Source organism: Atractosteus spatula, chromosome 8, assembly GCF_055471065.1.
Source record: "Atractosteus spatula isolate fAtrSpa1 chromosome 8, fAtrSpa1.hap1, whole genome shotgun sequence".
In the NCBI taxonomy this organism is placed as follows: Eukaryota; Metazoa; Chordata; class Actinopteri; order Semionotiformes; family Lepisosteidae; genus Atractosteus; species Atractosteus spatula.
In genome coordinates this window covers 28,386,537-28,449,676 of record NC_142713.1, presented here as the reverse complement: position 1 = coordinate 28,449,676, position 63,140 = coordinate 28,386,537, and the positions used below count along the sequence as shown (strand labels likewise).

The window sequence follows — 63,140 nt, the reverse complement described above, 5'->3', positions numbered from 1 at the left end:
CATCTGAATCTCTTTAAGGTGGCCTTTTACCTTCTTTGAGTCTCAGAAATATCCAGAGAGTCCAGATGGTTAGTGCCAGTTTTTATTAAGTCCTGTGCTGTATTTCTGCTGTAAGCCAGGGAGTGGCCACAGGGAAGCCACTGGTTAAATTTGCTGCACTTCCCTGGGCTGGGTTGAGCTTTCAACACATTACCATTGACTCTTGCATTGTATTAAAACAACTGCTTCTTAATCAAAATGTACAATTGTAATTGGCATGTTACCTTTCCTGGAATAAAATTATTCTTTTTACCAGGGACTTGACCCTGTTTACAGCTGACTTTTTTTCTAAAGTAGATAAACCTCTTTTGATCAATCTGAACCTTTATTTGTAATGTAAGATATTACCATCTTTAAATCACAGTTCTACAAACTAAGTGAAAAGAGAGGGATATTGGCTCTATAGTTCATGTACTGCTGGTGAGAAGTAAGTACCAAATGGATATGGCCTGAGACTTTTTAAAAACGTCTGCTTACAGTTTACTCATGTAGCAAACAAAATGTGGAGGTCATGCGATCTGAAGTTTTAACCTAGAAAAAGAAAATATTACACTATCATTTGAAAATATATCAGTATTTGTTTTAATTTATGAAATATCACATTGTCCATAAAACAACTTTGTAAATTTGTTAAAATTAGAGCCTCAAAATCCTTGATGTAAAAGTGCATCTTTATCTTACAAATCTTGGTTTGTCAGCTACAACAGGTATTGATGTAATTTAAATGACGGGTCAAAAAATAAAAAGGATTAAGACTAAGTGGAACCTTACAACTTCCATTGTTGAGTGAAGTTGGATCGCAAACTGTGGTGATGATAATAGTAATGCACAACAGAGACTTGTTTCTAAGCACTATGTGAAAAGAGACCTTACAAATGATGCATGATATACTGTAGATACTGCAGGTCACCTGATACACAATTCTTCTTCTAAGCAAATTAAATGTCATTAGCATGAATATTTCTGGTTTTGTTTTGACTGTAGTGTCAGCTGAGAGAGGGAGGGATTGCTTTAATAATACTTCAGATGTTTGCTTATGAAAGCAGCTGATTTTGTAAGCAGTAAGTCAATAGTGTTGTGGTGACAATGCTGGGGCATGTTTCTTTCCTCATCTTCATGATTTGATGCAGAGACTTGTGAGCTGTTCTACTTAAAGTACCAGTTAGGTATTGTTACAGGTAAGTTTAGCAGCCCATCAGTTTGGAATAGCCTACAGAACTTTTGTAAATATTTTCCAAATTAATGTAAACATAATGCAGTTGCTCAGAAACAGTGTTTTCTCAATGTTTTGATGAATATTTTTGCATTTTAGATCATGTATTACCTCGGGCAGTATATAATGGATAAGCAGCTTTATGACAAGAAGCAGCAACACATAGTCCATTGTACAAATGACCTTCTGGGGGACGTTCTGGGAGTGAACAGCTTCTCAGTTAAAGAGCCTCGGTACGTGTAACTTTGCCTCAGTGTAAGTAAATAACTCTCCTGGAGTGCTGCTGGCCTTCAATGAGAGGAAGCAGCTGTCTCAGGCAAGCTACAGCGACACCTTGGGCAGTAACGAATCCCACAGGGATGTTAACTATTACATGTTTAAATTGTCTTATTTGGGATAAACAACCAGAGTAGAAAATTTGTGACTTTGTCAGGAATTTGTTGCTGTTTGCCCCTTAAGTGCCAGTCATTTTTCAGAATGTCCCAAAACCTTAGGCCAGTCTTCCACAATACTATAGATTGTAACTTTCTTTTTCTTTTAGGAATCTCTACGCCTTGATTTCCAAGAACCTGATTGCAGTCAAAAATGAAGGTATATTTGTGTGTTTTTCAACATCCTTCAACTTTTTTTCTGCTGGCTCTTGAAGTACAGTATGCAGTGGGTGTGCTGTGTGAAATATGGGCTCAGCAAGTGTTGAAGGACTAGCAGATGCAGTAGTGCAGGGCTATTATGGTCATCTGAAAACAATAGAGTAGGGAAAAAGCTTGCCTTTTCTATAGATGATGCATATAGAAAGATTAACAACATATAGGTGTATGAAGAGATTACTGGCAAATTAATCTGTTTTGTTTTAATGGTAACCAATAATTCTCAACATACTGTCCTAATTCTTGCTTTGCCATTATCTAGGGAAGGCTTGTATTAATGAAATGACCAAATATTTATGAAGCAACACCAGCTGATTTTTTTCTGATACTGTTATTAAATGCCTAATATCAGTTTATTTTATGAAGATTCACAGACTGCATTCACAGAACTCAGAAGTCAAAGCGAACCTGACAGAGGACCTCAGGTAATTAACTTAAGAGTGCTCCAAATATTGACTTTTTAGTAACATGCAAAGAACAGTATTATTGGTGCCAGTAGTCATATAGTTATGCCCTACTGCCACAAATACAAAAGTAATTCATAGCTGGTATGTACAGGTAACTGCCAAAATAAAGGAAACACTTAAGTAAATGAGGGATATTGAACACGGGTGCTTCTACAGTGGATCCTGAGTTACTTAAGCCAGTGGTTCTCAAACTGCGGTACGCCAAATGACCCTGGAAATTTGTTGTGGGCACTGAAATATTGGGAATTAAAAATCAAATAATTAAAAATTATGTAAATTTTTCATGTGTAATTTACTTCATCAGTTTCAAAAAGCTTGAGACAGGATTTCATGTTTTCTATTTTAATAAAATTAGTTTGTGTAAAATCCGCAGCCTACATACTTAGCTACGTTGATACAGCACGCGCTAATACTTGAGTGTTCATACTCCTCTCGAGCATTCAGAGACACAGCTTGGGGCCAAATTCGCCAACAGATCAAATGATCGAAATGAATACCTCGCAAAATCAAGTATTATGAACCGGTGGATCACGCTCACCTATTGAGAACGAGGAGGATTATATATTGGCCACTAGGATTTTATCATATTTAAACATCAAAAAAAAGAGTACACCCTGAGGAACTTTCCTATTGCCTTATCTGGGAAGGGGGTCGGGATGGAGAGGGTTTTCAAAATATCCCATGTTTTATGGTCATTAGTAAAGTAACTGTGATGTTTAACTGTGTGAAATGCATCCGCCCCCTCTGCTGCAATACAGTATCTTCTGTTTTGCTGCCAGATTTTACAAAAGAATCTGTTAATTTGATTGACGAACTCTCTCCTCGAATGTCTAAGTCAACATGAGCTTGCAAGTCAAGTACACCTTTATTTGCCATGAAGACAAAAGTGCCAGGCTTACACACCAAACATTTAGCTTTGAAAACAGAAATTTATTTTTTAGTTCTGCTGTGAATTTAGACTTTCACTTCGGCATTGTGTTTGAGGTTAGGAAAACGAGAAACAAAATAAGGGAGCCTTTCAAGGGAATGCTCCTGCACAAACTTGAGTAAAGACACTGATATTGACATCCGATTTTGCTCTCTCATTACATAATCGTACACATACAGGACGAAAACTGAACGACAACACAGGTCACGAAGCGTTATGTGTACACACCATATAAAACAAGTTGGATGACGCCTTTCTTTCCACTCCACATTTGGCGGAGGTTTCACAATTTTTATTCATCTCACTTAGTAATTTCAAAGTTGCTTTTTTTATTCGACTTATTACCACTCTGCTATGGTGGGTAACAATTCACATCCTTTGTAGTATTGAATTTTCATAAAAAGAGCACTCGTGGAAAAGAGGTACGGGTGTAGTTGAGTTGCAGCTATAAACCCCTTGTTAGAACTAAAAATGCACTTTTGTGAGTGAAGTGGTGAAGAGAATATGGGCAGTGGGGAAAAAGTTGTGGTCAAATAAGTCATCCTTCACCATGTTTTAAAAATGCAGATGAGTACCTGTGGTGCACACCAGAAGAAGCCTACAGGCTTGAGTGCTACTTTTCCAAGACGAAGAGTTCTTGCCTCTGTGTTATGGTGTGGGGTGTATTTTCAAGGTGTGGTTTAGGTCCACTCGACCCATTAGAGGGCAAGGCAAATGCAAACGGATACAAAGGCATTCTGATCGTGTTCATCCTATGGTGAAGCATTTTTATCCTGATGGTACTGGAACCTTCCAGGATGACAGTAAGCCTATGCACAGGGTAAAAGTGGTCACTGAATGGTTTGATGAGCATTAAAATGATGTCAACCATATGCTATGGCTATCCCGGGACACAATCTCAACCCAATTAAAGACTTGTGGGTGATTCTGGAGCAGCGAGAGTGTTTTCTACCACCATCAACAGAACGCCAAGTGAAGGAATTTCTGAAGGAAGAACAGTGTCGCGTCCCTCCTGTAGAGTTCCAGACACTTGTAGAATATATGGCAAGGTGCATTGAAGCTGTTCTGATGACTTTTGGTGGTCCAGCGCCCTATTAAGATACTTTGTTGACATTTTCTTTATTTGGGCAGTTACCTGTAGCGCAGTATGATAGTACACTATTCCTCAGTTGATTCCTCAGACTGCTGAAATGGATTTTTTTAGTCAAGTTCTAGATGAGGTTTGTATCATTTTAGTTTTTGTATGAAATTGTATGCATGTTTAAAGTTATTCAGAAACCTTTGTTGCAGTACATATTGCAGTGATGATCTGCAGCAGTCCTTTTTTTTCAGACTGTAGGAGGTTAAGAGCATTGCAGATAGAGATCTTATGTATTGTAAGGTAGGGTAGCCTTCTTTGATTATTTTTCTTAGCAGTTCTATTTTGTATCTTTTGTAGGAATTTGATTCAGAAATCACAAAAGGAGAAAGTAACAGAGCATCAGCCGATGCTTCCTGTTCATATACCGCTGGACGAAGAAGGCGAAGAAGTAGTGACCCTGGTGGGTACCTCGGACAGTTCTTTTTTTATGTCTTGTTTAAACTAGCATTAAGGAGTTTCCTGCTTAGTTAACTTAATACTATGCCCACAGAGTGATCCTGGGCTTGTGAAGTAGGGGCTTTCTAAACATATTAGCAGGGACTGGATTTTAGTCCCAGCATATAAAGTTGTTCAGTAATCAAGCTAGTACCTATCACAAATTATTACATTGCTGATATTCCCCGGAGTGCTGTTATAATTTGTAATGAAGGCAGTATTACCACCTTGTAGCCTACCCTTGACAGTTCTCTCAGAAGCTGGTCAAGGTTGTCTGCTCATTACTGGGATGGGGGAGGCTGGTAAGGAAAATCAGGCAGCATCTTAAGTGGTGTTCATAGACCAGTAGGGAGATGTTTTGGAAGGTAAGGAGACAGTAACTGAAGGACCATCCTACTTGATTGTTAAATATCCTAATATAGTTTTCTGTAGACCAGGGGAGTTAACCAGAATGCTGTGGTTAAGTTCCATTTTTGACCATGCATAGTTCAGCCTATGTTGAGTTTTGTCCTAAGAGTTGAAATGATTTTTTAACTCTCTGGGTGATCCGCTGTGTGTGGAAACTGTTTCTCATACAGGTGATTTTAGTGATATCTTGGTGTTGGCATTCATGTGAGCCTTGTGTTTGAAGCCAGTCATATGTTTTGCCTTTTCTTGACTTGATTATTGCAGTGCAGTATATTCAGAACTTAGATGCTCAGATCTGAACTAAAGCTAAAGTGCATGAGGATTTTACTCCTGTTTTAGCTTCATTGAACTGGCTCCATGCGGATTTTACTCTGAAATCCACATTAGTTCCTTCTCACTTTTAAAAGGGAACTGCAATACCAGTTTCTCCAATTTAGTTTTTAGATCTCAGTAAAAAAATTAATTGACAGTTTTAATTTTAATTTTTAATTCTGAATTAAGCACAAAATCGTGAACTTTGTGAAAATGCTGAATTTTCTCCCAATTTGCTGCACTCGCCTCAGGTGAGAACGAGAGTATGCACAGATTATGAAGTAAAGTGGCTTTTCCTGCTAACTAGTCACAAGCCTGCTTGCTTACAATGCAATAAGACCCTCTTCCTGTCTCTGGAGGTTTTGTTGCCTCGTTCTGAATCGCAGAATATGGTTTTGCACATACCTGGATATTTGCTCTATTTTGTGATGTGAATAGGAGATTTAACATGTTACTGTGTACATTTTACTTTCACTGTGGTTTAAAATGCACTCATCAATGCCACTTCTTTCTAACTCCAAAATGTAAAAAGTGTTACAGTTCCCCTTTGAGGGCTTATATAATGAGTTACAATTATCTCCCTATACAGTCCAGTAAGTTACTAAAACCATGAAAAGCTTTCTGCTTTCGGTTCTGCAGAAATCCTGTCTTAAAAATTCTAATTACATGCTAGCTTTTATATAATGTATTGTATGAGGCTGAGTGTTCATTTTTCAAATGTTTATTTCACTTTGAGGTGTCATCAAAGTTTGGAGGAAGTGATAAAATGCTTGTATAAAATCTCACTTTATTTCAACAAATACAACAGATGTGAAGGAAAAATAAGTCAAAGTGTTTTAAAACCCAAATGGAATTTGCTGGAAAGTCCAAAACATCTATGTTGATCTCTGAAGCTTGCAGAAGAGTTGTTTTGTTTTGGGAGGTATGCCTTTAAGTTGTGACTTTTTTTTTCTTTGTTAACAAGAAACATCCACTGAAGAAGAGCTGTGTGACCGACGGAAGAGACACAAGTCTGACAGCATCTCTCTCACGTTTGATGAAAGCTTGTCCTGGTGCATCATTGGAGGTTTGCGAAGAGATAGTGTAAGCAGTGAATCATCAGATTCTCGAGATAATGCTGTAAGTAAAGTATTTTCACTGTAATCATTTTAGAGTTAATGTCTTAAATAGAGTTGGAAATGTCAGAATCTGTTTCTGAAAATTTGTTTTTGTAATGTAGAATTTGCAAAGCTTAAAACATTACTTACATTTTATAGACTGGGACATTTCTTCTACCATGTTTCAGTACTCATCTCTGCAATTTTTCAGTTATTCATCCTTCATTAAAAAGGAGGAGATGTTATTCAATTTATTATCCATTGATATTCCAATTTTTCTTGACCAAAGCAATTTTATGATCAGGTCTTTTTAATTTTATGGACAAAATAACATTACTGTGACTACAAAATCAGGGAGAATCCCACTTGGTAGGCCTGTTTATGCTAAAGAAACTATTTCCTGTTATTTAAGATCATTGTTTTTCTTACAGGACTTAAACACTTCTACAGGTGAAGACTCTGAAAGTTCATTCAGTCACGATTCTGATTCAGACAACTTCAGTGTGGAGTTTGAGGTGGAATCGATATACTCTGATACCTACAGCCTCAATGATGAGACTTCAGAGCTGACGGATGCAGATGATGAGGTTTTTAATTATTTTCTTAAAGAGAGATGCCCTGTAATTGCTGAGATCCAAAATTAGGCATACATGTGGACAATGAATTTTTTTTTTCTGTAGATGTACTGATATGAGAGATTGTCCAGCACATAACTAGTGCACTGTGCACTAGTGACAGTACTAAGGGAAATCTCAAGTAATAATCAGGGCCATATACATGTAGTGTATATGGGAAATGGAAACAGCAATCTACAGCTGACTTAATAGGGTTTTGAGCCACCACATGCAGCCAGTACACCCTTTGCGTGCCATGGAATACAGTCAGCCAGCATTTAGAATTCTGCAGCAGGGGTGCGGCACCTTTCTTCCATGAAAAAGTCTGGTTGATGTGTGTGGAAAACGCTGTCTCGGGTGTTGTTCCAGCATATCCCCTATGAGCTCGACTGGGTTCAGACCTGGTGACTGACAAAAGCATCAGTATCAAGTTCATCAAACCACTGGGTGGGCACATGCGCTCTGTGGATGGGATCATTACCGTTCTGGAAGAATGCACCCAAACCATGCCAGGGAAATGCACCCCACAGTGAAATTCAGGATGGAATGTGGGGTCTGTTGAGCTGTAGTTGCCCTCTTGTTTTGCACTTTGAATTAATGCACATATCATTCCTCAAATCTGCTCTTCTGTACACTGTTGCAATTTGCTGATGTTTCACAAGCAGCATTGTCTAAGCCCAGGTCAGCATGGACCTCCCAGGGAATGACATCAGCAAATTGCGACATCAGCAAATTGCAACATCAGTTGAGCTGTCTTGGCTACTGAAGCTTATGCCAAGCTCATTCCAGCAGTCACCCTCCTTCATAGTCACTTAGGTCTCCTCTTGCAGCCATGATGGCCAGATGTATAGGCAACTAGGTGTTTCAAAAATTACTCTAAGCATGCTGGGCATTTATTTGCTTAATGAAGAAGCCATACCTGTGTGGAAACTGTTTGCTTTAATTAAATGTGATGTGCCTCATTTAACCAATACCACCACTTCAATTCCAAGGGTCAGGGAGAGAAAGATCAAATTCTACAGTTTTAAGCAAGGAAATATGTTTAATGACATGAATTAAGCTACTTGCAAAGAACAAATCTGGTAGTTCATGGCTGGTTAGAATAGAGTAGGAACAAGAATCACTTGCAAAATAAATATGCATTCAGGTTTTTAAATGCAGTGGATGGGTGAGTGAGGTTTTTTGTGCGATACTGTGGTCTGGATGTCTTATAGACATGATGCATAGTGATGTCATTCCCTACATTTTGACTGGAAATTCACATATTGTCTCTCTGTTAGGTTTATGAAGTCACCATTTTTGAAGCTGATAATGGCGATGACTCCTTTGACGAGGACACCGAAATATCTGAAGCAGTACGTTGACCTACAATAAAATAGGCTATTTTCTGTTTGTAGACATTGGTTAATCTGAATTCCTGGCTTGAAGTGGTCTGGGTTTGCTAATAGAGGACATGGCCTGTATGTTTTTATTTCTTTGCAGGTTTTTTTTTAATTTAGAAAACTACAGCCTGTGGTAATTCATACAGAAATCCTTTTCTTTATACAGATATATAAATACAGATATTATTTATGGTGGCTTGAAATCATATTAATGACAAAATCCGCATAGGTATTGTGCATACAAAATTGGAAATGGGCTATATTTATAGTATAGTATGCAGTCTTAATTTTGAATGAAATTAGCAAGTGATGAAACTAGACCAGCTGCAAAGGCACAAAACAGTAAAATGGTTCTTGAGGGTTTAATGTATTAATAAGCGGTGAAGAACTCTCTACTGTTTTGTGCGTTCCGAACTGACTTAGGTTGCTTCACATGGTATTACAAAAATGTTATACTTTGGAGTTTGTTTCTTTAAAAAAGCATGAGTAAACCATGTTGGATATTTCCTAACCAAATGACCAGAAACATTAATAACCTCACGTTTCATTTCAAGGACTGTTGTACTGTTGTTTTTCTTCTCATTGGTATTTTTCTTCTCAAATTAGTGTTTTATTTGTTGAAGGATTACTGGAAGTGCGCGCGCTGTGATGAGCTGAACCCTCCTCTCCCACGCCACTGCAACAGGTGTTGGGGCATCCGTCAAGACTGGTTCCCAGAGTCCGACACTGATCCCAAATCCTGGGAATCCAAATCTTCTGCTAACGCACCGGAGGATAAGTGCTCTCGGGAGGAGGGCGTGGATGTCCCCGATGGTAAGAGGCCCTGCTCCGAGCCTCCCTGCGACCCTAAGCAGGACTCTTGCAAAGAGATCTTGGTGATGAAGAGCTGCGTGACGTCCATGTGCGAATCCCAGGAAACCCTGTGCTCCCAGCCCTCCACCTCGAGCAGCGGCACTGCGCTCAGCCAGGAGGAGGTTCCTGAGCTGGAGCGTCAGAGCAGCCTGGATTCGTGCCTCCCCCAGAGCTGCGTGGACCCCTGTGTCATCTGCCAGAGCAGACCCAAGAACGGTTGCATCGTCCACGGCCGGACGGGCCACCTCATGGCCTGCTACACCTGCGCCAAGAAACTGAAGAAGCGCAACAAGCAGTGTCCAGTGTGCAGGCAGCCCATCCAGTCGGTGGTCTTAACGTACTTCAGCTAAAAGGATGCCACAGTCCCCTCAAGTCTAAGTTAGAGCTCAGCAGTTTTAAAATACAGTAGGTGCTACTTACTAATAACCACTCAGGTTATCAGTGATATAAAGAATCCCCCCTCCCTTCAGATGTTGAAGAAATGTCGACAACGTTGAAGGAACATGGAATAGAAGTCTACATTTTTATGTTGGTGTAAAATTCCAGTTATGACTTCCAAAACTAGTATGGAACAGAAACGAGTACTTAAATCACGTTATTTTCTGAAGCACAGAGTTAAGTCTTCTGTGGGGCCATTTTGTGTGAGAGTTCATTGTCCACTTCATTGTTCACTTTCCTAGTCTGGGTTATTAAGAGGCGAAAACTGTTCTCTGAAATCACAATACAAAACATGTGCAGCGAAAATGTCTTAAGGTTTTGTAGTCAGGCATCTGTCTGTGCACTTTAGCCTTAAAGCCAATTTGACTGCATATATTTTGTTAAATGAATTTGTGTAAAATTGGAGTTTCATAGATTGGTTATTGTAAAATTTTGCAAATAGCCTGGTTCAGAATTGCTGATAAGTGGCATCTACTGTCCGACTGCATTTCTGATCTTTTCAACTAAGATCTGGATATTACAGATTAGCCTTAATATTGTAATAAACCTTTTAATTTGTAAAGGCAAATTTAAATGAAATTTCATGTTACTCTAATTCATCTAAGATTCAAGCTGGTTGTCAGTTTGCTACAGATAAGTGTTTATGACTCTCCCCAACAGATTGCAAATATTACGGAAGGTATTTGCTTTTTAATTTCCATTGGAGTCAAGATAAGTTAATTTGGGTATTTAAGTTGCCCCACGGCCAAATTTATCAATGTTTTCTACAACAAAAGAACACTAACAGTTGTTGGAGAAGAAAAGCAATTCCAAACAAAATTAAGCACCTTTTACTGTGTGGTGGTGGTGTTTGTGGACTTGTTTGCTTGCTGTCCTTCAGACAGAAGTTGTAGTTGAATAGAGAGCAATATGCAGTCTCGCATAATCAAAAGACTGAGCCTATGGGTTTGGATTTCTCATTGCTCCAGGATATTTTGCTGCTGGCACTACTAGATGGCCCCTAAGAGGGAAATTCATTGCTGTCAGATTTTCTTAACTTGGAAATCTGTATATTGTTTATAACTAGCATACAGATTTACCTTTATCTTGTGTGAAAATTTGTGTACGTTTACAATATCTACTCAGGAAGAAAAGCGCATAATTAGTGAAGAGGGGCAACACCATGGAGGAGCATGTTCCAGCCTGTTTTCAGAATGGACCCCCAAGAAATGTCTTGACTGAAATACATGCAAGAACAACATGAAAATCCTAGAACTTTTGTTCTCAGATTAACTCTGCACTTTATAAAATTTATGCTTTTTTCACACATGGTGTGAAAACTAAGCAAATTGTGCCTTTGAAGTAGGGTGCACAACTGAAGACTGAACTGATGACTTCATGTAAACAGGTGAGGAGTGGATCGGTCTAAATAAAATGCTGAGAATATTTAAGCCCGCCATCTGATTGAAAAAGAAATGTACTTGGGTAATGAGCATGTTTACTCTAAATACCAAGGAGGTTTTTCTTTGTTGTATTATTGCGTACAGTTTCCTTCATTTGAAGACTTAGCTGTTGGTGTTCCCTTTAGTAAAGAGGCACTCTGCTGTAGTTCTTATTTCATTTAAAGTTTATGAATGTCTGGGAGAGTTTGAAATCTCACATCCTTGTGTGTGGCGTCTTGTCATTCCTTGATTAAAGTATGCTGTCGGCAAAGGACAGGGCCATAGCGTTTGGTGAGGGGAGCTTGGATATGAACTGGGCATTTTACAGTGGTAGGATATACTATACGTATGTGTAGCAGGAAAATGAGCCCAGTATGAGAAAATGTGCACATTTGAAGAAGTAGCAGGTGGCTGATGTTGAAAAAAACTTCCCCTGATGTTTTCAGTTTTACGCACTCCTTAGTTCTGTCAGCGTTCTTTGTGAAGTACAAGGCAATACAGTTTTAAGATGTATTTCTGATTCTGTGTGTACTATATGTAACTTAATTTGAAAGTATTGTATATATATATAAATGTATATTCAGTGTATCAGGTTGGAGTTAGGTAACTATTATTTAATTTAATTATATGATATACCTCTAATTTATTTAGCTGTTTGTATTTTTTTTTGGCCTTTGTGTGAAGGGAATGGATAATTAAGATTGTGCCCAAAGGGAACCCCTTGTCCAACTGTTTATGTGTATTTGTGTTATGGGACAGATGCTGAAAAACCTGGGAAGGTGGCGAAGTGTCATCTGAGGGCAGATGTTGGATGTTACCTTTAGTTATGGTAACACCAGTGCACTTAGTCACCCGAACCCACTTGGAAAGTGAGCATACTCTTTAAGCATGTACAAACTGGCTGTGGTCTGTGGCTTCGTATTTTTGCATTTTCCCACCTAATGGAAAATTGAAAATATTTGTCCAGATACTTGATGTTTATTCCACATTAGAAGCAAAACTGAGTTGTGCATATCGGAAGAACAAAGTTTAATCACATTTACAGTCTTCATTTTGTAACAATCTAAAATATATTTATATTTTTAATAGTGTTGGACAGTTCCATTAAGAGGCTTAATTAGCCAGTAAGGAAATGGTATCAACAATACATAATCTTCCACTAGAGTTCACTCTTTGTACCTTCTTTCTCTATCAGAGTAAGTTTACACATTAAGTACAGAAAAAGCTAATGAGACCTAAATCAGCAAAAGTAGACAAATTGCATTTTCTTACAAGGCTCCCGTATAGGCTTAGTTTTTATTTACGAATGTTAATTGTCATTACAAATATTGTACATTTGCAATGTAGTATAATAAATAGTCATCTAAATGTGTGGTTCGTTGTCCAAGTCAGGACAGTGAGGAGGCAGGAAAAATAAAAATATTACACATGCTCACTTTTCCAGTGCCCGAGTTGTTCCACTGCAACTAAGCGAGGTCTTAAACACTGTAGTTAAGGACGATGCCTTGCTGTGTGTAAACCAAATGTGCCATCTGAAAACTGCTACGTGCATGCAGATGATTTTGTGATCTGATTAACAGGGTTATAGTAGCTGAATGGAAATCTGCAGAAAATAGACTCCCGAATACTGGGCAAAGGTGTAGCCTAAGGATATGATCAGTATGCCAGACGTTTCTGTACTTGCTGTAGCAGCACGTGAAATGCTAACGATGGCTTCAGTCTTGCTTTGTGTAGGCCTGATGTCCTTTTCAACTAAAGATTGTCAAATAGTTTACTGTTAAACATTGAATGACCCTCACTGTTTTTTATGTAAACATGTTCTTATGTAAATTTGTATTCTTAAATAAAATAGTTGATTTATATGTGAAACTTTTTTCCTTCATGGTGTTTTTACCTGCGGTGTAGTTAGTCATGCTTGAAAGTTTGTGAACCCTTCAAGGCAGTCATTATTTTAGATATTATAGGGATATTATATGAGCCTGAACCCTTAATGAATATATAGAATGAATATTCTAAATAAAGACTTCCCACACATAAAAACTCAGATAATTAATTAATAAATATTTAACAAATCACCAGATACTGTGTGCGAAAGTAAATTAACCATGATTGGTCAATAACTTGTGGCACCTCTTTTACCAGCAATAACTTCACACAGTCGCCTCCTATAACCAATTATAATTCATAATAATAGTTGCTTACACTTATATAGTGCTTTTCTGGACACTCCACTCAAAACGCTTTACAGGTAATGGGGACTCCCCTCCACCAATGTGCAGCATCCACCTGCATGATGCAACGGCAGCCATAGTGCGCCAGAACGCTCACCACACCTCAGCTTAATGAAGCCAGTTCATAGATGGGGATTATTAGGAGTCCATGATCGGTAAGGGCCATTGGGGAAATTTGGCCAGGATGCCGGGGTTACACCCCTACTCTTTTCGAGAGATGCCCTGGGATTTTTAATGACCACAGAGAGTCAGGACGGTACCTGTTTACAGTATAGTGTCCCGTCACTATACTGGGGCATTAGGACCCACATGGACCGCAGGGTGAGCGCCCCCTGCTGGCCCCACTAACACCTCTTCCAGCAGCAACCTTAGTTTTTCCCAGGAGGTCTCCCATCCAGGTACTGACCAAGCTCAGATCTGCTTAGATTCAGTGGCTTACCAGTTGTGAGTTGCAGAGTGATATGGCTGCTGGAGGGATTTTTTCTCACTCCTCTTTACAAACTCCGCCAGCTCTGTGAGGTTTGAAGGATGTCTTGCATGAACAGCCCTCTGCAGGTCCTGCCACAGCATTTCAGTAGGATTCATGTCAGGGCTTTGGCTTGGCCATTCCAGGACATGGAACCTCTTCTTCCTAAGCCATTCTTTAGTGAACTTTACTTTGTTTAGGATCATTGTCTTGTTGAAACATCCACTTTGTGCCCAGCATGATTTTTCGAACTGATGGCCTGACATTCTTCTCAAGAATTCCTTGATATTTCTCAGAATTCATGATTCCCTCAGTGATGTCAAGTTGCCCAGGGCCAGAGTAAGAAAAACAGCCCCCTACAAGGACACCCCCACCACCACGCTTGACCGTAGGGATAAGGTTTTGTTGGTAGTAGGCTGTGTTGGCTCTTTGCCAAACATGGGCCCTCTTGTTGTGCCCAAATAGTTCAATTTTGGACTCATTTGTCCTGTGAACAGACTTCCAGAACTCTTCAGGCTTGTCCAGGTGGTCTCTGGCAAACTTCACATGGGCAGCTTTGTTCATTTTTGACAGAAGAGGCTTCTCCCTGGTGACCCTTCCATAAATGGCATTTCTGTTCAGGGTTCTTCTTAATTGTTGATATATGCACCACTATGGCTTGTAGATCTCTGGATGTTATTTTAGGATTACCTTTTACCTCTTTTATTATTCTTCTTGTGGCCACGGGTGAAATTGTAGGAGGATGTCCACTTCTTGGCAGGGTTGCCATTGTTTTAAATGCCCTCCACTTGTATACTCTTTGCCTATCTGGATTTATGGAGTCCGAATCTTTTTGAAATGTTTTTTATAACCTTGTCCAGATTGATGAGCATCCATTACTTTTTTCCTCAGTTCTGTTTGTTTTCTTAGTTCGAGGCATGATGCTAGACTCGTAGGAAGAGTAACTGACCTGTTTTCTTGCCATTGTTTCTGTTTGCTCCTCCCTAACACATCATTTCAGATCTTCAGTTTCATTGGTTATCTTGGTTAATTGGTTAACACTGTCATTGACCCACCTGATCCTGCTTTACCTTGATGCAAGTCATAGAACTTATTTTTACACCTGCACAATTTCTGCATACTGTGTGTATTTTGCTGCATGGACATTTTCTTTCCAGTCAAATTGGTGAATGTACTTTATTTCAATTGAGAAATGGCAAATTCTGATTAAATATGCATTTTGTGGTTGAAAAAAAAACAAAACATCTAAAATTATGTAATGGGTTCACAGACTTTCAAGCATGGCTGTAATCAAAACAGTTACGTTTTTTGGCTGTTAAATTTCTATCGAGTGTTGTTACGCATCTTCCTGAGGTTGTATTCCCTTACTGAGCGCTGTCAGTACACTTAACTCCCGCTACTATGTTAACGTTAAAACCAAATCATGTTTGGATCCCATTTGGATGATTATGCTCGACAGTGTCTTGAGATCAACATTTATATTTTAAGAAATGCAAAAACATTGTACAGTTGGTGGGAAAGCATTGATGTTGGATGATGCCAGGCTTTACAATAGTGAAAGGCTGAAGCCCAAATTAAACACAGCATTAAAACAGCTCCTTTCCCACCCCTTTATACTCTGTGTAATGACTCTGTATGGTATGTTGCCTGCTTCCAGGGGTAAAAAAAAGTATTTAACATTGCTACATTCACCTGGCCTGTTAGATTTCCAACTACTTTCAGATAACTATCCCCAATCTACTTTCTCAATTCAAGATGTAGGGTCTACTCAGGTAAGTGCTGCAAAGTGTCCTATTGTTGGTAATGTTTGTTTGGTTGTTGTTGTCCTCAAGGTCCCCTGCTAAAAACGGCGTTGTGTCAACAGGAAAGATGTCCTCTCTACAGCTTGCTCAAACACCTGCGGTGGGGCTTGCACTAGCTGCAGCTCAGCTGAAACTCCAGTAAGCTGCAGTATCTCTTGGTATGTAACAGCTAGCGTTGCTGTCTTTTCCCACATCCACTGGCCATGCAAGAGGCATCCAAAACACAATGACTTTAGTATAGCTGGGAAAGAGCTGGAATCCTTCCCTTGTAAATTGTTTGGCTCTGGATTTCAAATAGAAATATTAGGTGGGGAATTATATGGCAAATCTTACTATATGGTCCTCTCCTCTATTTGTATTCTATTAGTTTCAATTAAATGGAAGATTTTAACATTTCATGGCCTAGAATAGTTTTTAAGCCAAGTTGTAACATGCAAAGTTGATATTTGTAGTGATATACTGTAAATACAGGGCATGGTGGTGAAACACTGGGACCCTGGGCTATCTGCGCAGAGTATGTTGTATGTTCTCCTAGTGTTCGTGTGGGTTTCTTCCTGGTGCTCCAGTTTCCTCCCTTAGTCCGAAGTCGTGAGTCTAGGAGAATTTGCTTCTGGGCAAGCTGGCCCTGGTTTGAGTGAGTGTGTGTTTTTGTGTTTGTGTTTGTGTCTGTGTCTCTTGTGTTCCCTGCAATAGACAGACATCCTCTCCAGAGTGTGCCATGCCATGTTCTCATTGCTTGCTAGATAGGCTCTGGCTCCTCCGCGACAGCAGTTAAAAAGTTGATGGATGAATGGGTTTAAATACTGTTCCAGGACTGTTAATTACCGTCTTGGCATTAAAGTAAACTGCTACTATCTGAACACTGGGTGGCAGTGTCTACTGAAAAGAACAGGAACATCTTTGCCTTTATTGACTGTGGCATTTTGCATCATACTAATTAAAATCTTTTTATTGAAGTTTTACAAGGGGAGCAATACATCAACATAAAGAGCTGAACAAAGCTTTCAAGCTATAAATCCTCTAAGTTACTGACCTTAAAATCAACTCCCTCCCACCCTGCAAACCGCAGAGACTAATATGGCAAAACACAACATTGAAAGTGCAATTAATCAATTAAAAAAAGACCAAAAATAAAGATGAAGTTGAAACAGAGATAAAAATCAAAGGAAAAACAAACTAAAATAAAACAGGGATAAGAAAGTATAGAAAGAGAGTAGGCAATAACAACATGCTCAGTTGCCCCTGGCTGTAATACTTAGGATACATCTTCAGTGTGAATTAGCTTATCTAAGAAAACATTGCCCCACACATTATAGTTTCATAGTGGAATCCTTCAGTGTTTAGCCTTTTTGAGCTTGTTTTAACCTCACTGAAATGTAAGTATTCTCCTAGTCTATATTATTATATAGGAACTCAAAACACCTCTCGTTGGGGAGGGGACCCACTCCATTCCACAGCTGAAGCACAGCAGCCTTCTGGGTGAGCGCTATACGCTAGCAGCCCCATTATACAGTACAAAAAATCGAAAAGTGAGAAACCGCATCACCAGCTTGAACGAAGTGGGAAACTTTAGATGGGGAGACCAGATCGTCAGAAAAGACGTGTCATAAATTTCACCCTGGACTTGTGCAAACAGTGCGAAGCAAGGTCTTAGATGACAATGAAGTTGTGTCGTGTCAAGGACACCACAGAAGAACCTCCGACAGCAGAGTGTCCACTCCAATCAGCGAGCTGGTTCTCCCCAACCAAGGATCTGACCAGGCCCGGCATTGCTGAGATGCTTCTGACTGAGATTTGACAAATTCATGGTTTGTTGTGCTAGCCGCTGGTATGGTGCGAGTTGGTGTGAATTCTTGTGAACTGCGAGAATGGAGAACTGGGTCCAGTTTATTTTTCCGAAGTATTGTAGAATGCAAATAAAAATCAACTTCACAGTGAATATGAACATGTGACGCATAACTGGACCAAGTGGAAATGTGAAGTATTCTCCACACAAAATGCAAAACAGTTACTTGGACACTTTGCATGCGCTTAATACTTTCCATTTTAATTATTAGGTAATGTGCAATATATGATGGCAACGATACAACTAATTCAGAATATCTCTCTTATAGCAGGCGCAATAATACTGTGTTGCAGTATATTAAATATAGTAAAAATTTGTAAGATAAACTTGGAAGTAGTAAGCTGCATTTTTCCCCAGGGATATCTTTTATAAAGATGTTTTTTAATATTTTAAAAGGAGCAAACTGCTTTGCAAGTTAGTATATATTAACCAACATTAAGCGCTTAAGGAAGACAAAATGTTGAATCCCCATGTTTCCAACTGAACAAATTTTAAAAAAGTCTCAGTCACTTGTAACCTCTCAGTCACTTGTATTTAATTTTATTACTGAACCCCTATCAGTATAACTGTAAAAAAATATTTGAACCCATTATTTTCTACATTTGATTTTCCCTTTCCTCTGTTGTGAGACACCTACAGTATGCCGATAAGTTTAATTGAAATATTGCAGACTGATTTCAGCATCTCTGCTGCAGCCCTCTGGATCCCTGATAAACAGGACTGTGAGTGTAAGCAGAAATGCCCCAGTGTTGTACAGCTGCTGTGTGTTCATGCGCTGTGTATCCTCCTGGTAAAACCCACTTTGCTTTACGTTTTACATCTCACAACAGCTCTCAAGTGTCTGGTGTCCCTCAGGGATCTATTCTGAGGCTTCTGCTGTTAAAATATCCAGAGTGCAGGTGGTTGTCGTACTGGTCTGATGTCAGTATTCTGTTATAACTAAATGCTATAGCACATCTGCAGCAGATGTGATTAAGGAAAGGTTGGGGAATCATTTTCATACCACATATTTTATAAGTGCTTTTTGTACTTCCCTGCAATTAGTATTTCCTGTTTTTGTGAAAGTTTAGGATTTCTAGATGAGCGTCCTGAAAGTGACTTGATAAGATTGTCACCCCCCTGTCTCATTGAGAATTGTATTCTAGCCTACAGCTCATTTGAGGAAAGGTTGCGAAAGTTACCAGGAAGTATTTCAACCAAGGAAGGAAGGTGAACTTTAAACAACAAAAAACATCTGTCCATCCATGATCAAAACGCTTATTCCTAGTAAGGATCAAAGCAGACTGGAGTCTGTAGGACAAAGCACAAGGCCCAAATCAGGACGCAGGAGAATCTCAGGGTACAATCACAGGGGGACTCCTCAGAGACAGATAATCCTCATCTGAGAGTCTTAGGGAAATGAGAGGAAAGCAGAGCACCTGGGGAAACCCACATGAACATACAAAACATGCAAATTCCCCATAGACGAAACCCCTGTCCTGAATCAAACCCAGGACACAGGAGCTGTAAGGCAGCAGCACTGACCAAGAAAAACATACTTGAGGGAAAAACACATTGCAATTAATTTCACACGTCCAATAGTAGTTCAGTTTAGGAATCATTAGTCAAGACAACTCTAGATTTGTGGTGTTGAACTAAACTACACAGACATAGTTCCATATGCCATCTCTGTTTGAGCATGATGCAGAAACCACAATATTTCAGGATCCATCAGAAGAATTCATGCATATTTAAACTCACAAGTTACTTCACTCCCCTAACGTTTAGTACAGTTTTAAACAAAAGGTCTTATACTGACCTGAAGAGAAAAAAATGGAAATGAAAAGCTTAGTTTTTAAGATGACATACTTAATATTGAACATCTGCCTTTTGACAGCTTTCCCATAAACAATATGAGGTTAAAGCCTTTTCTGATCTTTAGTTATAAACTGAGAGCACAGATTGTATTGTTTTATTATATTACAGAAGGGAACTTCAAATGTTTTACAGGTGTTTTGTTTGGCTCACTTTGGAACATTGCAACATGTCTGAATTTCACCACTGCCAACATTTATAAACTGTTCCCACACATTCTCTGCGATGAAATCTCGATGAAATTCCCCAGCGGATAGCACCCAGTGGGCTGAACACTAAGGGGGTCTGGCAGTGTAACCATATTTTGCTCCTGGCGTTCTGTGTAGTCGCAGCCCCTGCGGGTTGCTGTGTGTCTGTACATCTGCCGTATTATCGCTGAGATGTGCTGCTTGCTTCTTTGGGAAGGTTCATGAGGGAAATAGGAGGTCCCTTACAGGTGACAGCAGAGGCTGAGAAAGTGCCAACCCATGTCCCCTTTCCTTGGACCAAGTTGAGATGCGTCTTCTGGTATTTTTATGACCAGTTGTTGCGAATTGCACTCCAGAATGCAATAACCAAAGCACAAGGACGCAGGATATTTGTTCTAATAAAGTGATAGAGTGATCCTTGTTAAAGTAAGAGTATTCTGTAGCCCTTTGAGAAAGTAATTCTGAAGACCTGAAGCGAGACACAAGGATTTTGGAAGGCCAAGTCTAGTTCAGAGGGCAAATTGTTGACTACATGAAGGACTGTAACTCTAGATCAAGTCCATTTGGATCGAATCAAGCCAAACTATTCAGGTCCTTGTGCACTGCCAAAAAATAAAATGTAATCCTAAATTTGAAGGGGAACTAGGGCAGAGAGAAGAGTGCAGATGTCTGGATGATCTTGTTACAGTACAGGTTCTGTACGAATTGCAGTTTAGTACATTAACAGGAAACACCAGCAAGAAAGGTACTGAGATAGTTAAGTCTGGATTGAAAACAGTTGGACTCAAAGGTGTAAGTCAGTAAGAGTTTCAAGCAATTAAAGCAGAGATTTGGAGGGTCTCGGTGGAAAAAAATGAAGGGGGAATATTCAGAGATGGGTTCAGTGATCCAGAATCTTGTGATCTTAAATCTCAATCAAATATTGAAACTGAAAAGAAAAAAAACTGTTTTCTAACGGAATCTTGGGATGCAAACTTAGAATACAAAAGTCGAACACAGAAAAGTTGAAGCCAGAGCTGAGTTTATTCTGTTCTGAACAGTTTAATGCTGTTCTCAAGGCACATTGGGAACTTTTACAATCTGAGGACATGGCGAGGTAGAGTCATAAAAAATACAGCTGGTAGAGCACTGTTTGCACGTGTCTTTCTCGGTGTGCTATTTATAGAGTGCTCTTGCTTTTTTCGTTGGTGAATGTGACAAAAAACAAATGTTAAATATTGACAGATACGGTGACAGTGACAAACACTACAAAATAAAACTGATTAATATGCTTAAATTGAAAGTAAAAATGCCTGTGAACTGAATAATAAATTGCCAAAAACAACTGCTTTATTACATTAAACTTAGTGACTAGCTTATTTCAGAAACTCGTAAACTACCAGCCAACGTTTCATAATGCTTGTATTTTTAACTCCTAATTTAATAGGCTAAATATGTTATGGGTAATAAAAATTTACTCATGATCATTTTCAGAATGAACTGTGAAAAATTAACGTTAGTGCTTTTGAAACTGAGAACAGAAAGGCACTACTTTACCCAGAGAGTTGTGGGAGAATGGAACTCGCTGTTTTATTGAAACCGATTCCCTGGCTACTTGCAATAAATGGCAGATGAGGTTTATGGATCAATTAGCTTTCTACCCAGATGGGCTGATTGACCTCCTCTCCTTGGTAGCTGTTCTTATGTTCTTATCGTCTACATTGCAGTCCTTGGATTTAGATCTGGGTATGTTTAAAGACAATACATGTGTATGCTTTACAAATCATACGACTGTTATCTTGCCATAATCACTGCATTACAGCACACGCAGGGGATAATCCTGCTCTCCAACAGGCTTTCCACAGAAAAGACATGACTTGAAAGCAAAAAACTGTGCTTTTCAGTAATTCTCATGTGTTGCTTTTATTGACCCTCGGTTGATTTACATTTTTGCTATGTGGCTGTAATGTCACCCACATTTTAGTCTTTATCATGTGTTGCTAACAGGTGTGTATTAATTTTAAAATATTCAAAAACAAAATAATACCCCTATATTTGTATAGACTATTAACTGTAGCCCCTGATTGATATGTGAGTTATCGTCTAACTTTAAAAGACATGTAACAAATCATCCAATAAGAGTTTACTAGTATTATTTTGGCTTAATTGCCTCTTTTTTTAAAAGGTAGCTCCTGATAACAAACTGTTCTTCACCCTTGTTTTCTTACATTCATTATGCTGAGATTGTAACAAAGTAGTTGATCAGGGCCTCAATATGGTTCATAATGAATCAAGCCTGCAAACCTGGTATGTTCCCAGTCATTCTGCATATATAAACTATATATATATCTATCTATCTTTAAATGATCACAATGAAACATTACATATAAATGAATGAAAAACTTTTAAAAACTTAAATCAAGTCAACTGCAACAGCTGAACTGCTGCTGGTGCTGTTCGACCAATAGGTGGTGCTCTTTCCTCTGGGCCACCATTCTCAGTTTCCCCCAGTATAGTGGCACTATGCTGTAGGTGGCGCTGTCTTCCAGATTAGACATTACCCCAGCTCCTGACTCCTTGGTCCTTTGCACTTTTAGAAAAAATAGGTGTCCTGGCTCAATTCTACTCTGGGTTTGTCCAGTCTTGCTTTTCCAAAGTTCCCTCTTAATTCAGTTGATGAAGCAGGTTCTCACCTTATTAGCTGAGTAGTGGGGCTGTTGGCATATAATCACCCTGGTGGCTGCAACACTACAGAGATTGATTAATCTTTTGAGTTAAAAAGCGCTATATACAGTATGCCCAAGGAATTATCAAGTCATTTGCCAACTGGTACCACCCCAAATTCTTACATATTTTATGGTTTTAAGAATCATTCTGTTCTTTAGCAAATTATTTTACCATAAAGGAACTTTGAAATAATTTACTCAGGCCTTTTGTTTTTGTGAATATCTGATGATAATCCTATAAATTGTTTAATGATTATCTAATGGATTTTTCAGTAGATTTACTGTACTGCTGTTCATGTACCACAGTGAGGAAAATTATCTGCACATGGGTAAACTACCAGTGGTGCACTCTGTGTGCACACTGATCAGGATTCAGACAGTCTGAAGCTCCTGTTCTGCACTAATCCAGAAACCTTAGGAGTCAGTCAGCAACGGTTCTTGACCCAGAAAAGCCAAGTACACACCCATTGCTGGCTAAACCTGTACAAATTCTTTGGCAAAGAGAAAACTGACCATTTAAGATTCTGTAATTTTGTACCAACATTTGGTGTGTACTGGAATTAAACTGAGGTGAGGGAACCTGTGTTCCAGTCACATGGGAATGTTACACTTTTTGGTACTTATGTGTTTGTAACACCACAATCTGTGATGACGTATGGAAATTTGTTGGTTACAAAATATTTAATACATGAAGGCAGATATGATTAAGATGCATTATTTGGTCATCTTTACACAGCATTTTAGATGAATAACATTTAGATCACTTTTACATGTTTTTTAGAATTAATACTTAATGTAAGAGAATACATCATTCTTACTGTATCCATATGTGAACAACAGGTATATAAAAGGCTTTCATTTCACAAAGAATCTTGATTTAAGACAGCCATCCAATTTCAAACCACTTCTGGACTGTAGGAGGAAACCCACATGAACACCAGGAGAACATAGCAACACCACACAGACGGCACCCCACATCCAGTGTTGCGAGGCAGCAATGCTGACCACTACACCACTGTTAAGGGACTCATTTCATTTCAAAACGTAATGCACTGCATACAGTGCTAGTAAAGTGCCACACATCAGTACAGACCTTATTTTTAGTCTTAAGGTATTGCAGATGAAAACCTTACCATACTTATCACATCACTGAGCCTTTACCTTGTAGATATTGTGGGGCATGCATTGCATTTTAATCTGAGATCCACGTTTGTGATTTTAAAATTCAAAGCACTTCAGGAATTTGTTTTCCTTTTTTTTCAAAAAGGACCTACTGTTTTTTTCCGCTTAGTCCTGCGGGGTGACTATTTGCAGTTTGGCCTCCATGTTATAACCAGACCTGGACTAAATATTATTCCATTTGATATTTATTTCTTTTCACAAAAATCATTTTCATAATCTTATTATAAACTATTCATAGATTTTATTGTGAGGCTAATGCTATTAGTTAATTTATCTTTAGACAAAATTTAAGCAAAACAGGAAGTAAACTGTAAATAATTGTAATTAATAGCAGTAGGTGGAACAGCTTACTAACAAATTCTTAACCATGGGGTAACATGCTCTCAATCCAGCATTCTTGAGTAATTCAGCACTGAATTACCAGGGATTCAAGTGACACAAGTCTAATTTAAAATATCCAATTGCGAGTCACATTGGCATACGAGAGTGAAGGTCTCTAATAGTGTCTACTAAAATAAATATGACTGGAAAGCAACCTGCTTGATTCCTATGTATGTTCATTGCATATTGGCGGGATGTTTCAGATTTGTACTTTTCAAGGTTCTCAAAGGATCTGCGCTGTGTTTTATTGTGTATTTCTGTAGTCCTCCAGTGCCCTCAGTGCCCTTTTCAACTGGTGGCAATAATTAGCTGAACACAGCATTTTCTACAGCCAGGATCACAGGGGGAAAAAAAGAATAGCACCGCACACACTCGCATCATGGAGAGTGCTGTAGCCTGAAGCCATTAAGCCCTGTTAGAAAACTATACTTGATTTGGGGTGAAATACGTTTCCAAAGAGCAGGTTGTCAGAAGCAGTAGCTGAATATTACTGCAGCTTTTTCAGTCTGTTCTGACCGGTAACTCTCTTAACACTCGTGCTGTTGTTGGGGTTTGATGTCCAGCTCCTGTGGATCCTAGGCTGTTACTTTAAAGACGTGCTCCCACAGTGAAGTCTTTTAGCACCCTATACCTGCGTGAATTAAGAGTATCCAAACTTACAAAAAGGACCCATAGGTCGGGTGAGTGCTGCAGGTGTTTCCTGCACGTGGGAGGGTCTGGGATAAAGTGAAGCCCGGGGGAGACCGTGATAACAGGGCGTGTCTCACAGCAGCAGTCTGCAGAGCGCCGGTATGAGCAAGAAGAGGCCGCCGGAGTGCAGCCCCGCGGCAGCTCTGCCGCGGTCAGGGAGCCTCCGTATGCGGGAGGTGCATGCTGTCGTGGGGTCAGAGGGGTCAGTGCTGACTACAGGCCGTGGAGCGATGAAATCATATCTCAGGGCCGAGAATTTCTCAGGCCCGTCTGGGATGTGTAACGTCGTCTTTATGGGCTCCTGGCCGGGTACGGTGACCTGAAAGTAAGAAAGTAAGAGTTTAGTCAAGTATTTCCTGTTCTTTTTAGGGACTTAACTGAACCGTCAAGCACAATTAAGATAGCTGCAATAGCAGAACTGAAATCTAATTGAAAATGTTCCACAGAATTTGTCTAGAATCCTGTTGGGATATCATCCTTTTGTAACTGAAATTTAGCAAGACCAATTCAGTGTCCAAAGAAATTGTGATGTGAAACAGAATTTAATAAATGAGCAAGCCAAAATTAGGATTATGAAAGAAACCTAACTGATGTCATGCTTGTTAATTTTTCAAACTGCCTGACTTGAAACTTTGGGGTCAGAAAAGTACACTTACTTAGAAAACAGAAAAGAAAAATACTTCATGAATTCAAGGCACATGGGTAAGTACATGACATAGTGAAGAAAAAGAAACATTCAGTTTCTTTTATGGGACACAAAAACCCCTTTTATCTTGGCTTATTTCACTGTGTAAATTGAAAAGGGGAACTCTTCCACACAGGAGAAATGAACTCCTGGAGTTTGTTTTCTTTAAGTACTGGTATTTGTTATGGCTGCGTGAGGACTACTGAGTGATGCAGCTGTAAGGGTGAGGGTGTGGAGCAGTGAATCCCCAAAGCCCTCAGTCACATTGCAAAACGGTATTATTGTAGGTTAAGTAGAACATTAATTCAATATAAACAGACTATACTGAAGTTCACTAATTTGCAAAGCTTTTTTCATTGTTTTTTCTTAAGTTCTGACTACTGTTTAGCACTGGTGAAAAAGTATGCCCATGTGTATATTGTTCAACTGTGCAGAGCGTATGATTTAATAACTCAAGATTTATTTTAAATTCTTCCTTCAATGACATTTGACCCATGCTTCATTTGATATTATTTGCAGAAGTAAGTCAATATTTGTAATATTGGAGAGGTAAACTAGGGGATTGCAGTAGTTATAATCCTTAATTGTATCCACATACATGAATAACTAATTACAAAATTCTGATAAAACTGTTAATTAAGTGCAAAGAAACAATATACAAAATACCAAACATGCTCCTGTGCAGCACTAACATGAACTAAACAGAGGCATAATCTTCCAACACCACTCGGAGTTTCTAGTTTAGATCCAGAGAATATATTCTTAATTCCAGTTCCAGTGTCCCCAAAACGTAATTTCATTTTTCAGAGTTACAGCACTTGGGGATGGATTAGGATGACACAAATAAGGATGACTACAACCATCTAAAAGACTGAATAATTCAAAACATAAAAATATTGCAAATTCAGGATGATCTCTTGCGTAATATTGTAGCAAAATGATCCAAACCAGAACTGAAGACAGTAGTGTCTGGCGTAGTCAGGATTATTGAGCAGGTCTGTCTGTTAGTGGCCCAGTGGATGTAGTTCACAATGAAAGCCCAATGTGAAACACAAGAATGTGCTTCTTGTGAAGTGTCTGCCAGGGTTCCAGTCATCTGCACTTTCCACTTGTACTCCATTTATATTATACTCATGTCAAAGAGTCATGTTAAACTTATAAATTACAAAATGAAATGTAGGATTAGTCTCAATAAAATACTACGTGTGGTGTAAATAGTGCAATTACACTTTTTCCAGACGATCCTAAACATTCACATCCTAACTTACTAGGAAAAAGTAAAGAAATTAAACACTATGCAAGTGGCAAAACACAGAAAACGTCTAATCAAGAACATATAAACGGTACTGCTGAAGACCCTGAAGTTAAGTACAGCCAGTCTCAGGTTTTCTTACTGCTGGGGCATTAGAAACTCTCAGCAGCTACACATGAGGACAGAACCCCTTTTAATTCAGTCACATCTTTGTTTTTGTCCTACAGCTGCAGTCTCTGTCTTCGATTATACTAATAAACTAAACATCTCATGACTATTAAATGTGTTTATTAGCTAAACTTTAAACAGGCAAACTAATTGACATCTGGAGTTCATCTATCAAAAGTTTTTTTTCTTAAAAATCTTTTCTGTCTTCTAAAAATAACCGCATCCACACTCCGGACTGGAGAACCTGTAGCTGATATTCAGCAGTGGTAAAAGCACAGTTCAACCTAAAACAGAACTTTGTTTCATGCTTACATCCTTATAGCGAAAAGCACATGAATGAAAAAAGGTTAATTTATTTACAACGATGTTCCACTTCTCATCTGTTTCCATGGAGCTATTTGGTGCAACTCTTTAATTCCGAACATCAATATTTGTTCAATTATTTGTAGTTACAGCCTAGAAGAATGTTTGGGATACTGGAATGTCTAGTGTTTGACTGCCCCTGATTTACAAAATATTTTGCTTAACAGCTGGGCCTCACAGTCCCCAATAAAAACTCAGGCTCAATGTAGGAAAAAAAAGGTCAGAAGAGCTAGACAATATCTGCATTGTTTCTGTTATTTACACTGTAGGTCACATAAGTGAATGTTTTCAGCACACTAAGGCGACCACTTCAAGACTGTTTATAATTATGCTCTGCTTTGCTTATTTTAATAGTAAATAAAGTGGAGCAGGCAAGGCAATTGTTTATTTAGTTAAATGAAATTGGCTTTGTTATGTATTGGACATGTTCCATTTAAGCTTTGATTTCATAACATATGTAGGAATACAACAAGCACATATGTACAGTATACTGTATATTGTACCTCATAGCTATTACAGAATTCTGGTAGATGTTTTTTTTAAAGACATTTGTCTTTTTTTCCCATCTATTTTTCAGTCATTTAATCATAACACTAGTCCTCATATTGTTTGAACTAGTAAAAATATTGTAAATGCACCAATCTTTAAATGGTGCTTCTGTTCTATATAGAATTATTTAAAGAAATTCTCTTTTCTGTCTTTTCAGTTCATGTTGTTAATTGTGCGGAGAAATAAGGCTGCAGTAGCCTATACAGCAATGTGAGTGGCATGTATTGTACATGCTGATATTAATCCATTAAACGTGGTTATCATAGTGTAATAATACAAAGCAAATAAACAGTCTTCAGGTATTGGTAATTCTTACCCTCTTTCACATGCTGAATATACACTCCTCTGTACTTCACAAAACAAAAACATGTGGTTAATTTGCAGTACACTCTGACATGGGTCAGACGAACAAACCACTTGTTCTGCTGCTGCCTTGAATCTGCCTGAGCACCATAACGATATGTAACACACTCGTCTGCTTTGTAAAAAAGCCCTTAAATAGATAACTTTTCTATAGTAGTAAATATGAGCTGTCCTTAAGGATCCAGTTCTTCCACATATAGAAGGAAGAAACCAAATGATGATCTCATGAGTTCTGTGCTCTTTCTCTCAAAAAGGCAGTAGGAAACATTTAGAACTCTCTGGAAGACTGAGCTGAAAACCTGTTGATGTGAGTATGTCAGTATTGGAAACATTTAACTAGTTTAGCAGGTTTGGGCTTCTTTTCTTAAAAAGTCAGTTGACAGAGTATTCCACTACACAGAGCTCCTATAAGTCTTCTGTTTGCACTGAGAAGGTTTACAGGTGTAATGTCACCAATATCACCATTCTTGAACTTTATGTAATATTGACTCCTATTGTGTCACCTTGATAGAACCTCTTATTTCTATAAAATGCATGAGGAGAAATGCATGTTTGTATTTTTCCTCAAAACCATTTTTGCAAAATTGTATTCTAAGGCACAATTTAGCTTATACAATTTTGTGATTGTGTTTGTGTTAGTTAAATTGATGTGGACTGAAACAGTCACCATGAAAAAAAAAAGCCTGTTACAATCTATTGCCTGAACAAGGGAGTGGAAAACTTGATAATGTTTTTGTTTCTTGTATAAGACTAAAAAAATGACATAAATACAACACAATAAAACAACATATATAAAAAACATAGTAAAATAGAATTTCAAATGAACATACCAGGACTACTATATCTGCACGTCAGAGTCTTTGTCAGATCTCAAGTTTTTAATGGTGTCTTCCATCATTTTCACCTGACTTCTAACTACCTGAGGTTTGGCTCCTAGATTTCAAATGAAAATATTTCTTGTTCTGAATTATGATTAAGCGTAAGCCTGTATGTCATTTGTAAAGGATTATGCATATTTTTCTATTGTGCTGTAAGGTGCTTATGAGAGAGTTATGGCGGTGGTTTTCCTCCTGTTCAAGTGAGGTGTTACGGAAAATTCCAGTGCAAATGGCCTTGAGATGATGGATGCAAAGCTTTAGAAATTATGTGGTGGTGGATGTTGTTAGTGTTTTTTTTTTACTCATGGATTTTACACAGAAATGATATAAATGTTTAAACGGGTATTCTGTCATTTGTGTGTTTTCTTTTGGCTTCTGGTACTGTAGACGATGTTTTTTGGAATGTTTTTAAATCCGCACAGCTGAATGTGGGCTTATTGTGTATTCTCTAGTGGTTAAACTCAAATACAATGAGTCAATGCAAGTGGAGCAGACAGACATCACCCAAGAGGGTGCACAACTGCTTTGACATTGTATCTGCATTGAGCTTCCAATCACACTTCAGCCCTCCTTCGGAGTCTCATTTCCCTGTCTTTCATCTAAAGAGTGATCGGGGATTTCTCTTTTAACAGATATACTATCCATAAGTGAGGCAAATACTGCTGCACTCTCCTCCTCTTGTTTTATCGGGGTCTACCACCACGACTGACTGCTGCATTTGTGCATCCTGCGCTCTGTCCAGACGATGGCTTTCATCTGAGCTCAGCATCCTTCCCTGCTGTAGTAGTCTTCTTACCTTCAGTGTGTAATTCCCAGGTAAGAGGAGTCTGTAGTACTCCCCATTCTTGTCAGTTTTGAAGGGGCAGAGGTTGTTCCTCCCTTCCACTTCCACCAAAGCATTTTGTATTGGAGATCGATTGGAATCAAATACCTGCCCCTTCACACCTGTTGAGAGTTTGATTTAAAACACGACAAAGAGGATCTTTAGCATATTATTCTTTCATCACCACGTCACATGAGCCTTTGTAAGCATCTATTCATTAGTAATTACTATTAATTAGTTAATGCACAGGCCAGTCTGGCTGAGCTGTTGACAATGTCTGCTGAAGGTCTGTACACTGAAGGGGTCATTTGAATTGGCTACCCCATGTCAGAGTCTACAAGGTATTCGTGGCTAGGTTCCACTTCTGCCAGAAAGCTGTCCAGGACTTACATGTTGTACTTTCAGCTTAGAAAGTCATGGTCAGTACTCATCCAAAAGACGGTTTCCTCTTTAAAACCAGAACTAAACGTCAGGCCAAGGAATTAACACATGGTTTATGGCGGTTTTGGTGCCCTATCTATGCCTGGTTGCGGAAACACGCACTCACCCAGGTGGACCTGTTGCATGTAGGCCAGCAGTGCAGGTTTGTTGGCTGCCCAGAGTCCTGGGAGTTCTGTTATGGGGGGATATTTGCAACATGATACCTCCAGAGTGATTTCCAGACACTGCCCCCAGACGTAGTTGTAATCCTGCATACCCCCTGTAAGAAATATCATCAAATAACAACATCAAGGCTGTGTTGTAAGATAAATGCACAGCCACTGTCACAGAGCCTCCTGTCCTCTCTCCCAGGCCTGTGGAGGTCTGACTGGCTGACTCAGATTCTATACAATATACTGTAAAAGGGCGTTCTTTCTTCTGAGCTTCACGTTTTGGCATTTTTTTGTCTTTGGTGTACTTTATTTGTTTTATTTGGTTTTAAAACAATTGTTAAATATTATACATAAAATAAAAATAACTGTCTGTCTTTACTGTCATTACATTCTAACCTCATCCTGAGATCTGTGCTTATATATTAACATTTAGAAGTGTTTGAGTACAGGTCAAAAAATAAAATAATTCCTTGCAATCTCATAGAAGGACCTGCGAGATATAGCGGTGACTTTGAGAGCAGAGCAGGTGAAAACTGAGACATATCTTCACCAGTTTCTACACAAAATGGGTTATTTGACAACCTATAAGAACTGTGCCATGTAAGAGGACCAAGTCTGGATTCAACCCCATGACTCTGCAATTAGATAAATTACAGTTTGCGTGTCAACTTTCAATAAGCAGCCTGGTCTCCACTTAATTACTGTTTTGTCAGCTGCTAGGAACAAGAATTCCCAGAAGGAGTAGAAATGAAGAAGATAATGTGTATCTTCTATCCCAGTCTGGTAACAGACGATACCAGAAAGAAAAGAGGATAAGAGGAGACAACAAAGAAAAAGTGAAATTTTTATCTAAAGGCTGGACCATCTAAGATAGTTGGATATTATTAATCAAGAAGAGAATTGGTCATTGTCCTTGTTTTTGAGTATACTGTAAACCACTGTTTGACTATGTTTTATTATCTTATTTCTTTCTGTCTTTTATTATAGAATCTGATGCATATCAAATGAAACCATCTCTCATTGACTATATCTAAATCTATATTTAACCAATTTATATTTACACTACATAGAAATCCAAAGATCAGGGTACTAAATCAGGGTGCTTATGCTGTACCTCCCTGTCTTGGTTTCTGTGAAGACTTTGAAATGTGAAAATCGCCACTGACCTGGTAAGGCGTACCAGTAGTATCCATTAGTAATACCGTCTTTGAAAGCCTTCGTCTGATCGCAGTTGTTGCCCTTGTGCATCAAAGCGTGGTTAAAGGAGTAGGTTTTAGCAAGGTGGACAAAAATGTCATTGTCTGGCGATATACTAAACCCCTTCTGCAGTTCAGCTCCTGATTTGAATGTCAACAAAAGAGAACGTCAGCCTTGAACTGGTTCAGAACTTTTCTTGAATGACAACATGTCTACAACACCAGTCAGCAAAGTCTAATAGTTTACCAATTCCAGAAACCTGATTCTAGAAATTAAGCTATGGTCATCCTTTTTTATGCTCAAAACTTTCTTATATATGAAACCTAAAAATATAATTGATGCTATTGTACAAATACAAAAAGCTTGCACATTCTTTTACAAGGTGTGACATATGAAACACCTTCAGTAGTTGGGTTTCATACAAATGTGTTTGTAAATTATGCTCAAATAGGGATGCAGACCTGTACCTGATCAACACTACGGAGGTCAAGAGCTGCTGCTAGATGGTGTCATGTCATCAATACATGTAAGTCTTTTTTTAAATCACAAAATAAAACACCATTGTAAAACAATTTTGTTGAAAAAAAATATTTTCATCCCCACCTCCAGGATCTTAGGTATACCTCTGGATGAGGATCCCAATATATTTATTGAGACTCATATAATCTAATGCCCTCTTGAGAAATTTGCCGTGTATCTGTATAAAACCTCTTGGCACAGAACAGTACAGTGGGTCCCAGCACTAGTCCTGAGGGATCCCTCTCTCTTTAAGTTTTCTTGATTGCAGGCTGATTGATTTAAATTTTCTATTTGAGAAATACTTCTGGATTTGCTTTCAGGTTTTACAACATTAAATGGGATTTATACTTGGTATTACGATTTTACCAACTTCTGAGTTTAAGAAATCCCTGTATTTATCTGTGTTAGCTTTAATGCAAGCAATTGTTCACTGTGGGAGTGATACAGGACATTGATAATGCATTAAGAGCAGTTTAGACAGAACTGAAGGGGAAAACTAAAACAATTTGAGGAGACACTGCATGAAGTTCTGTACGAGTCTGGAACACTATGTTGGGCACTTTGGAAAGCAAGAACTGTATGCAGGAATATTCCAAGAAAATTCTAAACAAGCAAACGGATCAAAGAGTCAGCTGGAATGAAACGGAGGCACTGCAGGGCTCTCCCTGGGCCAGGGGTGGGAATCAATGGTTGAGGGGAAGTACATAACCACACAAAGCTGTGTGTTCTGAATGTGGAAGAGAATGTCAGACATCCAAACAAAAACAAGTGCAGCTCGTACCCTAGACAGACTAGTGAGTCTCAATCTGTGCTAACCAGTACCTCTGGTGCAGCTCGTACCCCTAGACAGACTAGCAAGTCTCGATCTGAGCTAGCCAGTACCTCTGGTGCAGCTCGTACCCCTAGACAGACTAGCGAGTCTCGATCTGAGCTAGCCAGTACCTCTGGTGCAGCTCGTACCCCTAGACAGACTAGCGAGTCTCGATCTGAGCTAGCCGGTACCTCTGGTGCAGCTCATACCCCTGTACAGACTAGCGAGCCTCAATCTGAGCTAGCCAGTACCTCTGGTGCAGCTCATACCCCTATACAGACTAGCGAATTTCGATCTGAGCTAGCCAGTACCTCTGGTGCAGCTCATACTCCTAGACAGACTAGCGAGTCTCGATCTGAGCTAGCCAGTACCTCTGGTGCAGCTTGTAGCCCTAGACAGACTAGCGAGTCTCGATCTGTGTCAGCAGTATCTCTTGGTACAGCTCGTACCCCTAGACAGACTAGTGAGTCTCGATCTGTGCTAACAGTACCTCTGGTGCAGCTCGTACCCCTAGACAGACTATCAAGTCTCGATCTGTGTTAGCTAGTACCTCCACAGCAACTTGCACCCCTAGGCAGATGTGTGAGTCTTGATCTATTTTAACCAGTACCTCCGTTAGTGTTATCGTAGGGGTAGCTGGCCACCACTGCTCCGCCATGCAGGTTTGCCGACAGAATGAATGGCTCCGAGTGCACCCAGTTCATCACTGCCTGCACCTCCGGCTCCCGGGGTCGCCTGTCCTCCAGGAAGGCATCGGGGAAGTTTCGGTTCAGGTCGACGCCGTTCTTATTGAACCTGCATGCACGCCAAAGGAGAGGAGCATAAGCAACACTGGCACTGGGGCTGAAAAGCCTGGTGAGTAGGGCTGGGCGATATACCGAAAATTTACCGATACCGAGGTTAAGAATCTCTCACCGACCTAATTTTGTTTATGTCAGTATGCTCGGTAAAAGCTTTCCCCACTGTGTGCTTTCATGAGCGGTCCCCTTAAAAAACTACAACACCCAGTTGTCATATCCAGTCACATGCTTCTGCCTCGTCCAACCTTCGTTCTTCATTCAAAACACAAAGAAGCGTGCCGGGCACGAGACAACACGAGCGCTTATGCTGAACCCCAGTCAGGCAGGGATGACTCAAGTACAAATGAAGACGAGCTGCTATCTAAAAAAGATGCAGTGTCGATCGTTTGGTCATATTTTGGATTCAGCAAACAGGATACCGAACAAAGAGTAGTCAGACGTAAACTCTGTTGAAAAACTGTTTCTGCGCCCGTAAAAAACGTAACACGACCAACATGTTTCATCACTTGAAACACAACCATGTCTTGGAATGTTAAAATGTTCATTAAAAGTTATACTGTTTGTGTTTCCATGAATTATGTCCTTAAATTATTTGAAAGACATTGAGATAAGATGAGGGGTGTGCAGCTTTAATAATTTCGCATATTTAAAACATGGTCATTCAGCATATAATGTAATCATATAATTTCAAGGGTTTCAAAAGAATTATCATTAATTTATAGTTATCGAGGTAAATGTGTGAAATTATCATGATATTGATTTGAGGTCATATCGCCCAGCCCTACTGGTGAGTGACTGGGCTTGTGTGTATGCTGGCACTGATACTGGATCATGGCTACCTGGCCAACACTGGAGGTCGGTTCATTAGGATGTTAACTGATAGCAGGTGACTGTAGGCAATGAAGGCCAAGAATCTACATGTGTAACAGGGCCAGCTACAGTAGCTCTACCAGTTTTGAACTAGCTGGGAAAGTCTTATGATGTTCAAACACTCACATAATTGTCTGGAATGAATGCAATCAAGCTACAGTGAAGTTACACTGATAAGGATACAGGTGTCTGCGAAGTGAATAAGTAATAACTAGCAGTGGCTGTCTCATTCCGACACAGATCAGTCCTTAACTGATGCGCAGGTGACTTTACATCCACAACTCTACCTCAAAAGTCAAAGCTGGAAATACCAGAGTGACACTGAGCAGTTAAAAGGATTTATATATAATTTTGAAATTCTTTATGGCATCATAAACTGTCCCTGGTATCCAAGATGATATGAATATGGCATAAAATATGTGCCCTACTATTTTCACCTATTCAGATTGTTGGGGTTTGATAGCAGAAGGAAAGTAGTAAGAACGTTTTCCATTATACTGAAAGGTTGACAGTGCTGAGTAAAAGATGAGAGCAGTAAATACCCATTTCCATTCCACTTAGTTCCATTTCAGTGCTCCTGCCTGACAAGGTTAATACACAATAGAGGGATCTGTATTAATCTGGATCAGCAAGCAGCTCATTCTTCACCAAAGTAGCTTGCACCCAAATTCCTGGGGAGGTAGTGGACAGTATGTCTCACTTCAGCACTTGCTGCGTTAAGGAGTGGTTAGAGCTCTGGATTAGTAACTAGAAGGTTGTGGTTGCAGGCAGGGCACTGCTGTTGTGCACTTACAGGTTTTGGTGACATATATACTTTAGCCACCAGAAGTATGAAAGAATACAAATGTAAGTCTGTTTAATTAAAAGATTTGTCTTTTAATCAAATGAATGACTGACGTTTTTTTTTTGTTTTGTACTCTGTCTCGAAAATGTCATCATTTTTCCTGAGTGGAGGAGCAAAAGATCAATTTACATAATGTATATCAATTATCATTAATGACACAAGCAGGTATTTCTTTAGAGGAGATGGAAATAAACAAATAGAAAACAGGTAATCCTTTAAATTACTTATTGTTTGTCATGAACAGCTTTATGGTAGTTTTCCTTTCTAATATGTTATAGGTTTGAACTTTAATAAAACCTCTTACAGGCCCACAATTAAAATCCTTCTCATGTGGCATAGGCCCCTCTGCTAAGATTTCTATTAAGACATACTGTATATGTGAAGATGGATGAATTAAACACTATGAAGTCAGATGAGTGATAAAGTGTTCACGCTCAGTAATGCTTGTTTACATAAAGTGACAAAATTCTACTGATTTACTGCAGTAAATGTCAAAATGAATATAGACAGTGCTATTAAGAAAACATCAACACTGTAAATCTTTAACATATGACATTATTTAAAAGCTCATTTTAATTAACTCCATGTAACCCTAAGGACTTACTGCATCAGAATAGTCCAGCACTTAATCTGAGATTTTTAGTTTCAGGTTATCTTATTTTACCTAAGACATGCTCCGCACAATGATCAGAACATTCTCTTGTGTGTCTTTACAGTTGCAAACATTTAAAAACCTGCTTAATAATCTTTTTATTACAGCTATTAACATATAATTTCATTTTACTGTTAACTGTGTTAATTTTGTCAGTATACAATATTTTTTTAAGCTTTTGTTTCATATTTTGATTAGAAAATTGTTGTTATTATCCTAAATACCATCACTGTTATTATCATCATTATTATCAACTCCAACTCTTGAATAGGAAATGAAGGGTGAAGAACTTTTTTACTTAGACTGTTCAGTGTCTTTTAAGCAGGAGAACCTAAACCATTTCAAGAGACTGGGTGTGGTGTGTGCATGTCTATTTCTGTATTTATGTGGCATGCTGTTGGGTGTGTTTTTGTGGTTCAGAAGCTCATGTGTAGTAGTTACGTACAGAGAGGGGACAATATCATACTCACAGTTATTATCTAATTATAATGTAAGAATTCCCTGATGTGTTTTTCCATGGTTAGAGAGAGAGATTGTTTCCCCAGTGACAACATTGCACAAAAATAAAATAGTGTGTTTAAATGATTATTAGAAGATTTTATGTGCCACAAGAAACTGTAATTGACCCACCACATGTGAGCCCACTTCTTGTGGCTGTGGTGAATTTGATGTTCTGTTGCAGGTTTATTGTGTGCTTCCAAAATTATAGGGTACCATCATTTTCAGATCAAAAATCAAAACCGCTCAGCAAAATTCTAAATGAAGTACCTCATACAGAAACCAAGAACCTACAGCTTTCTGTTTTCTACATATCTTAGATCTCTTATATATCTTGCTTATATTCAAAAAGACTTTATTGAAGGGTAAGACTATTTCACTGAATGAACTTGAAGAAGAGAAGAAAATATCTTTCTGGACTCCCCAGATCACTTTATGATAGAGGTTTTACCGAATTAAAGTATTTTCTGAGAACGGTGGCATTCTGCATTTCATCAGTCAGTCTTTTTCCTATACATTTTTACAGTTCTTTTCATGTCATTCTAAATTCCCTAAATTAGGTTTTTAGTGCTTTGTCTGTATGTGACAGGAAGAATCATTTTAGTCTTTGGAAAGCCCAACATTTCCAAAGGACCATGTGCTTTTCTGTGTGCAGCTGTTTGAATGGCTCATTACAGAAGCACAAAGGGCAGCTCAGGTGTAAGGACACAGCCTTGTTGTGCTGCTACTGAGCACGGTACATGATCCTCTGGGGTTGTCCCATCTGTTAGCAGCCCTGACCTGTGGGGTTGTGCACTGTGTCCTTTCAGTGTAACCACTCCTTTTCATCGTGGATGACAGCTGTCAACAGGACCAAACTAATAGAACTACCCAAGCTGGCATTAGTCATTGATTAATTAAGTGATTGATTGAAGCCGGGTTTGAGATGTTAAGATGACATTTCTTCAAACTCTAACAGCTCTTCAGGATACAAATCTCATTATTTACTTTTGGTACGTCTTTTAAGCAAGACTAGAGACTGGAACTTGCATAAGCCTTTGCTTATACAATAAAAGCCTTTGCTTATACAATAATCTGCTTCTGCTCAAGTGGAAGATTTGATGCTGAAGCAAAATGTAATCATTATAAAGTCACTGTTACACTATATCCCAGTTTCATTCCAAGGTGATCAGTAGTTGTACATAAAAACCTGAATGTCTACGATTCAGCTGAAAAAAAAATTTGTTCTGCAACAAAACGTAGGGATGAGTACAGATTGTAATGTTTGCCTTGAATGTAATGTTCATGTAATGCACAAATGAATTTGTGCAGGACTATGTCAAATCATTTGGACTAACTCTGTAATCAGATTAGTCTCTGTCTACAAGGAGTCTTAACTGTCGGTTTTCAGCCTGAAAACAATTGAGATGAGGTTTGTGACTTGATGGTCAAGCACTGAGAAGCATGAAAACCAAATGGCTGATCTAGGTGGGAAGAACAAGATGGTCTGTGTTCAATAATAACTAACAGCTAGCTACAGCTGCTGTTGTAAACAGTGGCAGAGCTTTTGTAGTGCTATCAGCCCTGCCTTCTGGGATAGACTCTGGCTTGCTTTGTCCCACACCAGGATAAGAAATGTCCTGACAAATGGTGTGTGGACAATGGGAACATATGTCTATTAAAAAATGTAATTTCAGCTTTCCTCTTTGTGTCATTTGTGTATCATGTCCAAGAAAGCTTATCAACTTATCAACAAAAAATATCCTGATAGACATGGTTGCATCCCAACCAAGACATTTTTGTTCCAGCACAGGACTATTATAAACAATGAGATGTAAACACTGCACAGTTTACACCAGCATGTGACGAAAACCAGCATCGTCTTATCAGGTCAATTCTTATCAGGCTTCTAAACAGGTTGATCTCAGCAGCTGTCCTTGACACACACCTACATAAAGCTTTTAGCCATCACTGTGTTTAAGGTAATAAAAACGTCTTTGTGTTGGGGTCACCATTGTTATTATTATAGCTTTCATGCAAAGAGCTGAAGTCATGGCTGGCTGACTTCAATGAAAACAGAATAGTGTTGATGTGCTCTTTAACAGCTTAAAAGCGTAAACCATAAAGTACAAAGCCAGAGACTTTTGAAATAGTTGTTTATCCAATGTCATTATGTTTTCAGCCTTGGTTTTTCTAAATCTTCTCATTTCTGTTATTTCCGTGTTATACCAGTAAGCTGCCTTCAGTTTAATAAGAGCCCTTTCTCATAACCTAAAGAACTCTATTTTGTGTTGTTGTCACAGAGTAGGGTGCTGTAGGGTAGATAAATCCTGCCAATAAATCCAATATATCATCAAAGCCAAAGGTGCTTTAATTTTTCATGGCCACATTTTTCCTTCAATTGAGGTTTTCCATGACGTTCACGAAAGAAATAGGTATTATGGTAATTGGTTTCAGTCCATCACAACACTGGCGGACTTTGTGGTACCTTCAGTTCCCGACTCTTCAGAAACGTCTGAGCTCACTACTCACCACCTTTTCACCCTCCAGCTCCCTATTGCTCTTGCCTTGAGTGAGATCCCCAAATCAGAACAAATTGTTCCAAGGTGCATTTTGACATTTAAACTATTACTAGGTACTTTCTTCAGATAATGGCTCATTTTAACTATAGAGTGTGTAAAAGATACGTGTTTGGTGAGTGTAAAAGTATTTTTTGTGGTCTGTCCAGAAGCAGGCATGAACCCAGTGGAAGGCCTTAGAATCAAACCAATGGCACTTGGTAACAGCTATAGAATTTCACTGTAGACCACTTCACGGCATCTTCCAAGCAGTTTTTCAGTGGAAGCTACGCACTGCACATGGAGTTTCTCACCTTCCCACAGAATACACACAGTCATGGCTGGAGGCCTCAAACCCATCAGGGTTCATGGAAGGCAGGATGTGGATGCGGCTGCTGTCAATGAGCTTGGTGACGATGGGGTCTGTCATGTAGTTCGACGTGAGATGGTCTATCAAATGAAGCAGCAACACTCTCCCCACCACCTGAACACGCACACACACAAAGCTGTTAGAGGGGGAAAAATACAGGCCTATACAATACATGCCATCTGCCAAAAGCCAAGTACTATCACCTGCTGTTAGTTTTTTTTTTAATTCATGTAATCCTTTTGGTGCAGCATGGTGGTGCAGTGGTTAACATTGCTGCCTTGCAATATTGAGCCCTGAGTTCAATTCCTGTTGTACTATCAGTGTGGAGTTTGTATGTTCTCCCCATGTTAGCATGGGTTTCCTCCAAGGGTGCTCTGGTTTCTTCCCACAGTCCAAAGACATACTGGTAGGTTAAGTGGCTTCCAGGGTGTACCCCATTTTGTGCCTGTTGCTTGCAGGGATGGGCTCCCCTGCCACCCCAAATTGGATGAAGTGGTTAGAAAATGGATAGATGGATAATCAAGTGCAAAAGACTCTATGTGACCATGATCTGGTAAAATTTCATCTCTTCCTTTTGCCAGCAAGTTAATTTGTACCAATATTCTGTTTCTGCTTGAGCACAAGCAAGCATGGTCTGGTCACTGAGAAAATGCTGGGCTAATGTGTTCAATGTACCAAGTTAATGAAGAGGTTTTCATGTAGTCTAACTGCATATCCTTGTGGTTATTTTGCTTCTTATTTGATGCTTATTTTAATGTTTTCCTTAGATTCTTAACTGCCTTTCAGATTCACAGGGTCTTGGAAATCTGTAGCAATATGTAGAAATAAATAGTTCCAAGAAGGCGGCTGCGTCAGCATGTGTAGGCTGCAAAGGAACAAGTAAACGTTTATTCCATGCTGAAAAGAAAAGAAACACAACGTTTTGGCTGTGGAGCCTTCTTCAAGTGTGAGGTGTGAGGTGTGTCTAGCTCACACCCGAAGAAGGCTCCACAGCTGAAACATTGTGTTTCCTTTCTTTTCTTTTCAGCATGGAATAAATCCATTACCTGTTCCTTTGTAGAAATAAATGTCAAGCACATGGACAGCACACTGTCTTATAAGTGCTCTTCTTTCAGCTGAGTACTTATGTGTAATGCAATTGGACTTCCATGAGTCGGCTGTGGTATTTGTGTTGGAACATGGGTCCAACCAAGTCCAACCAAATGTCCAACAAGGAATGAGAAATTGATAAACACATTTTGTCAAGTTACAACTTAAACATCTTCCTTTGCAATTCCTTATATTTACCATGCCATAGCAGACAACCCTTTGGGTAAAGAAGTGCCTCTTGACTTCGGCAGGGCCTTTGAGGATTCTGAATGCATGAATCAGGTTGCCTCATATTCTTCTCTGTTCAAGACTAGAAAGATTTACCTCTGTTAGCCTTTTAGATTTCTTTGAGCCTAAGAATGTACCCGGCCACTCGTCTCTAGACTGATTACTATACATGCATTTAGTTCGATGTTTAACATTTGCCATTTGACAATTAATCTTTTATAAGGAACTCTGTCCAAAGCCTTCTAAAAATCTACATATACCAAGTCATGTGCTCCTAATCCATTACAGGTCCTGCTTTTGCTTGTTTAAAGGACTATAACAAATTAGTTAGGCAATCCACACAGACTAGAATCCTATTTCCATACAAATGACCCTCTAGTTTATTTCTAATTATCATTTCCATAACCTTACATTTACCAGAAGTAACATTTATTAATTTATAATTACATGTTTGGAAGAGTTCATTTTTGGATGAGAACAATAGCAACTGTCCAGTCACCTGACCTCCTGAGTGAATATTCATGTAATCCACCTGCCAGTTCCCTCTCATTGTCAAACCCACTTCCCTTTATCATCATTGAGACACTTTACCTAATCCTTTACTGGTCATTTGCTTGTGTACTTGTTAAAAAAACTAGCCTTTAAACTTGACTTTAACTTTAGCCACAATGCAACATTTTTTCTCTCTCTCTGCCCTTCTACTGACCTTTGGACTTGTGCTTATAGTTCATTATATTCCCTTTCTCTGTACATTTGTCTTAAATGATTTATTATACCATTTGTGCCTGTGCTTCCTATTCTTTGATTTGCTTACTCCTGGGATAAATGTGCTCTCTGTTGCAAGGAATGTCTTTAAATTATCAGTATCCATTTTCTACTATAGAAATATACCATATTTCTACTATCCTATTCTGTTGTACTGTTGTTTTAACTCAGTGCTTCATAGTCTGCCACTTACTAGCAAGTGTAACCGTTGTTTTGGACCCTGACTGTACAGTTTCAGAACACACTTCAAAGAATACCAACACACAGTCACAATTCCCCAGTGGTTCTCACCACAGTATTGGTTACTCTGTCTAGACGTTTTGACATAAACTACTTCAATACAATCATTCCCTCTTGTAGGTGTACTGACAAATTAGGCGCGGAAGCAAATGGTAGCCATTACCATTTCACTTTCAGCCGCTGACATTCCTGATGGGTTTTCCCCATCTACACAGGAAAAATAACATTTCCTTTCCATATGCATCCCTGATTTTACTATGTAAAACTAAAGTAATATTAATATGTGGATTTAATGGTCTGTAACATACTCCTTACACAGAGCCCTTTGAACTTTTTTATAAGTCTGATCCATACAGATTTGGAGACCCCTGGTTGAAATCCAGTGAGTAAAAGGTTTTTAGGTATAATTCTGTTTCACCTCTTCTATCTTTCCTGTCTCTTTGGAAGGCTTTGTGTCCACTAAAGCTGTATTCATCACCATCTCTCTCTGCTAGCCGTGTTTCAGTCATTACAATATCATAGTCTCCTGTGAATCCAGTAGCTTCTATGTGCATAAGCACTTAATTACCTGGTCCTTTGACATTTTGTTTCAGATTTTCAATGGATTCATTTTTCTTCCACTTAAATGTGAGTGCTTCTGAATTTGTAGATCATAGTAAAATCTGCAAGACCCTCCCGACCTACTTGGTAGCTCTTGAAACAGCAGCTAAGAAACAATGTTCTGAATCTCACGGACCTTCTGCATCTTCCCCATCCCAACACTGAAATGTGCAGCCAGGTTCAAAGTAAATAACATGCTCTTTCAGAAAAATCGTTAACCAGATAGTGACTCATAAAGGAAGGCTCACTTTTTTTTTAGTTTTAAATTAAAAACAAACACTAACAGACAAACCTGAAATGGTATATGATCATCCTGAATGAACATACTGTGCTTATCTGTGTCTGTCTCATGTAAAGGCAGGCAGTTCACAATGCATTCCTTTTGATCTTCAGACACAACTAAAAAAAAACATTCACTGTTTTTTTGTATGTTAAGACTGAATCGCATGTTACCTTTAGAAAAGTGCTAAGTAATCGATCAGAAATGAGCATTTAAGAAAACCTCTTCAGGTGCCTTTGTTGAGCTGAGGCTGTGTGGAATCATACTATACTGTACAGTATGTCTTTGAAGGCCTGTTAATTTTCAGTATAAGCTGTGACACACCCAGGGGTTGGAGTGCCATAACAGGATCTTTAAAATAGGCAGAATCAGGAAAATAAACACTCAAATGCTGTAAGGTACAAAAACAGTCCTTTATCTACACAGCAGGAAAATAAACAACCAATACAAATCAAAACGAGCCTGTCTTTAAGTTTGTACCTAGCTTTCTTTGAAGTCCCTCTCTGAAAATACTACCAGGCTGCTAAGATGTTTACTGAGATTATGCTCAGTTTGTGGTCATTTGGTCAGTCACTTCTTCAGACTTCTTTCTTTGGGTGAATCTGCACCTCAGAGGACCTGCCCTCTGTCCCCAGATAGACTGACCCTGGAAGCTTCTGCTTCCTGGTTTTCGAATGACCACCTGACCAATTCTTTTCTCACCACTGGACAAGAGACTGTGGCCATCATCTTATTCCCCACAGCCTTCTGGGAAAAGCCTTGGCCCTCTTACAAATAAAAAATCAAGCATCTGAATGAAATTAGCAGAATTAAGGTGCCACTATTGCCACCTCCTACATCTATACAGGCAAATTAAAAGGAAGTATGACTTACAAAAGTATAAAATGGATAATAGTTTAATTTGTCAGAAACAAGATATTTACCTACACAGGACACATATCATGAATGATGTCCATCGTTCATTTCACAAACTCACTTTTTTTCTGCTGAGGGTCCAAAACGTATAGGTTTAAGAGTGGGATGGTTACCAGTCCATCACAGGGCACATACAGTACATACAGTGCAGTCTGTAAGTATTTGGACAGTGACACACTTTGTGTTGTTTTGGCTCTGTACTCCAGCACATTGGATTTGAAATTAAACAATGACTATGAGGTTAAAGTGCAGAATGTCAGCTTTAATACAAGGGTATTTACCTCTATACTGGGTGAACCATATAGGAATCACAGCACTTTTTGTACATAGTCCTCCCATTTTAGGGGAACAAATGTAAATGGACACATACTTAATTATAGACTGCACTGTAAGCACACAAGGCCAATTACAGACATTGATGAACTGTAATTTATAAGAATCACCTTCCCATATCTTTGGAAGGTGAATGGAAATTGAGTCACTCAGAGCAACAACTCATGCAAAGCTGGGGAGAGCATGTACAGTCCAGACAGACACGGCTCCAGTCCAGCCAGGACCCCTGGACTCAAGAACTCCAAGCGAGCAGTGCCAACTGCCATGCCCCAGAGTTGCACATTAATCAAAGACAGCAAAGCTAAATGAAACTATGTTTAAACAATCTGAAGACTTAACTGAAGGACATGTAATAATTTTTAACCTAATTTCCAAGCTCAAGGATCAGGAATAAATCATCAACAGGCAAGTTAACTTTACACATCGCCAATCACAGTAGAAATGAGTATCAAGCTCATTTCACAGCATTAGACTGCAGATTTACACTGCTCATCCCTTAGATTAAAAAATCAACACAAACATAATTAAGGAGTGATGTATATGGTCTTTCAGGACTGACGTTTGACCAGAATTTCATGGCCATGAGTGCCCTTGAAGAAGACTTCATTGGTCCTTTGCCCCAGTTACCACTCAGACAGAAGCAAACCTCTCATGATAGGGAACTTTTGAATAAAGCAGAAAAAAATTATTCTGAGGCACTACAGCTACAATTCATTCCATTTGGATATACAAAGACAATGAGACCTACAAATACAGAGAGCTCAGTGCTAAGGTTTTATTTAGAATGAGGTCATTTCATGGTAACTTTGTAGGTAGACAATTAAATGCAATTCTGATAAGTAATGTTATGCTAGACTTCTTATTAGGTATTTGCATGGTCTCGGAGCTCTACCACTTATGAATATTATCAGATCTTTGTTCAGCAAGTGATACATACAGTAGGGGAGGTCAATAAGGGCAAAGGCTGTTCACACTGACATAGAACAGGTTTTAGTCAGACAGCTTTTTCTGAGTGATTGTTCTCAAAACAAAGTAAAGAATTAGCTAAACAATATCAAAGGTGTTACTGGAAACTAAACTTTGCTATAATTTTAATAACTGCAAATTCCAAAACAGGTTTACTAATAAGAATAAGAATGTGATTATCTGCTATATGTGAAGATCAGTGACAGAAAAGGCAAAAAACTAAAAATGTCAAAGAAACTCAAAGTTTCCATAAAAAAATAATTATCCTTGAACTAAAAACACTTTCACGTTGTTTACAGTCATCTGGTTTCAGTCTTTCTCTAACCCTAACCCTAACCCCATACATATGAGTGCTGAAAACTGGCTAGCGCTTCAGGTACACTTTAATTCAACGGATGTATTCGATCAGTAACTCACATACAGAAGAAATATCAAGATAATAGATTGTGACTTTGTGGTGATTTTTGAATGGTTGAAGCAAGACTTTTCAAGATTTCACACATTAAATGTCCTGATATGGCAAAATCATTATTGTTATAGGAACGAGAATAGGGGACCAAAAGGGGTCTGCCTAGGGTTAGGGTTAAAATTTCTATCAAAGTTCAAAAGAAAAGAAGCTTACCAAGTTCTTTAAAATGGCCAAAATCAGCGTTTCAGTGGTTTTATGGCCACAGTTGAAAGATTTTGCTAAAGTTTTTTTTTTCCTGTAGTACTCTGCAGAGCCTAATACCTAATGTCAGTGACAGGAAAAGTCAAAAAATAAAATTGTCAAAGAAACTCAAAGGTTCCATTAAAAAAAATAATTCTCCTTGATCTAAAAACGCATTCACATTTTTTACAGCCATCTGGTTTCAGTCATTCTCCAACCCTAAGCCTAACCTCATACATACAGTAGTTCCAGGCACACTAAGAGCTCATTTCTATGCATTTTCTAGCTTCTGTTTTGCTACAATTTTAAACAGACTTTGTGTGCATTGAAGAGTTTTCCATGTTTGAACACGTCATTATTGTTTAAAAAAAAACAAATGCCATTTCTTACAATGATAATTTACTGCTCACCTAGGTCTGGTCAATAAGTCCTAAAAGAATGTGCTGAATACCTTCCTGTTTTATGTCACAACAATTCCAACAATATTCTTTTACTTTGAGATTTGAATTTATAAATTGGTATATAAATTCAAGGGGCATTGGTTTTTGGAATCTCTGGATTTTTGGTGGTTATTAGGTCTACTCATAATTATAATAAAGTGTTAATAATGTGCATAATTTACACCTTATAAACCTATAATTTTTATACATGCACACTTCATTTCAGTTGCTTTTACTGTCTCTGATCACTTTTATATTTTTTTGCACGTTTTCTTCATGCCCCCCAAGAACACGGGGCCTCACGATGTCATGATGATGTTATATGCCCCTTGGAAAAATGAATCTATCTGCCAAATGAAAAGGGAAAATCAGAAAACAGCAGAAATATTGAGCTTCAAGACTACAAATACAAGAAATCTAAAGGACTGTCCTATACTGACAGACTAAAAGAACTGGGTGTCTTTAAACTTGAACACAGAAGTCTATGTGGGTTCCGGCTGATTCAAGTACTCAAAATCCTCCAAGGCTTTTGACAACCTCAACCCAGCAAATGTCTCCAGTATGCTCTGTGAAATACAGACCAGAGGGCACGAGTAGAAACAGTGAGGAGATGCATTTAAAACGGAGATGCTTTTTTACACAAAGGGTTAAGGGACTCTGGAACAAGCTACCATGTTTTTGAAGACAATACCCTGGCTTCATTCAAGGAACAGCTTTATACTCAAACTAATTAGCTACTAGCAACCAGCAGGCTATCCTCCATTGCTCTCTGGGAGAATGTGGTTCAGACAAGAGACTCCATCTTGTTTTCACTTACCGCCAGTGTCAGGTCAGTAAAAAGGTTATTATAAGAATCCAGCCTGAATATGAGTATAAGCTTATGTCATCTGCCAGTGACCCAAACCTCATTTTAACAGTATTGCCAAAGTGATAAGGGATAACTTTGTATTTTATCAATATGCAAGTCACAACATAGTTCTGAATTTCTAACTTCACTTTTTACAATGGGCAGTTAAGGCTCCTATGTCTTTCCTGACATGTCAGTTTGTTGCCTAGAAACTACTATCAAGCTCTGTCTTATTAGAATTGAATCATACGTCTTTGTGTTAAAATATCTAGTGAGACATTTATAATCAGTTTATCTTTGTGTTTTATTGAGTTTTCTTTTTTAAAATTTATTTTATTTAAGAGAACTAAACAAAACCATTTTACATATAACCCACCATTATTTAGCCTTACATCACAGGCAAAAATTGTCTATTCCTGTTTGTACCCCTAGTATTTTACAATTATATAACTTTTAAACAAAACTATATACATTCAAAAGAAGGAAGATGTATACATTTATGAATATGAAAAGGGAGGAGATCAGTTATTTTGTATCTCATCAAAATCCAACCTTAAAGGTTTAATGTACTGAACCCATCTAGACCAATATTTGATCATTTTTTTCATTTGTAATTTTAGTGAAAATGTTATTTTTTCCATTATATATATTTCCTTTTTTAATTCAATCCAATTATTCATTGTTGGTAAATCTGGTAGACGCCACTTTTTATTGAGATTTTCATGAAGATTTAACAATGTTTTAGATCTATCACGTATGAGAATAGAATATGGATCAAACTAGCCCCTATATATTATATATCATTGGTCCAGATAATTCATCATAGATCATAGAGGTAACATAAATAATATTAATTGGACCAAGAAAAGAATCTTGCTGGACACCACAGATAATATTTGCTAAACATGATGCAGACTCACCCAAGGAAATTAAGTTTAATTTTCTGGGAAGAATTATTACAGTAGCATGATCTACTAAGATCCAACAAAACCAGGATGGAGGTAGTTTTGAATCTGCATTTATCAGTAAGTCCATTTGTTAGGTGGTTCTATGCTATGGATTGAACTTTTTCAAGGTTATTATAAGCCACCAAATACTCCATTAATTATTTAAGCACTACTTTTTCAAATACAGTACCTCAACGAGAAAGGTACAGTAAGGGCTAACCAGGTTACGTTTTCTCAAAGAGAGGTTTTATCACAGTTAAGGAAAAACTGAACTATTCCTGTTTTCATTCAAGAATAGAGGATTGAAGGAGTTAAGGTTAAGTAAAGCTACATCCTTTAGGAGTATTGTTCAAATGGGATCTGAAACCATTTGAAACCCGGCAGAGGCTTTCAGGTTGTCTGTTGACCTCTGCTTGCAGGGCCTCTGTCACGCGCCACACCAGAGGGAGAGGAGAGCAAGGAGGGGACAGTCAGCCCAGCCTGTGACCACTTGACATGGATGTTTCCGGAAAAGAGACTTTGCCCTCAAGGTGCTTAGCTGTCCAGCTGGAGTGTGACACTCTGAGAAGTGTAAGTTTTCCTTTGTGGTTTGTGGCTCTAGAAATCGACTCGCCCCTGGGTGTGTAAGCCACGCCATGCTATCGGCTGCAGGTGCTACAGAATTTTCGAGCCCTTGCTGGAACAAAAAAAGTTTACTCTCATGCTGGCACCTTCCACTGGTGACTGGCAGCCTGAGATTAAGATTCTGATTGCTTTTGAAGAATTTAATGGAATGGTCCTCAAATAAATGACAAAAGAGGCTCCCCCCTGTGACTTGTGGTGTTCCAAATTCCATAGGGTGAGGTGAATAATGTAGTTTTAGTGCATACGCACAAACTCAAAGACTTTGCTGGGCGTTTTAAGTTTAGACTCGAGATTTATTTTTATAGCTTAGCTTTTTTAAAGCGGGTGTTTCTATTCTTACTGCTGTGTTTGTTACTGTTTTGGGCATTATACCTTCAAATTAACACTCTGTAAAGTTCTTTGCAAATTCCTTTAGCATTATGTAATTAAAGATGTATTGGTCTTATTTAGTGTATGTTAAGCTGTAAATCAGATTCTGGTTTTGGTTAATTTACAAAAATGAAACAATAAATAATGGTGATTTACTGGCTAGTGCCACTAAATAGGATGAATAGGATGAATAATTGAATAGGATGTTCTTAATATATTTCACTTTCAAACTAGTAACAAAATGTAACTATAAGCCAAAAAAACTATAAAAGCATGATATAATGCAAGTTTCATAGCAAGAAGTACTTTGAAATATGTACAAATATACACAGAGAGTCTGAAATTCTTAAGGCGTCTGCACCAGAAGGCAGATCATCTTTCGATTTGTAAAGGGGAAAAATGCCCTCAGCCTGACATGCTCAAGGCATTCCTTACTGTCAGGGTTAAGAGCACCTTGAACTCCTAATCCAGCCACACTGACCACTCTCAGTGCTCACCAGCTAGGATTATTCTTCGTGACAAATAGCTCCCTTATGCAGGCAACTCCTGAAAAGTAACACATTTGACTAAAAAAACAAAATGTAACTATTATACAAAAAGCTGAAAATCCAGGTATTATCATGCTTACAACAGGAGATTATGCACAGGGGTTGTTAAAACTGACAGAAATACAGTTCTCCTTCAGGTCATATAGAGGATTATTCAGACAGAAAACAAAATGCCTTCATCTGTTCAGACTGTATTTTTTTCCCAAGTCCTGCATTTCTTCTCCACAAGTTATCACTAGTAGTTATCACTCCTGACCTGTTAACTGCAGTCATTATTTTCAGAAAGAGCTTAATCCACATTTAAAATGATTCCAGTTCATTCAGAAAGCGGACACAAAATAATTCTGGAATAACGCTGCAGACTCAAATATAAACAAACTTGCAGTAATGCCAAGGAAGAGTATTAGAACTCAGTGTTCAATTTCACATCTTAAGGTCGCATAGAGCTGGATAATTTTAATTTAACTGTTTTTTTCTGTTAGGCAGACTGACTCCTAGACCTACATCTATGCGTGTACTGAAATTAAGAATTAAAAAGATTTTATGTGTTTTCTTACTGCTCTTGGCCTAGTCCACATCAAAGTTCTAAAACACCTTACTTATTACCGTTAGTATATTTGCCGCCAGAAACACAAACATGAGTTTTATTTTCATTATACAAAAGGCAGAAAAAGAAAAATAGGCCCATTTCAATGTCACATACATTTAAATAACATTGTAAAAGATGTATGTGTGCAACCAATCTAAATCATAAGAGCTCAAAAAATGTATCCTTGAGTAAACTCAATCTAGCTAGTACTATTACCTAATAGATGTTGTAATACATAAATTATTGCTCCACAAATTCTTAATAAATTAATTTCCTGTGTATCTATGCTCCCCCTGGAGACTTCAGAGGAGAGTAGTTTAGCTTGGCAGGTTAAAAATAGTATGTCTGTTTTCACTCCTTGGTGTCAGGGATATTTTTTTTTGCCCTTGATCATTCCAACAGTTTTAATTCTGGTCTGTATGTTGGAAGGAAGTATGATCAGGATCTTATGTATTTAAAATCCAATGCGTGATCCTTTTAATCCCAGCACAGCACAAAGATTGTGTTTCTTATACCACAGATGTGGAGTTTCCACATTTTTTAGGAGTTTGGAAATCATTTCTGTCTCCTTTAGATTCTCCAACCCTATTTTGAATGCTGAAATTCTAAAGAGGAAGTGTTCAGCTTCAGTGTGGCTATTTTGATATTTGATATAGCTAATAAAACTCAAAATATCCAAAATATTATAGCCCGCCTCAATCTTTCATGCGTCTTCATTCGATTTTTTCAAGAGACAAGGTCTGCAGCCTCACAGGTGTCAGACGATGAGAGAAATGGAGTTGTGCTGTTTTTTAGCAATCACATTACCAGTTCACAACAGCAGTCCTTCTCAGGATTAACTGAGAAGTTATAAGACTGTTATCACAGCCATCCCTTTACAAATCCTGTGCTGGTGCATGCCTTACACAGTCTATGTCTCTGACAAATGTGTTGCTGTATACTTAAAAGTTGTCTTTCGTCCCATGTTCTGGTTAACATATTGCTGGTATTCTTGATGTTTGTAAGCCCGTTCATATGCTTTTGCAGAAATTTTAATGTAAGCATTTACATTTTAACATTGGTCTCCTTCTGACCTTTTCTTTAAAAATGTTCAGTACGTCCACAGCGCCTACCTCATTGCCATGCATGTTACCCACATACTTGAACTCCGGGATCCCAATCTTGTGTTGGGTTGGGAATTTTCCAAGAACGAGAACCCAGAGGTCCCTTCCTGAAAAACAAGAAAAACACCCCAGATATCAGACCTTGCCCTTTTAGATATAGTCAGGATACTCATTTCGAAAACACTGACACATTATTGTCTCATTCTCTACGGTATATTGAAAAGAATTTCTCTAGACGTGCGAATGCAGAACCCAGAATGTCTTTTACCACTTCCTTCTGGATGACTCTGCACTGTGTGATGTTTGCAATTAGGTATGATCTGCACACCAAAACTGAGCCAAGACCCAACACTCTACCTCATCAATCCTCATCTCTCCTGAGACTGGGTGAAGAATGTCTGTACACTTCAATTGAACGTGACGAGTCTGAGCTTGCTATACTGTGTATGTCAGCCGGAGGTAATTTCGGAGACATGCTGGTATGCTTGGCCAAAGGGAAAAAGCACCTTATTCTGCTTGTTAATTATTTAAATTGACAAGTGTGGAGCAACAGCTATGACTGTTTCCTTCGACCTGGAAAAAGACTTTAGTCGAAGTTTAACAATACCACAAGATAGTATAGCCAGTGTTTTATTCGGTTCAAGTTCATGGATGTGTTCATGTTCCTTTTACGAGTTGTTTTAGGATTTTTGAAAGCCGTTTGAAACTTACTGACTTCTTACTTTCGAACTTTAAAACACTAATTCTAGACCAAAGAAAAATAAACTGAGGCAGTTTTTTGCCATTAAATTTAAACTTCTACAGATTTTACACTTCTGTGTCAGGGGTCCTGAAATTGTGCCGAAGTGCGCGTTAAACTAAACTGTGAAGCATCCCTTGAAATAAGCTATAAGAATGGCAGAATGGAATAAAAAACGTGTTTGTAAAATGCAAGTATTTTCACAGATTCTTTCACATTATTAAGAGGATTAGCACTGAGCCACACGACCACCGTTCACCTGCAAACCAGAATTCAGATCACATAAAATATAATGTAAAATGGAACCTAGAGAAGCTAAACTTGGCCTCAACTAAAAAAAAATCCCTCTCATGAAACCAATGAAAAAATAATATTTTATAGACAAGGACACTGGATAACAGACAGGAGTTCTGTGAAGCAATTGCTTCTTAGAACAGAATAGATTCTGTTGAGGACAAAAACAGCAATGTTAAATTAGTTATTAAATAAATCTTAAGTAGAAAAACATTTGTGAAAATAATTGTAAGAATCCCTTGTATTTTTGTGTGATCCAAATGTTCTCAAAGCATCTTACAGGAGGGGACTCCACTAAAGTACAGCCCTTGTTTGGGTACTGTGGTGGAGCATTCGCAAGCAGTAGTAGCTTTGTAATATTCTAAGCTACAGCCAGCACTGTTCTTAAATCTAAAGTTCCAGTGTATATATGAAGCATCAGCTCTACCTGAAATTTGTGGAATACCGGACTCCCCGACATGGAGAAGAGAGAATGAGAGGCATTTAATTAAGAGGCACAGGCACAGGTGGTTCCCAGATTAATACTCATTCACCTCAGGCGTCGGGGGCTCTGAAGGAGATTACATGGTACTTAGCTTAGCTCTCTAGAGGACATTGGTCCATTTCACAAGTGCACAATCTGGCAGAGCTTTATAGGCAAGCCAGAGACGGGATGGCAGAGACGGGACGCTAGTGACTCTTCAGTTCAAGCTGGCAGGAGAGCAGGAGATGATATCTAATATTTGCACTAATTGCATTTCCTGTCAGACAGGAGCTGAAGGCCAGATTACCAAATAGGGATCACATGAGCCTTGTGAGTCGTGTATAACTTCTGGCTTTACAGGAATTCTCTATAGAATAATTCCTAGTGCAATGTGTCTAGCAGCAGGGTGTTGCTCATACAGTACCTATGTGTTTCATGTTGCAGGCCCTGTGCCATCTGTATTAGAAAATCAGGAGGAGCTGGAGTGGGCTTTAGAAATCTAGTTAAAACTGAAATATCCAGCTGCTGCCATATAGTCTAACCAGTCTTTCTTGTCCCAACAAAGTGTACTGTATGTGTCTGACTGTCCCAGTTAACACTGATGTAGGAATGATAACCATCTCAAGCAGAAATAATAACACAGAAACAAATGAAGCATTAAGGCAGAAATGGTATTATGTCTGACTTACTGTGAATTAATGTCTTCAATTCCAGTGAAAATATAAAAGGCATTGCAAAAAAGGCATTTTTTTTTCTATTTCCATCTATTAAGACTTGCACAGCTAATTACCAAGAGGGGAACAGACGAGGGGCAAGCCGCAAAGCAAAAAGTGGGGGTTAATTCCACACCGAAAAGTAAAAAGAAAATAAAAAAGCAATGTTTTGGGAGGGGAGCCTTCTTTAAATGTGTAAAGAGATTCATGTTTCTTTATTCAGAAGTAAAGATGGTACTTTTGTAGGAAAGTAGCCTCAGCAAATTGAACGTACTCTAGTACACATTGTTTTGTATACCATACATTTATTCATTTCCATTAATGCTGGACACATTAGTGTTTCACTCATACGGCCTTAAGTTGAAATCAACAGGAGTATTGGCAAACTACCGTCTCGAAGCTTTCAAACTGTATTTTAAAAAAAAAAACCTTTACAGGAAGGAAAAGGGTATTAAATAAAATATCATCTGTCCAAAGCCACAACCTGAGGATAACTGAATGAACATAGAAATATAGGACTCTACCTTCCACCTATGTCAATTCAGGCTTAGCAATAGGAACTTGGTAGATCTATAGACGATTAGACAAGTGTTTTTTGTGTATGGATTATAAGCTTTGGATCACAAACTTAACAATCATATACCTCTCACCATTATCATTTAACCCAGTCTTCTTCCCAACTACTTTGATTAACAATCTTGAATCTCTGAGAACCTCAAGAATTAAGCACAGTGATTAATTCCTCCTTCAAACTGGAGACCTAAGAGGTGTGTACTATCTTTTAAGGTATTCATTCTTTATAATGAATACTCGCTACTGAAGAATGGCATATCACCATTATAGTGACTGGTACAGTACATAAGTCTGGGCTTTACAGTGAGCGTGTGCATGACTTGTTTGTGTGGGATAGTGGGGGTTAGACGTTTAAGAAAGACAGTTGCAATCACACTGTAAACTAACTTGAAATTAACACAGATTAGCTATATTTGGCTCATTCATAGTTTATTCAGCTAAAGAACCTGTTATTCTGAACATGAGAAACAGACCGAGGACATTTGGGTATGGGCTGCTTTTATTTTTTACGATGGTGGCTGTTTCTGTAAATTGCCGTGTAAATTGTTCTGTACGATAGCTCTCCTGCTCGCAGGAGTTCAGTTTCATGCTGGCGGAAGATTTTCTGTCAGCTGTTGTGTCTGTAAATGTAACAAAACCCAAACTTTTCAAGAAGTAAAGATGGTACTTTTGTAGGAAAGTAGTCTCAGCAAATTGAATGTACTGTAGTACACATTGTTTTGTATACCATACGTAGTACAGAAGAGATACTGATGTACTGTATTTATCACACTTTGTGATCAAACAAGCTACAAAAGGAGAACAGAAAACTTAGAACACGGTTTATAACTTCTGAATTGCAATTTAACACCTTGCAGGTATTAAGTATTTATTTTGAGTATTGCAACAAAGAGGGATGTTTGGTCAAGGAGAGTTAATTTCACTAACCATTTCAGCTTTTCATTATGTGTTCATGTCCATGTCCCAGAAATTCTCTAAGTAAGGGGATATGTTGTTAAATAAGACTGTTCATTTAGACAGAGGTAGATTTGAGACAGTGTGGGAGCCCTGCTACAGTCTCCAGGACAGAAAAGAATGATAACTTCAGATACCAAGCAAATGACTTGTATTTGCATCTTTACCAAAGTATTTGAAATGTAAAATACATCTGAGGCCCTGTTCTTTGAACACTCACACCTTCCTTGGGAAGATGTGTGCAAGACAATATCTCATTACAAAAATAGTATTGAATTACAAGCACAGGACAGGTTAAATACTGCACAGACAGTCCAATCTTTAAATTGTTAATCTGCCCCTTTACATGAGCTGATGAGAAAGGGCCTGTTCAACACCATGTACATTACAGTGGCACATGTTTGTGAAGGAATGTTTTGCTTCTGTAAAATGAGTAGTAAAAAGATTCTTTATGGTGACCCATTTCTATTAAAAGGCGAATAATCCCCCTGAGTAGGAAAGACAAAGGTGCTTTTTATTTCATTTCCACCTGTAGGTGTAGTTTTCCATTGTTTCACCGTAAAAAGCCTATCCATTTTCGACTGTCTTTGTAGACAGTTTGTTTTTATCAATTTAACCATCTGGAATGCTGGAAGCATCACAGCTCTCCATGCAACTGTCTAAATACCTCAATAGTTGCTCACTATGAAAAGGTGGAAACATTAGCTTCGTAAGACAGCAGCCCATCCGGGCTTGAAAAAAAAAACAACTGGAAGTCTTAGTGGGCAGGAAAGCACCAGGGAAGCATTTTGGAACACCTTTCCTCCCAAAGGTATATCAATGCAGTATTTTGGAAATTGATGAAACAACGACTCTTTTCATTAAAAAAAAAATGTTGAGATGGGCTGTTGAAAACTTGTTTCTAAATCCATTAGATAAAATGCTTCTGATTTTCACATTTGTCAAGGTGCTAACTGTACCAGTTGTAATCCAATACTTCAATGATAAAAGACTGAAATATTTACTTTTGTAAAGTGTACTTTGATATTTACTTGTATTTAGTATATATACTAATATTTATAATATATAAAAATATATACATACTATATAGTATATGTACTGATATTTAGTAATATTTAATATTTACTTTTTCAAACTTTTTTAATTTTCACGATGCCACTGATTGGAGTGAAGCCTCCAAAAGCCTTGCTTTTGAACTGGTCAAGAAATTGGTGGAATGAGCTGGATAATATAAAAGGCTTCCTTTCCCTTGCTCACTGCTTTCAGTGACCAAATGTAAATGCAGCTCAGGAAGTTTCACAATGACTTCACTCATGAGTTACAGACCTGCCTTGTGAAAGGCTTCCTAGCACCACACTCCCACAGTCTTCACAAATATCTTTCAAAATAAACAGCATTAGCTGGGCTAACTTGTCAATACAGTGCGCTATTCAGAAATCAAGCACAACCTTACAGAGAGCAGGAGCCACCTCGTTTTTCAGAGAAAGTATGTGTCATTTTTTGATCCTTTGAAGTTCTCATCATTTCTTCATCTGTTTGATTTTGCTGTTGAGCGCATCAAAAAACAAAAATCTCACATCTGAAATGTGGAAAGGAAAAACATTGCAAATTGTCTCGACTGGGGAAATTTTAAAGAGGTGCCCTTTCCTGCTGTGTAAATACAGGGCAGTGTCTCTCAGGAGGCAGGAGATTGGGGGAGTAAGGGACAATACATTACTGTCACATTCTTGAAACCATAAAAACAGAAAAGGTGTCTAAATGAAAAGGTGTTTAGGTGAGGCTCAGCATCATAGAAAAGAAAGGCAGAAAGGGCTCTGTGGCGTGGTCGGAGAGTAGTCACTAAAGGCAGAGTTGTCTGGAAGAAAAGGTCTGCCGTGGAGAAATACGTTTCTAGTGACACTGGAGAAGAAGGCTGTGAAACTTGAATCCAGGAGCACCTGGCAACACAGATTAGAAAGATACACGCTGCGAGATGCACGTTTGTGTCACTGCGCATCACTCACAATCTGCCTCCCGAAGAAGAAGTTGTAAATGAAAGACATGGGATTTGAAAAAAAGAGAGGGAAAACCAAGATATACTGTAAGTGGAAATAGAATACATCACAACAACTGACAATAGTCTTTGAGCCTCATACTCAAATCACTTAAATCCCCAAACCAAGCAATGGGAATTTCAGTTCTGAGGGGATTTGAATACAGGTCGAGTACACCTACAGCACCTTACAAATGTATTCAGTCCCCTGCATATCTTTCACATGTTGTTGCTTTAAAGTCTGCAGTCATGACACTCTAAAGCAGCAATTCATATTTGTTATATATACTACCTACTTCACACATTCAAAGTAAATAACAAAAAAAAAAGTAAATAGATAATATGGGAGAAAAATATAGTTATGAATGCAAAAGTATTTAAAGCCTTTGCCATGGCAAACCTACATTAGTCCAGTTGCACATCATTACCTTAATGAGCCACATAATTAATTGAGTGGCCTTTGACGGTGTGCAATAATAGTGGTTCACATTATTTCAGAATAATTACACCCATCTCTGTGAGCTTCCTCAGTCAGGCAGGTTCAATCACGAAAACCAATGAGCTTTCAAAACAACTCAAGGACAAAGGGGTATAAAAACAAGCTTTGTGAAGTCAGTCATTGTTACCACTGGGCCAACGGTATCCCAGTCACTCTACAAAGCTAGCCTATGACAGAATGGAAAATCCAAATGCTGCACGGAGTTTGCAACAAAGAATTTAAGTGATATTGCAAACTGTGAGGCAAAAGGTTTTGTGGTCGGACATTTTTTTTTTGTGGTCTAAATGCAAAGCATTACATCCAATGCAATTCAATATAGTGAATTACTCAGTCAGCATCATCTCTACTGTTAAGCTTGGTGATAGCATCACTACGTTACAGCTCTGCTCACCACTAGGGACTGGAAAGCTTGTCAAGACTGATGGGAACCTAGATGGAGTAAAGTACCCACAACAGGGTCAAAAATTCACCTTGCAGTGGGACAATGGTCCAAAGCACAAGGCCAGAGCTACAGTGGAGTAGCTAAAGTCAGAAAGAGAATGTCCTTGAGTGGCCTGACTTTACTACGTTGTGACTTTATTCATATTGAGAATCTGTGGAAACACTTGAAAAATGCCAGAAATAAGTGACAGTTACTTAAATAAAAGTACATGAGCCCCATGCAACATAAGAGAACTTGAGCAAATCTACTGAACAAATTAGTAGTGATTGCAGCGATATGGTGTGCAAAGCTGGTTAAGACTAACCTTAAGGACTTATGGCTATAATTGCCGCCAAATGCAAGTTGATTCATGGGTGTCAATCCTTATGAAATCAAAGTACTTCAGTTTTTACTTTTTTATTTTAGCTGAAATTTTCTTATCTTACCACTAGAAGTCATTCCGGTTTTGAACGGAATACTACATTTAAAAATCTGCTTTCACCATTTTAGAATTTCACAAAATGGGAAACTAAAGGAAGGGTCTGAATACTTTGGCAAGACACTGTACTTGAAATGAAAAGCAAACAAATCCCTCAATCGCCTTTAGTCATTGGCTGTTAAACAGTCAAATATATAAATCCCAGGAGTTGAAGGAGAAAACAGGGAAAGAAACAGACAGTGATCATTCTTACCTTCCACGGATTTTCCAATACTATGCAAGTGCGTGAAGGAAGAATAGTTTTTGTTGACTGCTTTCAGGTACTGTTCGATTTCGGCACTGTCATGGTAACGGAATTCCAGCCCCCAGATCGATGACACCAAGGTCCCACAGAACAGGCACACGCTGAAGAGAAACATCACCCAGGTGCGTGCAATCCTAGAAACATTCAACAGTGTAATCAAAAGGAGGTGTTTGCATTTTACAATGTGCTACAAATGGCTTGGAAACTTCTTCTTCTGCCATGTATTTTCGCTAGTGTTGGTCATCAGACTTCTGAAGGAGGAAGTATTGTCCCCAGTCGTAGTTGCATGGCTGTATGTTGTTGCAAAACATGTGGAGTGTCCTTCTTGACAGTGAGCGATGCTTTCACAGATGCTCACAGTGTGCTGTCCACAGTTTTGTGCCTGTTCTTTAGAAGCATCGATCATCTTGTGTGTATCTGTTTCTAATTTGTTGATATTGTAGTGAAGTGGCAATTTGCCAGCACATGGAGCTGTAACACAAGAGGTGCCCTTGGACTCAGTACCTTATTTAGATGAGGGCAAATTATTTAGTGGAAAATGTAAGGGACTAATAAATTAGTTTGATTATTGATGTGTTGCATCAGTACTGTGTGTGTTAATTTTGTGCTCCTCTATCCATATGAGCCTTTACCTGGAGCAGGCCTTCTCAACCCTAGTCCTGGAGGAACACTGCCTTCTGTCTTTTTTGCTCCAGACAATTTCTTAATCACAAGCTAATTGATTTCAGCTTTCTAATTGAAGGCATATTGGTCAATTTTAAGCTCTTAAGAAGTTGAATGGTATATATAATTGGTATCAACCCTGTATAATTTCTTACTTTCAGAACTCCTCTAATTGGTTAATGAAAGGTAACTAATCAGTCCTCTGTGAAGGAAGAAACACTCGCTGTGGGAATGTCTGATACAGCGTCATTCCCACCTGTGTCTGCTCATCAACCAGTTTAGTTTTGATCTGTTGAATCAGAAATAATGAGAGGCTTAACGAGAGGCTGTGTCAAAGTCCTGTGCGCAGATGTTGTTGGAAGCAGAACCCTTGGGTATTTTTAAACACTCAGGACTGACTGAACAAACAAGTTAAATAAGACTCTAAACAAGCAAGCAAATTAATGAAGTCGTCAATTAGCAGCTGGAATGAAACCCAGCAGACACTGTGTTCCTTCTGGACCAGGGCTGGGGGCCACTGAGCTACGGCAGGGGTTCCCAACCTTTTTTGTCTGCTGAACCCCTTCAACCTAAATTATTTGGTAATAATAAGTCCCCCCTTGAGATTTTAACTAAATCAAACCTTTCAATAAATGTAGATAAATCCTACAGCAACCCTCTTAACATGCATCTTTTCACCTTGAAAAATATTAATATTACTACTGCTGTTTTTCTTATTCTTATTATTATATTGTTATTTATTCATAGGACTATTTAATTTGACATTGACGTTTCCATCACAATCTCACGAACCCCTGCAGTACCGTCACGAACCCCTAGGGGTTCACCGAACCCCCGTTTGGGAACCCCTGAGCTAGAGGATACTCTGTGCCTGGTGGTGGGGGTGGGAATAGGATTTTTTGAAAGGGGGGAATCATTGCAGCGCTACGTGCTTGAGACTGCCGTGGTTGTGATCTGGTCTGAGCAAACCACTGTGAGGCAGAGCTGCAAGGTAAACCGCAATGACATTTTGCAAGAAAGCAAGAGGTGGCAGCTGGTCATTTTCCTGCTGGTGGAGTGCTTCTAAAGCAGATGGACCACTCAGCTGGGGTAGACCTAGAGGCACCATTAGGGAAGGACACGCATGATATTCGGCTTGGTGGAAGACGCTGACACTTGGTACCACCTAGAGGGACAAAATCAGCAGTAGACGACCCCTAACGGTGACAAATGAACCCTAGGTAATTCCTGGTAGCAGGAACACAAGAGGACCTGAGTAACACAAAGTCTACAGTGGATTGTAAAGAGATGTGTAGAGTATGTGGCTGCTTTCCATTCCCACTGTTGAAGACCTGGGCCCAGGCATGGCAAGGAAAGGAGAGGTGAGTGCCCCTGCGGCCAGTGAGCTGCTTCTCAGGAGACGGACTGTGGCTCCCGAGAGACAACCAGCTCAGTTTCAGAGGGTGTGTGCTTTCCAGCTATAGTTCAAGCAGACAGCAAGTGTCAATGGCTGGAGCTCTGAGATCAGTTTCTACCACGCTCAGCACAACAGATGATCTTGGACTTTGACAAGAAACAGACCGAATCAGCCGAGTTTCTGTTCCACCCCTTGAGCGCGGAAAGTTGGCTCCAGCACCTGACTGAGCAAAGCCGGCCTGACCGAAAGCCAAGACTCATCTGCAGCAGATGTGCAGGACTGAACCCTTAAGAAAGGAAGGAAGTCAAGGCCATCTATGCAGAAGGCTGCTCAGCTAAGCGACAGAGAGTGAGCTGACTTGCCACCTGACAATCAAGGGACAGCAGTCCGGGAAGTGTGGAAAGCTGGGCTATCTTCAGTGGCTGTACCACAGTCTAGGCTGGAAAGAGGAGGGAAACGAGTGTGAGATGACTGACATGGGGGTGTTTTTTATGGGAACCCAGTTGCCTCCTGCATCCAAGTGGGAACAGGAGCAGCACCAGAAGGCTAATCATCACGGTCAGCGGAACTGACTTCATGTCCAGTGTATCAACAGAATGTGTTGTGAGACTCTTAATCAGTTCTCTGCTTTGTCAGTAGAGAAAGGGAGAACACGGACATTGGGCAGTATCAGGGGTTAAGCTGAGGACAGCGACAGGGCAGATAAACCCATAATGAGCTGGGGACTGTTGCAAGTTGAGTGGCAGTCACACGGTGGAGCAGGATTTCTGTTTGGCAGAACTTGGGGGCATGATTGGTCTGGACAATGAAGACCCTCGTGTAACAGGAGATTCACTAGACCCGAGGGGATGATACACTCCTTTTGGGGGGAGAAGACTATCCCACTCTCTCACAGCAAGGGGAGGAGAGGTAAGGCCTGCTACCACCCAAAAGCCATGGCCCAGTGGCTCTGTGCGAACTTGAGCCCAGGTGAGAGGGAACGTCCCCCAGAAGCAGCCTCCTCCCAAAGAACCGAGGGGCGGTAACTTGGGGGTCTGCTGAGCAGCAAGGACACGGCCAGACCTCTTCCCCAGATCCCAGCCAGGCCAGTGTTTCCAGGGGCTCCAAGAAAGGACTCGGTGAGTGGAGCCTTTAGCCGTAGCAGATGCTACCTCCTGCCTTGCGGAGCCTGGAGTGATCACATCTGGGAGCACTTTATGGCAAGTGGAAGCGCAGTGCAGCAGCTGTGGTGGGACTGAGAACGAGCCCCAGCTTGTGGTTCGTAATGGAGAGTGGATCTGCGAGGGGTGTGTGAGACTAATAGGAGTCAGGACGGACACAGGTGTTCTACTGCATTTGGGCTGTAAAGAACGACTATGCACTCAGTATTACCACATTGATATGAGATCCAATACTGGCAGATCAAGATAATATTGCACTTCTAGTTGGTTGTAGTGCATCAAAATGTGGGGAGTACAGTGGCAGAAAAGTAAGATCTGGTCCTAGATATTGTCCCTGGGTTTGATTCTGGACTGAGGCACCTTCTGTGTAGATTTTGCATGTTCTCCTCTCTCACCGTTTTGTTTTTTGGTCCAGTTTTGTCCCATACTCAGAAGACCAGCTGGCTAGGTAAATTGGCGTTTCTAAATTATCTCTGTGTGCTGGTGTGTATGTATACACCCAGGGACAGTTTCCACCACAATTAATGGGAATGAGCAGATAATAATACAAAATAAAAATATACATGGTCAAATTCCTTATCATTCAGGGCTAGACACAACCTACAAAAAGCCTTTTGACAACTCAGAAAGAGCTAGGGTTGTGGACAACAGCTTGCACATTCACTATAAAATGCTTTAAATCTCCTTATTAGTAGTTGATGGTAAACTAATAAAAAAGTAAAAATAATCATTAGGTTTTAATAAAAACTAATTAAAAACTACAGACTTGGTTCTAAAAGTGATTCAGAACCATAGGTTTTCAGAAGTATGAACAAACCTAGAAACCTGAATATCGATTATATTCCCACTTCCCTGACATATGCCAAAGGAGGAAGCGCCTCCAAACTTTTCTCCGCGACAATAATGAGCTTCTACACAAAATGAATACACTTTTACAGCATTATAATTTAATCACTGGATTGCTATACTGTACATCCATCTCCTAACCACTTCTTCCAATTTAGGGTACATATGTGCTATATTAAATGTAATATATCCCTACCTTCTCAAATCAGCCGTTTTTTTTTTCCAAAAAAAAATTCTCGGTCCTTAATTTAAAAACACTCCAAAGTCGTTTGTGTTCTTTCATTCAGCGTAGAGGCAACTGTCGGTGAAACTCCAGCGCACCGCAAAGCTCTCGGCTGGTGCCTCAACGCCGAAGCTCTTGAGAAAGACGAGTGTCTTCTTTAAAGACCGGGGTTGTTCAGTGTCCACGTACTGTAGACTCCGCCTCTGAGCCCCGACAACTGCCAGATACTCCGCTTAACGCCACTCAGACACTTCCGCTGGCTCTTGGAGAAAACGCAGCCGACGCGTATTTTTGTGAGATTTAATCTGTTTATGAAAGCCCAACGGGCGATCCGTTAAAAAGTTAAAGCTCCAACGCCCACAAAATCTTCTCGACTAA

The 63,140-nt window shown here is 39.0% G+C and overlaps 2 protein-coding genes across 3 annotated transcripts in view; one reads left to right on the top strand and one right to left on the bottom strand.

Annotated features, from left to right (window-relative positions):
• mdm2 (MDM2 proto-oncogene) overlaps positions 1-13,263 on the top strand; it is a 15,353-nt gene extending 2,090 nt beyond the window's left edge. For both annotated transcript variants that reach the window (XM_088922997.1, XM_088922998.1), the window contains exons 4-11: positions 1,352-1,485; positions 1,794-1,843; positions 2,266-2,324; positions 4,733-4,835; positions 6,555-6,709; positions 7,119-7,274; positions 8,582-8,656; positions 9,307-13,263. In XM_088922997.1, the coding sequence (XP_088779123.1) occupies positions 1,352-1,485; positions 1,794-1,843; positions 2,266-2,324; positions 4,733-4,835; positions 6,555-6,709; positions 7,119-7,274; positions 8,582-8,656; positions 9,307-9,885 (1,311 nt within the window). In that variant the 3' untranslated portion in view covers positions 9,886-13,263. The remainder of the gene's footprint in view (positions 1-1,351; positions 1,486-1,793; positions 1,844-2,265; positions 2,325-4,732; positions 4,836-6,554; positions 6,710-7,118; positions 7,275-8,581; positions 8,657-9,306) is intronic.
• A 7,522-nt stretch (positions 13,264-20,785) lies between these two features.
• On the bottom strand, positions 20,786-62,908 carry cpm (carboxypeptidase M). The gene is made up of 9 exons (XM_088924277.1): positions 62,736-62,908; positions 58,424-58,608; positions 51,053-51,150; positions 39,456-39,625; positions 33,551-33,735; positions 31,580-31,750; positions 30,368-30,520; positions 29,794-29,942; positions 20,786-25,058 (listed from the first exon to the last, which is right to left on the bottom strand). Exons 2-9 carry the CDS (start codon positions 58,587-58,589, stop codon positions 24,813-24,815), a joined length of 1,338 nt encoding a protein of 445 aa, XP_088780403.1. The 5' UTR covers positions 58,590-58,608; positions 62,736-62,908; the 3' UTR covers positions 20,786-24,812.
• Between the last annotated feature and the right edge of the window lie 232 nt (positions 62,909-63,140).

Bases quoted from the DNA above. Each gene is read 5' to 3' on its own strand.
- cpm (XM_088924277.1), bottom strand. From the start codon at position 58,589: ATGTTTCTCTTCAGCGTGTGCCTGTTCTGTGGGACCTTGGTGTCATCG. The intron at 51,151-58,423 runs GTAAGAATGATC...CTTGTTTTTCAG, and splicing joins TATTGGAAAATCCGTGGAAG to GAAGGGACCTCTGGGTTCTC. The intron at 31,751-33,550 runs GTACTGGTTAAA...CATTCAAATCAG, and splicing joins CTACGATAACACTAACGGAG to GAGCTGAACTGCAGAAGGGG.